The 72,089-nt window shown below is 42.5% G+C and overlaps 3 protein-coding genes across 6 annotated transcripts in view; 2 read left to right on the top strand and 1 right to left on the bottom strand.

Annotated features, from left to right (window-relative positions):
- The window catches only part of lyn (LYN proto-oncogene, Src family tyrosine kinase), a 20,982-nt gene extending 9,958 nt beyond the window's left edge, over positions 1-11,024 (top strand). Inside the window, exons 2-13 of one of the 4 annotated variants that reach the window (XM_083525826.1) lie at positions 238-332; positions 941-995; positions 1,083-1,188; positions 1,478-1,576; positions 1,881-1,984; positions 2,647-2,796; positions 2,907-3,059; positions 5,524-5,706; positions 6,199-6,275; positions 7,847-8,000; positions 8,188-8,319; positions 9,280-11,024. In XM_083525826.1, the coding sequence (XP_083381952.1) occupies positions 243-332; positions 941-995; positions 1,083-1,188; positions 1,478-1,576; positions 1,881-1,984; positions 2,647-2,796; positions 2,907-3,059; positions 5,524-5,706; positions 6,199-6,275; positions 7,847-8,000; positions 8,188-8,319; positions 9,280-9,482 (1,506 nt within the window). In that variant the 5' untranslated portion in view covers positions 238-242 and the 3' untranslated portion in view covers positions 9,483-11,024. Of the gene's footprint in view, positions 1-234; positions 381-940; positions 996-1,082; positions 1,189-1,477; positions 1,577-1,880; positions 1,985-2,646; positions 2,797-2,906; positions 3,060-5,523; positions 5,707-6,198; positions 6,276-7,846; positions 8,001-8,187; positions 8,320-9,279 lie in introns of all 4 variants that reach the window. The other 3 variants (XM_083525827.1, XM_083525824.1, XM_083525825.1) reach the window with 3 other exon arrangements.
- A 737-nt stretch (positions 11,025-11,761) lies between these two features.
- Positions 11,762-16,874, top strand: urod (uroporphyrinogen decarboxylase). Its single transcript, XM_083526011.1, has 10 exons — positions 11,762-12,026; positions 12,953-13,065; positions 13,461-13,540; positions 13,620-13,682; positions 13,788-13,985; positions 14,175-14,336; positions 14,875-15,012; positions 15,668-15,768; positions 15,912-15,978; positions 16,417-16,874. The coding sequence occupies exons 1-10, from the start codon at positions 12,004-12,006 to the stop codon at positions 16,579-16,581; spliced, it is 1,110 nt and encodes a 369-aa protein (XP_083382137.1). The 5' UTR covers positions 11,762-12,003; the 3' UTR covers positions 16,582-16,874.
- A 5,952-nt stretch (positions 16,875-22,826) lies between these two features.
- zswim5 (zinc finger, SWIM-type containing 5) lies at positions 22,827-62,816 on the bottom strand. Its single transcript, XM_083525599.1, has 14 exons — positions 60,661-62,816; positions 35,508-35,864; positions 33,509-33,657; positions 32,938-33,088; positions 31,865-32,041; positions 31,585-31,761; positions 31,311-31,457; positions 29,716-29,853; positions 28,320-28,577; positions 28,101-28,236; positions 27,166-27,323; positions 26,807-26,970; positions 26,626-26,707; positions 22,827-26,514 (listed from the first exon to the last, which is right to left on the bottom strand). The coding sequence occupies exons 1-14, from the start codon at positions 61,181-61,183 to the stop codon at positions 25,652-25,654; spliced, it is 3,480 nt and encodes a 1,159-aa protein (XP_083381725.1). The 5' UTR covers positions 61,184-62,816; the 3' UTR covers positions 22,827-25,651.
- Between the last annotated feature and the right edge of the window lie 9,273 nt (positions 62,817-72,089).

The raw sequence follows: 72,089 nt of genomic DNA, 5'->3' as shown, positions 1-72,089 counted from the left end.
TTTTTTGTTAAAGCTGTGTACAGTATATACAAATCATCTATGCGACTTGTAGAAAATGCTGAACTGGTATCTAAAGGCTTCATGTTACTCTTCACTACAAAACCTAAGAAGTAAACTAATGTATAAACTGGCAGATCATAGTATCATGTAAATATTGTGTTTGTCTCCAGTGTCACTTCAAGGTGTGTGTCCTGACTGCTCTCTCTCTCTCTCTCTCTCTTGTGGTTTTCCTGACAGAAATCATGGGTTGTAAAAAATCCAAGCTGGACAATGAGCAGAGTGGAGGTGCGTTTGGTGTGAAGAAGCGCGAGCCTGTGCAGCCTGAAAAAACGGTATATGTGAGGGATCCAACCTCCTCCTCCTCTAAACCCCGCACTACAGTAAGCAGTGAGTCAGGACGGGGAAAGTCTCCTCACTATGACTGACACTTCTAATCAGTCTTATGAATGTCACAGGAATGAGTGTGAAAATATTGTTAGCGATAATATCAATGAGATCCGAGCGTATATTTCTCTGTAGGGGAGCCTTCAGTCTTTCAGGAACTTCACACTTGGTCATCCTGACAGAAAAATCCCATACTGTAGCTTTTTTTATGTGATCATATCGTTTTTGTGCAAAAGCTGTTTGCATGCTACAATAAACGTGATGTGAAAACCTGTAAACATTACCTTAAAAATATCAATTCACCAACGAAATACAGCACAAAAAGCATCAATACATGTCAAAAGACTTGATAACCATCACAGAGCTCTTAGCGCTAAGCTAGCATTAGCTATTATCAGCTAATGTGGGCTAGTACCGGCTATCAAGCATGCTAGACTAGATTTAGTGAAATAAATTGCTGTTCGACTCAAGTCGAAAAACATAACTCTCGTTTTTCTTCCCCCAAAGCTCCGTCATTTCGCACTCACTCTTTCATTTTTGCTTTTTCCGATTGCAGAATAGTTCTCCTCCATCAGGACTCCTACCTGGACAGAGATTCCAGCAGATGGAAGGTTTGACATGCAAGTTATTGATTAATATTTTTTACCTTCTCTCTATATACAGAATATAAACTAAACCGGTTTTCTTTTCTCCCAAAGAGCAACAGGATTCCGGCAAAATCGTCGTCGCTCTGTACCCGTACGAAGCCATCCATCCGGACGATCTGGGATTTAAAAAAGGGGAACACATGAAGGTTCTTGAAGAGTAAGCATACAGCGAGGCCTCCTGAGGTTTTATTAAGTAAAACGTCTTCTGAAATGTCTAACTGTACCAGAGTTTACACTGAACATCATGATTTATAGCACATTACTAGTGAATTCTTGACTCTGATTGGGCAGAAGGTCTTGATTGACTTTTTCATGTTTATCATTTTTCTGGTAAGAACTCGGTCAAGATTTTCTGCAAGAAGAAGTTTATTTAACACGGATAGGAGGCGTCTCCAGCGTCAGCACTTTTTTTAACAATGATTTTTATTGTTTCTGTTGTTGTGCAGACATGACGAATGGTGGAAAGCCAAATCTCTAAACACGAGGAAAGAAGGTTTCATCCCGTCCAATTACGTCGCCCAGGCAAACACCATGGAGACGGAGGAGTGAGTGCTGTAATACGTTTACTTTCATCCTGAGGGTGTATAAAAATCGCCCATTTCATCAGGCACATGGGCGTCTATTACATAAAGCACTCGTAGCTTAGCATTGTAGGTATATGCAAATAACACATGCACATCCCGTGCCTGACAAAAAGGGCTACGGTTTGGTTGTTATTTAGTTCCATGTAAAACCCACCAGCTGAGGTTTTCCTTTAACAGAAAAGCTTTGAACGTAGATTGTGTTTTCAAGCAAAGATTAGCTTTTCTTTTCAAATCCATCTCTTTTACATAAAACTCTGCTTTTCAGATGGTTTTTCAAAGAAATCACCAGAAAGGATGCAGAAAGACAACTTCTAGCCCCCGCTAACAAACCTGGTTCCTACCTCATACGAGAGAGCGAGACGTCCAAAGGTGAATGGAGTTTTGCTAAACTGTCTTGAGCTGTTTATACGCAACATGGATGAATAGATCACTTTTTTATAATGTATTAAAAGTATAAAGCCCAAAGTATTTTAAATATTGACAAGCTAGCTCCCGGAGCTAAGCTTGGTGATATAGCAGGGTAGAAACAAGCAGGCAGGTGGTTTTTATGTCAATGTGGAGTGATACTAAGGTCTAATGTTTAAGAAAATGAGCTGAAATGGTCAAATATCTACATTTATCTCAAAAATTTTACATTTACACTTTGCACATATGTATTTTTATATGAGCTCTAAGTATAAGGTTGATCATTATCGAGCCTTAGTATTTAGCTATCTAGTACCAAACAATGTAAAGATCTGGTTCTAGATGAAAAAGAGACAAAACTATCAGTAACATTAACATTTTTCTCAGATATGTTGGAAATTTGCTGATAAAATTCTCCAAATTGTTAAAAATCACACTGTTGATCAAAAATAACACTTAGCATAAAGTGTACTGAAAAAGCATAACATTTGTGTGCTAATATTTCCTTAACCACAGTAACCACAAACTGGCTTTAGCCTAGCATAACCTGCTGAATTTAATTTACATTGTTTTAGTAGATGATGAAGAAACAGACAACACTTTCTGACATTCCTTTTTTTCTGCAGGAAGTTACTCGCTGTCCATCCGAGACGTGGGTCCTCAGGGTACAGACATTGTAAAACATTACAAAATCCGGAGTCTGGACAACGGTGGCTACTATATATCCCCCAAAATCACCTTCCCGGATATTGTGAAAATGATTCATCATTACCACAGTAGGTATCGAGCCAACGAACCGGTTTTGATGTATAAAAAAGCAGACTCGACTTGACCCGACGTTACACTTTACTTTTTTTTAATTGTCTTGATGTGCTTTTTGACACAGAGCAATCAGATGGACTGTGTCGTAAACTCGAGAAGCCGTGTGAGAAGCCGAAAGCACAGAAACCATGGGATAAGGATGCATGGGAGATCTCGAAAGAGTCCATCAAGATGGTGAAGAAGCTCGGAGCTGGGCAGTTCGGAGAGGTGTGGATGGGTGAGTTGAGGATTTTCACTTCAAAAATTCAATTCGATTGATGATTAGATCTGGTGCGAGTTAATCCAGCAATCTGAAAGAAATACTCTTTGTTTGGAGACTGGTATTAGCTTGAGCACCTGCCTCCGGTGGCACTTATCAGTCCGATCGAAGAGGGAAGCTGCAGTGTGGTTAGCGCTGGATTTGCATTTGCGTTTATTTTTCCATTATTATTCGCTCAGCTTCTACCCTCTTGGCAGGAACAATGTATTGCAGGAAGCGGTCGACTTTGCAAATATACAAATGCAACTCAAGGCCTCAAGATGTTTCCTCATGACATGTGCTACCGGTACAGCGCCAAATCTAAAACCTGCAGGTGGCTGAATCAATAGATCTGCTTCCTGAAATCGTCTCCTCATGGTGCATGGGCCCCTGTTCATTTGCCCTCAAATAAGTCTATGTAGCGAAGACATTAGCAGCTCTGTATATTAATCTCTTATGTAAACAGTGTTATTTTTACTGCTATGCTAGCTGAACAGGCTAATCACCTATCTTAGTTCTCAGATGTATTCAGTTGACTGGATAATACTTTAATTGTAATTAAACTCTTGGTCCTGATAACAAAGGGAACCTGAACAGCATGTGGGTGGAGCTGGAGATAATGCTAATCAATCATAGTCATCACAGAATCACTGTAGTATAGTGAATATTGTTATAGTTGATTCTTTTCTGATTTATTTCTACTTATTAACCCACAGTAACATTTTGTCTTGTTGCTTGATATTGCTGTTCGGTCAAAAGTCTCCTAAAATCCAACAAATAGAGTATTAGCACTCTTCTCTTCATTTAGGTTGGCTGCTGTGTTTCATGCTAAAGCTACAAATCAATGCTAATTTCTACCCAGAATAAATATATATACAAAAAGTTTGGACACACCTTCTCATTCGAAGAGTTTTCTTTATTTTTATGACTATGAAAATTGTAGATTCACACTGAAGGCATCAAAACTATGAATTAACACATGTGGAATTATATATGGAATTATATACAAAACAAAAAAGTGTGAAACAACTGAAAAATGTCATATTCTAGGTTCTTCAAAGTAGCCACCTTTTGCTTTGATTACTGCTTTGCACACTCTTGGCGTTCTCTTGATGAGCTTCAAGAGGTAGTCACCTGAAATGGTCTTCCAACAGTCTTGAAGGAGTTCCCCGAGAGATGCTTGCCACTTGTTGGCCCTTTTGTCTTCACTCTGCGGCCCAGCTCACCCCTAAACCATCTCGATTGGGTTCAGGTCCGGTGACTGTGGAGGCCAGGTCATCTGGCGCAGCACCCCATCACTCTCCTTCTTGGTCAAATAGCCCTTGATGCCTTCAGTGTGACTCTACAATTTACATAGTCATGAAAATAAAGAAAACTCTTTGAATGAGAAGGTGTGTCCAAACTTTTGGTCTGTACTGTATATATATTAATATCAGCCTTTTTTTTATTCCTTGATTTATAATCTAACCTAACCTTTGACTTTCACTTCTTAATACAGTAATCCCCCGTTTATCACGTTCTGTGGTTATGTTCCAAAACCGCCCGCGATAAACGAAAAACCGAGATAAACGGACGCCACCACAAAAAATGCTATTTTATGTATACAGTACTGTACTGTATTAACTTTTAACTTCGTTTGATTATGAATAATTATATTTTTATGAATACATTTTATGTTTTTAACATAAAACTCTATAAAAACAATCCCCTATAATTTTTTTGGTCTGTGAGAGGCCGGAAAAATCAGAGAAACTAATTAGTTATGTGGCAAATGCAATTCCGCGATAAACCGGAGCGCCAGATTCGTAAAGCGGATTTCTGTAGTTAGGAATTCAATTCTGCCACAATGTTCCGAGAAAATGCAAACGTATCTAGATAGCTATCTAATTTAGTCCTAGCATAATGTGGAGTCATTTTACAAATTCATGTATTTAACTGTAATAAAATAACTATTCCGCTTTTCAAGAATATAAATTCTTGTAATTATGGTGGTAATATGACTTTAGTGACTGAACAGTGGTCTATTAGATTAACTCGAATCGTATGCTAGCTGGAGACTACAGTTTTTCAGAAGTATAGGAACAGAAACATGGTGGAGGGGGTCGTGTTGACCAGAACATTTTGAGCGATGACAACACTCATAAAACATACTATATCTCTCTACATTAACCTGCCAGGATTGAGAAATAAGGGAGTGTATGGGTGTATGGGTGTATGGGTGTATGGGTGTATGGGTGTATGGGTGTATGGGTGTATGTGTCTGTCTACTTACATGATGAACTCAAATCAAGACTAATAAGTAAACTCACTGAAAGAGAAAAGCTCATTTATGCACTCAGTTGTGATTGGTGGGAATTCCCCAGCCTCTTTTTCGTCTAAAACCAAACGAAATAGTGACCCTGAGCGGAGAAAGTGACCTTTGGGAACCCTCATGTTTTCACAGCGTATTACAACAACAGCACGAAGGTGGCGGTGAAGACGCTGAAGCCTGGCACCATGTCAGTCGAGGCTTTTCTGGAGGAAGCGAACTTGATGAAGACGCTTCAGCACGACCGGCTCGTCCGTCTGTACGCCGTCGTCACCAAAATCGAACCCATCTACATCATCACCGAGTTCATGGCTAATGGTAGTTTTAAATAAACACACACACACACACATCACATTTAATCAGATATAAAATAATGTCCAAAATCCTGAATAATGTTCAGATTTGAATTGGTCAAAGAAGTACAGAATACTTTTAATAAATACGCATATTAATGACGGTCTTGTTTTAATTAAAATAATAATGAGGAGACGTTGTGGCTTGGTGATGCTGGGATTTAAACCTTCCAATAAGGAGTCTGACATCCACTTCCACCTGATGAGTTTACTGAGTTTTCTTCTTTTGTTTACCTTAAGAATGAGGGGAAAAAAGAGTCTGGATGAAGGAATGAGTGTTTATAATGTAAACGAGGGCAGAATATGACATTCCAAATGACTGGTATAAGAGAAATAAATCAGCTGTAGGTGGTAGAAATGCCACGTTTCCATTGTTAATAAAAAAAAATTTAATAAAATTGTAATAATAATATGATGTTAAAAATCTGTGTAATAGTTTTTGTGCTTCTCTTTCCAGGCAGTTTGTTGGATTTCCTGAAAAGCAGCTCCGGCTCCAGTTTACAGCTTCCCAAACTGATCGATTTCTCCGCCCAGGTAAAAAAAAATACATAAAAATGCTTTCTGGAACATATATATTTTTGATCTTCTTCCTCTTTCACCATGCCATGTCGTAACACCGAGCAGCTTGGGCGTGTTTGCGTGCAGTATCTGGAAACGCTGATGTCACTCTTTCCATTAAAAAAAGAGGAAGCAGAACTTTGGTGTGAAGTCTGTCAGTCGCAAATGACCAGAGAAAGTGTTTGCTGAAAAAAAAAAAAGAATCGAGCAGTTCAAGCACTCGGCTTTCTGAAGACCGGGTTTTAATTTGTTAATTGAAGAACTTGAAGAATCGTTTGTTATGAGTCCGTAGAACGGACGGATTTTTAATAAGAAGGAAAGGAAACGAAAGCAGGAACGATCCTTTGAGTTCAATTTCACTTTCGGATTTCTCTAAAAACTGCTCAAGATTGCTTTTTGTGAAACCGAGCTTTCGACATGCACATCCCGTTTCTGAGCGGGAACGTGGACACGCTGAAGGAGAAGAGAAACTTTTTTTTCTGTCTCTGTCCAGACAAGACCGCATTAACTCAGCTCAAATAATGCAGTGCGGTTAGATTTTCAGAGTATAGAAACTCAACATGCTTCAACATGCCGAGATCAGCGCTTTCCACAGGACATCTATTCACATATTCAAAGAGGAACAATCTATTAGTAGAGTCCATTCCAGTCTCAAGTCTTTATGCTTCTCAAACAGTGGCGAACAGTTTTGGGCTTTGAACTTACAACCTTCTGATGTGTAGCACAATTTTTTTTTTTATCCATTTATAGGTACATTTACCTGCAACATGACTGAAAAAGTTCCTAATTAACCTAACTGGGATAATTAATTACATAATACACGCATTACATAATCAATACACTCTATTTTAAAAATCCGCCATGTAAGATACCATCTTAGAGGAGAGAAGAAACCTCATTCTTGAGTTATGTTCAGAAATTTGACACTTTATTTCAGTGTTGAACAGTAATGAAGTGAATGTAATTCGTTATTGTACTTAAGTGTTTTTTTTGTGTCTGTACTTTACTGAAGTTTTTCCACTTGAGGAGATTTTTACTGAAACTTCACTACATTTCTAAAATTTGACTTTTTACTCAAATACATTTTGCGAAATCAGTCGTTTCTTTTTATTCATGAGGGAAAAAAAACGTAACTGGTGAAACACGCAGCGAGTCACCAATCAGGGTCGAGCGCACGCTCTGTTTTACACGTGTTCTGATCGGCGCTTGGTGCATCTACTGATCACCAACATACAGTTCAGCATCAGTTCAACATCAAGCAGAACATTTAGAGAGGAATAAATGATGAAGAAACTCAGATCAGTGTGCTGAGAGTCACATTCGAGTCTTTTTATATAAACTGAGGCGATTAAGTAAAGAATCTTGTGGTAAAAACGATAATAGGAACATTTATAGTTATAATAAATCAGTACTTTGGATACTTAAGTACATTTGAAGGCAAAAACGTTTGTTCTTTTACTCAAGTCAAAGTTTAAAGGGACACTTTGACTTTTACTGGAGTCACATTTATTTTATTTCCTGAGTTTTTATTATATGATTGTGTGCAGATTGCAGAAGGTATGGCCTACATCGAGAAGAAGAATTACATCCATCGAGACCTGAGAGCTGCCAATGTGCTGGTGTCTGAGAGCCTGCTGTGTAAAATCGCAGACTTCGGCTTGGCCAGAGTTATCGAGGACGACCAGTACACGGCCAGAGAAGGTGTGTGAGTGTGTGTGTGTGTGTGTGTGTAGGAAAGGTCAGAAGACACTTGTGTGTATGAAAGGTCTGCTCTGCAGAGTTTCAGAGGTCGTACTCAGCCTGAGGTTTTTTTTTTTTTTTTTTTTTTTTTTTTTTTTTTTTTTTTTTTTTTTTGAGTGTTTCATGTTTCGTAAAACGTGTCTTACAGGAGCAAAGTTCCCCATCAAGTGGACGGCCCCGGAGGCTATAAATTACGGCTCTTTCACCATTAAGTCTGACATGTGGTCCTTTGGCATTCTCATCTATGAAATTATCACCTACGGGAAAATCCCTTATCCAGGTATTGAATGAGTTTTTTGTTTGGGAATCACTGAATAAATATTGTGACCTGAGTATTGACAAAAGGGGAAGTTATGCTTGTGATGCAACATCGCCCTCTGCTGGACAAGAGCAGCATCTAACGAGTAAAAGTTACTTAGACTTTTTTAAAACCTGAAGCGATTTCATATCAGTCATGATGAGATTCAGCGATTCGCATCGGCATAAACGTTTAATTATGTGATGAAATTTAAAAAATTGCCATTCGTGTCGCGATGCATCATTTTAACATATTTGCATCAGTAAAAAAAACTATTTATTTATGAATAATTATTAGTAGATGCGCTAAAAATTCATTATTTAAAAAGTAACCAGTATTTGATATGTAGATGAATCGTATCGCATCAGTAGCTGCTTCATATGTATTGTTAATGGATCGTATCGTCGGCTACGCTTAGAGTTGCGAATTGCTTCGGCCTCAGTTATGGAGGTGTACATCCCTAATGGGTGTAGAATTCTCATGACCATGAAAACCATAATGTAAGATTCATATGAGAACTTTTTGAACATATGGCAATACCATTCTTGAATCTATAACAAAATTGTTATTAAAAAAAGTGAAAGATTTTCATCTTACTATTGAGTTTTTGCTTATTGCTCTGTTTTGCCCCCTAGTGGAAACCATAGGTATATTACATCAAATAAAAAAATTACTCCATTCAATGACATGGTATGATTTACCAAAAGAAGTCAGATGACCACTTTAGATGATTATATTTTGGAGGATGTTGCACTTCCTGGAAGCCCTGTAGAGTTGCTGTATAAGGCTGAATACGTGGCTGTATATATGTATAGTTTCCTGATTTTTACCCCAAATTTTTAATACAAAACGCATATATCAGGGGATAAACCAGAAAACCCAGATCACAAATTTGTTTGCAAATTGCTTCCCTTTCCACAACATTTTATATTCTCTCTTTAGGAATGAGCAACAGTGAAGTCATGGCGTCTGTGCAGCGTGGCTACCGCATGCCTCGGCCTGAAAACTGTCCCACTGAACTGTATGAAATCATGAACACCTGCTGGAAAAATAAACCCGAAGACCGACCCACCTTTGACTACATGCAGAGCGTGCTGGACGACTTCTACACAGCAACCGAGGGCCAGTACCAGCAGCAGCCATGAGCCACGTCTCTGCGCTTCCCGTGTGCGCCGACTGCACCCACATTATTTATACTGCTAGTAGCCATGCACTGGAAAGAAATCATGTATACATGTAAAATAGGGATCTTTTTATTGTTTTTGCGTCCACCAACTTGCTTACGTTTCAGCAAGATGAATATGCTTCTTCAAATTGAAGTTTTATGTGCTTGCCTGTAAAAATGGAGGATTGTTGTTTAAAGGATTATTTGTATTAATTATGAATAATTACACAAAGAAAACCAGCTTTTGTGATACTTTTGTGATACTATAATCCAGTGTTGCTTCATTAACCAGAATTTTGATTGCAAATTGTATTATGGACTTCATTACTATTCATTTTCAATCTATCTACTCATTACAGTGCATAACTGGTCATTGGGTATCAATAATAATGCTCATGATTAATGTGTGTGAAACTGTAGCTGCGAGTGACATCATTCGACTCCTAATGTTTTTACTTTACATTTTTCTTCTTTTTAGTAGTTATAGGCAATACCGCATTGAAATTTTATACAAATTATTTGCTTTTCAACATCTGAACATTTCTAAAATATACATATTTATATATTTGTCACTGTTAAAATAGAGCGGTCACAGCATCGACACATGTGACTTTCATCCCTTATGACATTTATGTATTACTCATCTATGTTAATTTATGTATTGGAAATATAAGAAAAACCCAAATCCCTAATGATCAGAATATTTTTATCCAGTTTAGATCCAAAAAAAAAGGAAATTTCTTCAAATGAGTCACAATGATGAAATTGACTCCCTGCAACAGGCTGGAATTCCCAACACTACCTGCTACACAATTCCATGTTCCAGTACGTGTGTATTTAACCTGATGACTGATCGATTTCCCTTCGCTTACCGTCTGATTTGGTAGATTAATTTATTCTCGAGTTATAAATGAAAAAAGAGAGATGGAGTCGAATAACTGTTCAGCTCAGCAGTAAAACTAAACCAGGATGTGATCTGATTTTACTTCATTTCAATATCAGTATCAATACAATAATAAATCACTTGTAAATGTTAAATTATAAATATTTATCATACATAACCTATACAGCAGTGGCCATGGTTCCACATCTCAGCTGAGCTTTCTGGGTTTTTATAAACGTTTAAATGTATTAGAACATTATTCGCTTTTAAAAACTCTACTTATTGTATTCATCTTCAAGGGAAAGTGTAAAGTGTGTAATATAAAGTACATGGTTTTAGATGCACTGAGGTTTAAGCCGAATCACAGGGACACATGGGTCCTGCAATAACAGTGAAAATATCAACTTTTGAAGGACGACAGATGATCAAGTTGTAATCCTGAGCTTATTGAAGTCACTGCAGGTGCTGTGTTGTTGTTGATGTTGTGATTCAATCTTCTTCTTTGCCAAGTTTAAATATTGTTTATAAGATTGTTTGCTGTACATACATTCACCTTGTATAATAATGACACCTTTGCCTGCTGTTTTAATATGAATGCAATGTGAATTTCAAACTTTTTAAAATAAACTTTAAAATGTGTATCCGAGTGCAGTAATAATATCTGATTTATTCGCTGATAAAAGAAACAAACACTGAAATTTAATAATAATAAAAATAGTTTTAAAAATTATTCACGCAGAATTTTTATTTCTAAATGCAAACAACATGTAATAAAAATTAATATTTATTATTTACAATAAATAATTATGAATACAAATACATGAATATTGCAAGCAAACACTAAATATATCATTTTTTAAATATTTTATGTGATCTAATTTGATTTCACGTGAACTGTTTTTAGCATTTTGTGTATGGAACGTGTTAAACAAATAAACTTAAAGAAAAAAAAGTATTCTTTATAGAATTTTCTAAAGTATTAAGTTTAATGATTAGCACAGCAGTTATATATACATATTTATCTGTTCATATTTATAGCTAGATACATATATACTAGACATACAAATAAAACAAAAAGAAATAAAATGATTTATAAAATGAAATAAATCAATAGCTGACTATTAAAAGTAGGAATTTATAATTACTTTATTAATTAAATAACTGCAAGATACAAATAAACAAATAATGTTATTTAGAATTATTGTACAAATATATACGTTAATATTTGTAATGTAATAATGTTTTCGATATTAATGATTAATAATGTAATTTGTATTATAACATTTGATATTTATTCAAAAACCTGAACTATAAATAATCAAATCTAATCTTGACCTGTTCTCTCGGTGAGGTCTGACTCCGCCCACTCTTGGTCATGTGACCGTTTTCAACATGGCCGCGCCCATGGGCTTGGAGGCGTAATTTCGGTTAAATAGGAAAAGCGCTTCTCATTGGGCATGTAGTGCACTGTGTAGGGTGTTATAACCTTTAATCCATACCCCAGGTAGTGCCTATGTAGGGAGTAGGGATATAAATTAAGGACACAGCCCTGTTTTTGTGGGACAGAGTTTGTGTGAAGACGCAGGGGAGAAGTAGATCTTTCGTCTGGATTCCCACGATGGAGAAAAACGATCACATCCTGTAAGTTTCTTCAGCATGAGTTTATTTCTGTGGGTCAATGTGATGGAAATGAAGGCAAATCCACCTGTTTAGAGATTATAATTCTAAGTGATCAGTCACGTGACCGCTTTATTATTATTGTTATTATTTATTTATGTATTTAATAAATGAATAATTATTAATCTCATTATCACTCTTCTAACAGTCTTATTATTCTTGTCGTTTTATTAATAGTAAAGAGTAGAAAGAATTCCTTCCTTTGTGATTTTATGATTATTATAATTGGGGAAACCCTCAAAACAAGAAGTCTGGGCTTTTTACAGAAATAAGAATCAGGTATTAAAATTAGTTTTTATCCTATTATATTTTCGAACATAACATTAAAAAGCATTGTTTCTTACACATCACATCTGATCAAAATTTGAAGAAAATGTTGATATCCATGTCTGAATATTTTTTTATTATGATTATTGATTAGTGTTCTGTTAGTAAGAATAAAGAGATCCGTCATCCATGACACCTGATCCTTCATGCAGTGTGAATTCATGACAGTTATTTCTGAGGTGTGAGAAGCTCTTATCTTGTGTCTCCTCCTTTCCCTTGTGAAGGGTGTAGATCCTGATTAGCAGAAGAATAGGGAGAGGCAGCAGCACTGGGAGATGATAACTCTCTCTCTCTCTCTCTCTCTCTCTCTCTCTCTCTCTCTCTCTCCCTCCCTCTCCCTCCCTCTTTCTCCATCTCTCCCTCTTTCTCTCTTTTTCTCCCTCTCTCCCTCATTCTCTATCTTTGTCTCTCTCTCTCTTTCTCCCTCTCTCACTCTTTCTCTCCCTCCCTCTCTCTCTCTCTCTCTTTCTCCCTCTTTCTCTCTCTCTCTTTCTCTCTCCATTGTTGGAGTTGATGGTTCGAGTGATGCGCTTTTCTAATTGCACTGTTTTTTTCCTTTGCAGCCCCAAAGACTTCCCTGAACTAAAAAATGACACATTTCTGCGAGCAGCTCGAGGTGAAGAGGTCGAGCATGTTCCTGTGTGGTGCATGAGACAAGCCGGCAGATACCTGCCAGGTGCGTGTGTGTGTGTGTGTGTGTGTGTGTGTGTGTGTGTGTGTGAGGTGTGGGTGAATATCAGCATATCAACACCGTCTGTGTTAATTATGTTCTGGGGTGTCCCAAAACTTTTGAACGTGACTCTACTGAAATCCCCATTTGGTCACTTAAATTATTATCGTTTAATTATTATATAATGATATAATGATACATGGTTAATTACTGACTGCTGGACAAAGTATTTTACAAAGTATTGGCACCCCTGTAAACCAAAGACCATGGAACTGATATTATTTGAATGTTGGTGTTTTTATTCTCAGTACAACAGTGATGTGGGTGTGGGTGTGGGTGTGTGTATGCTGAACAGATGTATAGACATAACTGCTATATAAATATATGATTTTCCTTGTCAGAGTTCAGAGAATTCAGAGCAGGGAAGGACTTTTTCCAGACGTGCCGTTCCCCAGAGGACTGCTGTGAGCTCACACTGCAGGTCAGTGACTTTACCGCACTTAAAACACGAAGATCTCAGAGTCATGAAGATCAAATATTAAACGTAATTCTTTCTTCAGCCGCTGAGACGGTTTCCGTTCGACGCTGCAATTATCTTCTCGGACATCCTGGTGGTGCCACAGGTGAGACGTTGCTTACTATATGAGCCTATTAAAACAATCAGAAACAGACGTTTCAACGCAGTTGGAACGAACGCTGCAATAATAATGCAACATAAATGTCTGTAGGCTCTGGGGATGGACGTCCAGATGCTCGCTGGAAAAGGGCCGACTTTCCCAGAGCCCCTGAAAGAGCCGGGTGATCTGCAGAGACTTCGGACCAAAGTAGACGTGGCGTCTGAGCTGGGCTACGTGTTCAGGGCCATCACACTGACGCGGCACAAACTGGAAGGCAAAGTTCCTCTTATCGGATTCAGCGGAGCGCCAGTGAGTGGACGAGGATTCGATCAATTCCAGTGTGATGATAGTTTTTTTTAAAGACATCGTATATGTATATACAGTCTGTGTGTGTGTGTGTGTGTGTGTGTGTGATCTATAATCGGTTATTGAACTATTTTTATATTAACTGGAAGACATTCATTTCTGAAGACTCCACATTTTTCCCCCAATGCGTAGTGGACTCTGATGTCTTACATGATCGAAGGCGGAGGCTCCACCACCCACTCAAAGGCAAAGCGCTGGTTATACAGACACCCCGAGGCCAGTCACGTGCTCCTCAAACGTCTTACTGACATTATCGTGGAGTATCTGGTCGGCCAGGTCAAAGCCGGCGCTCAGGTGAGAGTTCGCTTTTCTACGCTATTTGCTCTAGATTCTATTGTTTTTCCCTTTAACACGTGGAGTAACGGTGACCGTGACCCCGAGGAGCCTGATTTCACTACCAATCTCACGGTCACATTTTCACAGAGGTGCTATGAAACGAGGATCGTACCATTTTTGGTTATATGTGGTTGGAGTTTCATAGCAGGAGATCTTCCACTCCAAACCATGTAAAGCAGATCTTCATGGAGCTGGCTTTGTGCACAGGGGGAATCATCATGCTGGAACAGGTTTGGGTCTTGTAGTTCAAATGAAGGAAAAAAGTAATAAACCAGCATCCAAAGACGTCCTGTACAGTGGTGTAGCCACCAGGTTTGTGGTAACAGTTTGGGGAAGAACCACATATGACTGGAAAAGTCTGGTGTCCCAATAGTTTTGACCCTTGGTCTATATGGGTGAATTTTTACCTATGGATCTTCTGTTTTTTTTGGCCTTGCACCAATGTGGCAATATGAGGATAAAGATGATGATGATGATGAGAATTCGTGTTCTTCAGGCCCTGCAGGTGTTCGAATCCCACGCCGGCTGTCTGGGCCCGGTGGAGTTTAAAGAGTTCGCGCTGCCGTACCTAAAGGACATCGCATGCAGAGTAAAGGACGGGCTGAAGGAGGAGGGACTGGATAACATTCCTATGGTAGGTGAAGTGTCTTGAGTTTTCAGATTGAGCGGATATTCCCTCGTATCCTAAAAGTCTTTTAGTTTTATCCGAACTGAACACTGGAGGAGTTCCTGATCAAGTCTGCGTCCTCTCCGAGTTTTTGTCAGGTCACCTCGTGGCGTTTTCTTTTCTCCTCATTTGTGATTTATTCTTTATCCATATTTCTCTGGTCATGATGAAGCACAATATACATACAATTAAATAGAATCAGATGCTTCGATTGTGCTTGAAAATACACCTGTCATTTCTCAGACCGTACACTACATAAGGGTATTCTTTTTTTTTTTATAATATTTTGGAGGTGATTATTTGGTGCACTCATTTTATTACATTTTTCATTTCATAGGGTTTAAAAGACAGAATACCCATAATGCACTTTCCCATTTGTAAAGAAAAAGATCCATGATTCCACCAGAGCATTTCATTATTTTGTAGTCATGTATAACTGCTGAAATCAAGAAGGTGTGACTGGTCGTATCGCTCCATTTATATATTTTAAAAAAAGAAAAAAAGAAATTTTTGGGTTTTTTCAGAAACGTGCTGCACTTGCTAATCCTCGTCTCTAGGTGTCAGTATTGGGTAAATGTTAGGTTTTATTCTACTGACAGTGCCCTGTTTTCATGTGGATCAGGTTGTGTTTGCGAAGGACGGCCATTACGCTCTGGAGGACCTTTCCCAGTCCCACTATGAGGTGGTGGGTTTGGATTGGACCATTGACCCCCGTGCGGCACGGTGAGTCGTCCTTGCATTACGGCACATCCCGGGTTATTTATTTATGTTTACCTTGGATACTGTGCTGGGGATTTACACTTGCGCGTGTGTGTGTGTGTGTGTGTGTGTGTGTGTGTGTGTGTGTGTGTGTGTGTGTTTCACAGGAATAGGACTGGAGGAAAAGTCAGTCTGCAAGGGAACATGGACCCCTGTGCACTGTATGCTACCAAGGTAACAATTTCAACTCTCATAAGACAGAGATGCTTTCTGATGAGACAGAAGAAAGTATTACATATGAAATTATGGCTGAAAAGATCATGGGATTCAGTTCAATGTTGCTGTGAAGGTGTACGTGGCAATATTTGAGTTAGAATTGCAAGTGCTTTACTGTCACAGACATTCGTTTATTTTTTTTTTAATGATGCAACTTGTACGATCCTAAACTGGGGATTAGAAGCTTCTATTCCACCTTTTGCTTTATTGGTAAATCGTAGGTCAGGTGCTACAAAGATAACCATTGGCACCAAACGTGTCTTGGCTGATAACGGTTTATTTGCCATAAGCAAAGAATTATTACCTTATCAGAACAACACGTGTGTGTATATAGTGTGTATAGTATAAACATAGTCTACACAAATCGAAATCTATTTGTGTATGTGTTTTATTCAGGAGTGCATTTCTGAGATCGTGAAATCAATGGTGGAGGCGTTCGGCACTAGGGGCTACATCGCAAACCTTGGCCATGGTTTGTACCCTGACATGGACCCTGAGAGTGTGGGCGCGTTTGTGGAGGCCGTACACGCACACTCCCGCCGGCTGCTCAACCACAAATAAGATGTTCTGGCATGTCCAACAGCAAGAGACCGCAGTACTACACACACACACACACACACACACTATACTTAGCCTGTGTTTAATAAAAAAGAAAAGAGCTGTTGATTTCATCAGCCGTGATTACGATGACTATTAATGTATTGTAGACTTTTTTTGACCAGTGTTTGATTTGCAATCAGGACTGAAGCAAAAAAAAAAAAAAAAAAGGAATATCAGGAATGAAGTATATTTTTATTCATATATGTGTTAAATGGGTTTATATTCAACCAAATAAAGAGAGATCTTCCGGGAAATGTTTGTTTTATTTATTAATTTGATATGGAGTCAGAAGCATAAGTCACGCACTAAGACTAGAGTAAGCAGTTCTGTGGAAAATAACACAACCTACACAACTTCCCCTATTACCACTAATGCAATTAATCCATGAGGCCCGTTTGCTGTCTGTCTGGACTGAAGATGGTAATAGACGCAATTCGGATTTGCCTCAAACCACATTCACCGACGTCGTTTAGGATGCAATGGCATTCTTTTAACACTGTGTAGTTCAACACGAACGTTACAGGGACAAAATCTTTATTTTATTAGTTATTAGTTGGTTTACGTTGCAATGCTCGTGGTTATGATGATAAATTTAACAACCACGTCTACATTTACAAACTAATACCCTGTCTCTATTGGAGAAATAAATAAGCCATGTTAAATCCAGAACCTGATTAGAGGACACACGTAAACACGTGTTAACACAACAATCCAGCATGTTTTTGAGGAGTGGAAGGAAACTTAAGTATGTGGATGACACATGGACACAGAAAATTCACACAGTCAGAAACCTGAGATAAGGATAAAACCTGGGGACGATGTTGATGTAGGGGTGTAACGGTACACGGATTCGCTGCCACTTCCTGTCACCGCCAACGGATTCTTTTGTCTTTTATGTACAGCTAAAAGAATTTCTCTTCAAAGGAAAATCCGCATATAATTCCGCATATCGAGCGAGTGAATGAATAAAGGAATGAATAAATTCATGAATAAATAAATGAAATAAATAATAAAAAAGTGTCTTTTTCAGGTCAAGACATTTGTTAAAGTGTGCTGGAATAATTAGAACAGTTAAGTAGCACATATCTTTAGAAAATTCGATATTAAATGTAAAACACAGACACTCACACACTTATATACACATCTGTATACACATCTGTATCACCCAAAAGGTTATTCAATCAATTTAATTCGTGCCTGTTTAATAATTTTTTTCAATTTAATCAATATGTTAAAATTGCATTAATTTGATTTAATCTTTAGCTATTTTAATGTTCTATTTATAGCAAGCAGTCCTTTTATTTTAATCGTTTTAAAAAATGTAAACTGTTAAAAACAGACGTAAATAAAAAAAAAAAAAACGACAAGCAATTTTATGTTTTGCATTTATTTTCCATGACTGTACCGTAATTTTACTGAACCGTGAATTTTGTGTGCCGTTACACTGCCATTAACATCTAATATGAAATCTAATGAACATACGTTTTTGTTCTGAAAAAACATTCCATGCTAACAGAGGTTTCCTCAAGGAAAAGGAATGTTGTTCAATCAAACATGCCCTGGTTCCCAGTGGATATTGTTCTCTAAAGCCCTTAAACACTCGAGAATGCATTAATCTTTAAATCCAGTTGTTTTCATTTTTGAGATGGAGTTCCACAACATGTCGTGTGACCTATCAGAGGTGTCAATCCTGAAAAAAAAACACCACCACAATATTATCTGAATAAATGGAATCTGCAATCCCTAACACTTTTCAATCATGTTCGGGATTTGTGTGTTGACTCTCTCGTTGGAATCTGCTCATTTTTCTTTTTTTTGTGAATCGTATTTGTTTTTCATATCCCTGATTGCCACTGGTGCACGAATCCAATGTGAACAGGCTGCATCTCATTCTCTAGGTGTCTATTGTCTCTAAACAAACATCTCAACTGTACACAATGGGGGTGGAAAACACACACTCGCACGGCCATTGTGTATGAAATGGTAGGCAGCTGCAGTTCGTCCACACGGCATGCTGTTGTCCTTGATTGTAAGAAAAAAAAAAAAAAAATGCTGCAGTCAATTTGCTGATTAGCGCCATAGCAGTTCTAGCCCCTGTCAGTCCGAAGGGCGCAGCTGGGATTTCAGAGGCTGGGATGTACCTCATCCCTCCCACACACACACACACACACACACACACACACACACACACACACACACACACACACACACACACACACACACACACACACACATACATGTTATGAGTTACCTCAAGGGGCTCCGGACATTATTTTTAATTGCAACAATGAATCCACGCTCAGAAAAGCTCGATTCCCCAAGGTCTCCTTTAAGGACCCTTGAGGAGAATAAGCGAGAGAGAGAGAGACAGAGGGGGGTTATGGGGGTTCAGTCGCAATCTCTCAGCAAATCAGCAGGCCTGAAAATCCAATCTGCTGCAGCAGACACCATGCTGTACATCACTTGTCAGGCCCTGGCACTATCAGTGCTTTATCAGACGCAGAGGGCTTGGTCTGGGATCGATTCAAAATATTAGGGAGCGTACGGATGCTGAGGTGGAGTCTGGATGTGTTCTCGTGGCTCCTCTGCGAAATAGAGCTTGGAGAAGGGAGTGACAGGTTCTTTAAAGCATGAGCGATGATGAGTAACAGAGCAGCTTGGTGTTCGTGCCTCTGTGGATAAACAGTTATCTATAACTATCTCAGCTCTTTGTGGACTGTTTGGTTCTGCAGTCCATACAGTTCTTCGTTTCTAATACAAAATTACACTGGCATACTTTCTGTAATCCACTATCCCTCTAACTGAGCATTTCTTCTACTAAAATCCACCAGCCCAATTAAAGAAGCACAGGAAGAAGAAAATCACAGTGGCAGAACAAAGCTGAGGAAATCAGCTCCCTTAAGAGGTGAGAGAGAACCCACGCTTCATCAACATGCTTTAGGAAGCTGCTAAATTGAAACTCTGGAAAGGTATTAAATCCATGGCAGGCCAGTTTTGTAGGGCCGACACTATCCTGGAATGCCATCCTGCTGATAATAGCATCGTGAACTGCAAAGTTTTAGTAAATCATGCTGGTATAAGGAAAGTGTTTCCAAACATTTACATTTGAGGCATTTGGCAGACATTATTATCCAGAGAGACTTCAAAAAGAGGGCCTTGTGTAAAGAGGCCCTTAACCCTGTAGCTGCTCAGATGTATCAATGAGATAAATGTATGTTGCTCTGGATACGGGTGTCTGCCAAATTCGATATATATAAGCTCTGGGATTTGAACTTGTAACCTTCTGATCCAGAGGCCACTGTCTTACCCACTGAGCTACCACCACCTCTGAAACAGCAAACAGCATTACACAAGGGTTCCTCTGAAATCCAATCTGTTCATTTTTAACTCTTTTGGTGGCCATTATATCCGAGAACAAGGTGAGAAACCTATTATTCTCTTTACCTTCTCTCCTAAATTGCCAATTCTGTTACATCAGCAGGTTTAGGAAAGACCTGTTTTGCTCAATCTACTTTATATGGACACGAGTTTGTAGAAACCTTATCATTAGATTGTCCTATTTGAACATCCCGTTCTATATTTTGTCCCCATTCGCCGTTATAGTAAGCTGAATTCTTCTGGGAAGAATTTCAATGGATTTTGAGGGTGTGCTTGTGAAGATTTGTGCTCATTCATCCACAAGGGTGTTAGTAAAGTCATGTACTTCCTGGGGTGCAGTCAGTGTTCCAATTCATTCCAAAAGTGTACGATAGGGAGATTTTCCACTCCAACCCATGTAAAGCAGATCTTCATGGAGCTGGATTTATGCACAGAGGCATCGTCATGCTGGAACAGGTTGTGCCTCCTAGTTCAACTGAAGGGAAAATTTCATGCTTCCACTTCCAAATACATCCTATTTAATTGTGTCCTCTATGTTTGTGTTACAGTTTGGGGAAGAAGCACATATGGCTACACTACTTTTGTCCAAATATTGTATTTTTCAGCATGTGGTCTCGAGTCTATTGTTCTTGGATCTTATTCATTCCCATGTGACCAGAAATGTACCTGTGTTAATGTTCTGCAATGTTAATTTCTTTTTACAATTTGTGAATTTTTTAAATTTTTGATGAATGCATATTCACTGGAAACCGCATGAAGAAGCACAGGGGGACATTCAAATCAATTTGAACTCAAAATTATGATTTGTTGAATAAATTTGAAATTCTGACTAAACCCAACACCAATACATGTTGATTTTGACATTAATTCATATGTCTGCATGTATTTCTATAATTAAAATGCTTATAAATAAAGTTTAATTGACCAATTAAAGGCTAGCATGGAAGCCCACAGTTCAGGTCGAGAGTTCAGTGCACTGTTTGTAAGCGACACTAGCTAACGATTTTTTAAAATGATTTAGCAAGCTAGCGTTTATACGAGCAATGTAAGGGCTGAATCGCGCTTTAAATGAAACAAAACAGTCGAGAATATCAACATTTTCCTCAGATGTGTTTGTAAATTTCGACGAAAACCTCTTTAACTCCAAATATAATCTTAGCATCGACCGCTAACACTAACTTCAAAGAGCGCCGCCATGTTGAGACACCGCATGGATTCATGAAACGCCGAAAAATCCGAGGAGGTAAGTAAGATGGACTTTTTTTAAAGATTTATAAAATATTTCACAGCTCAAATTACCTTCAAATACATGTATTACAGTAGCAGGACGAAGGGGAACGGCAAAGAAAATCTCTTGACCAAGCATTTTGAATTTTGTAGGATTTATAAAACACTTCAAGCTCCACATTTGTGGTAAATTAATCAATGACCATGATGTCGTTTTTGTTACCGCCAGTAACTATTTTCCTATTTTTACACAGGATATCTTAAACTTCTTTACTGCTTTTGTTTTCTAAAAGAACGACATGCTCTTTACATTTATTTGTTATACATTTAATGTATAAAAAATAAACTGGTTTCTGGTATCCCTCATGTTATAGCGCTTATAAACTGTCGTTTCTTCCACCAGACGCTTTAAAATTAAATATAAAGGTTAATAAAACACTAAAATGCAGCTTGTCGTGTTCACCAGGAAAATGATTGGAAGACTTTTACAGAAGAACTTCGAACTCTTAAGAAACCCGAGATTCCTTCTATATAAGGTATCTCACAGAAACGTCCTCACAGAAACTTCACATCAGGAATTATACATTTTTATTAAAAAAATTTACTATTAAATATTGGGTTTGGATTAGCATTACCAGCAATTAAGTTGAGTTTTAAAAGCATAGTCATAGAACAATTATGTACGGATGGTCCCTGAGTTACGATGTTTCGACTTTTCGATATTACGATGACGAAAGCGGTACGACAAAATTGTAAAAAATATAAAAAATGTTACGCAACGAACACAGGCAGCAGCGTACGATGTGCGATACGTTGGACGCGCAGCTGGGATGAGCGTTGTTCTCGCTCTGTATACACAAGATTTGACACTACAGTAAACCCTATTGTACGAGCAACTAATAGTACGAGCAAACGGAGAGACCGTACTCGCAAAATTTTACCGTTTCACGAGCAAATTTCGAAGGCACGCGCAAACCCACGCTGCTGGTTCAGGTTTTGGTCGCATCAGTCGCTTAGTTGATGACGTATCGCTCGGTCGCTCTCGTTGTTCAGTGCAGCAAAAATGTAACTTTTTTAGTTTTATATTTTTATTTCACTAGAAATCTTGAAAAATGTCTCCCAAGAAAATCAGTGATGGTGCTGTGAAAACGAAAGTAAATAGAATTACCATGGAAACCGAGGAGGTTACGAGCGTGGTGCGCGTCTCACACTCGCAATCAACCACTATCACGTGGGTAAGTGTTAAATTATGTTTACATTACGGAATTTTGCGATGTATTTGTTTGTTAAAATAATCTACAAATACTTTTTAAGGGCAGAAATAAGCGATCGAATGAGATCTCGGAATGGATTAAATCGCTTTTACATTAATTCTTATGGGAAAATTTGTTCAGACGTACGAGCCATTTTCAAGAACGAATTATGCTCGTACAACGGGGTTTTACTGTACTGCCAAAGCTGCCTTTATAGCAAATGAATTAATACCCGACCAATCAGATTCAAGAATTGAACACGTAACAATCAGCGCTTTTTCATCGAAATGATTTCTCGTTTGAACTTGTTTGAAGAACCAAACCCTCAGAACAGATCACGAAGAGACGTTGACGTGTTTCACACTTTATTCATAGAAAAAGCACTGAAATTCAACACAAATCATATAAAATGGTAGTAGCATTACATAAATAGTAATAAATTTTTGTTTATAGACATTAGCTCAAGAGGTTGCACAAACGAAAAAAAATTAAAATAAAATTGTCGTCGAACTATACTTTTGTGGCAACAAATACTGGATACCTTTTTCATAATTCAGTAGCACGGAGAGGTGACAAACACTTTTCCCTTAAATAAAAAAAATGAAAGAGGAGAGGAAAAAAAACGAACTCAAACAGTAGATGAACTAGTGAACAATCTCTACCAGCGATTATTATAACTTTTTTTTTCCTTCTAAACTCTATGGACAGATCAGAACACTGGTACAGTCAACACATATAGACACGTAAAGAGTTATGGGAAAGAGAAAGAGAGGGAAAAAAAAGGAAAATAAATCGCAGCGCCACAGGATTTTTTTTGTATTTTTTGTATTGTTTTTTTGTGCAATGCTGCTGGATCAGCTAGGCAAGCTACTAACGATGCTTGGGCATGTGGAGTTTTTATAAGCAGGCAGCTACGTCCTGCATTCGTCAAGAGGGAAAAAGGCAAATGTAGGAAAAGTCTCTAAACCTGCAAAACATCTGCTTGCTCTTCCACCGCTCACGACTCGATCTGGTCGAGGTCACACCAGACGGCTTTGAAGGAAACAGACTGTGGAAGGTTTTTTTTTTGTGTAAAATAAAATGCGTCTTCTGTGGCAAAGTTTTGGAGGGAAGTTAAGGAATGAAAGTGGGGGATAAAACTTTTGAAATCAAAAGCGACCCAAACCGAAGTCTCCTCGTATTTATCCGTAACGGCATCTCGAGGCATCATATCTAAACAGAGCTTTTCTGGAATCCTCTCTATTATAATACAGCCAGTGTGTTCTAGAATAGGCATGTGTCCCGAATGCCACTTATGCTTTAAATGGTGCAATATTATAATTCTCTTTCGTAAAATTTTGCCTAAACTGTTGCTCCGTCCAAAGAAGAATTTAGAGCTGTACCACTATAATACAGCATGCGTACGCAATCATCAGCACAGGTCTGGTTTCTACCGCTAGTGGCATCCTTCTGACTCCTTAAATCACTTCGAGAAGATGATAAGGCTTTTAAAGTAAAAAAAAAAAGACATATGCAAATCACTTAAAGGCAAAAGTCCCAAAACTGTCAGTTCCCAAAGAGGGTTAAAGAAAAAAAAAAACAGGAAGTGGTTCTGCATAGTCAGTTCAACGGCTGTTCTTCCTTTTCTTGCTTTCTTCCCTTCTTTTTTATTTGTTTTATTTTTTTACACGCCATGCTTCTCTTGCAAATGAAGTATACAAAAGAACAAAAACAAACAAACAAACAAACAAACAAAAAAGAAATAAGGAGGAAAATAGAACTGTTCACAGGAGCACCTGAGAAATGTTTTTTTTTTTCTTTTGTTTTTTTTGTTTTTGTAAAAAAAGTCTTTCTGTCGTCACATTCCCAGCCCGCGACAAATTCAAGTATCCGAAAAGAAAATAACAAAAAAAAGAAAAAAAAAAGGAAAACATACAGTTATCATAAATAATTATAACTTTACAATTTTTTGAATTGACACTTTCATATTTACAATATCTTAAATGCTTATGCTACTATTTTTTTTGTTTGTTTCGTTTCTTTAAGTGATTCCCTGAGAACTGAGTTGAGCATCTTGTCCTTTCTCTCCAGGTTTCCTTCCGTTCGTAGCCGCCGAGTGCATTCTAAGTGTTGGGAGCCGAGCGGGCACTTGTAGGGGTGGCTGAGGGTGGCATGTGGAAGATGTTCTGTTTTTTGGTCCTCTTGCATTTAAAATAAAAAAAAGTTATTGTTATTGACGGACACGGTGAAAAGGGGAGGAAGCGAATCAAGTGCTTGTATTACAACACGACTACAGGAACTATTTTTGTTTCTGAACAGAACAACATGGCTGATGTTCCAATAATCACTGCCAAACGTTACTACTTTTAAAAGGGCGCCTACGCAGGCGGAAAATTTGACGAAGCATTGCATGCATGATAACGCTGAGCTTTAATGATGCAAGAATCTCTGGTTAAGTCTGCATTTCACCCCTCCCCCCAAAAATAAATCCATTTTCAGAAAGATGAGGTCTTTGTTCATATTTAGGCGGAGAAGGAAACCCCTTGCTCTTCTCAGGTGTGGAGGCGTGGCTCTCAGTAATGTTCCCTTAAATCTTCCCAACACGAGAAATAAAGGCGAAGAAAAACCAAGAAGGAGCGGACAGAGGGGAGGGTGGCGTTCACGGCTTGGCTGATTCCTGGGTAATGTAGATTCTGCGCTAAGATGAGGAACACCTTGATATTCCAGCTAGCTTTTTTAGCTCTACCCTCTGGAACTAGGCCTCAGCCTCATTCCTCATCCTGTTAAAGCTGTTCCTTAAAATACGATCGAGGTATGACTGTTAACACTGTGTGCGAGTGTTTTTTTTTTCCGGAATGACTGTTTCGAGCTCGTTGCCGAAAAAAAAAAAAAAAAAACAAGAATCAGAACCACCAATCACCACGATGGAAAAGGCTCAAAATACTCCGCCTATCATTTGGTTTTTTTTTCTTTATGTGCCACTTCTGCGTCTGTATTAAACTAAAGCGAGCATAAGCCGAAAATCAAAAAGTTGTTCTGGCCTCCACAGGTTCGAATAAATCCGTGAACGTTGGTTGTTCACTAAACGCAAACTGTATCAAACAAACAAACAAAAAAAGGATACTCAGAATATACAGGAAGAAAATAATGCCTTAAATAAACAAGGAGTTAGTGGGGAGTCCATTCGAGGCTCCTCAGCCGAAGCGTTCACGCACGAGCATCATCAGTTTCTTCTTGCCCTTGTAGATTTGTTTGAGGTTGTCGATAAACTGGGCGAACTGCACATGGCCGTCGTGCGCCATCAGGAAGGTGTCACGTGCTTTGCCCAGGAATTCAATGAACTCACCATAGTGGCGTGGGCTAATGTGCGTAAGACGCGAGTGTGTGGTGCTGATGTAGGCTCCAATGGCGGCGTCCAGAAGCTGGCGCAGTGGCGCCTTGTCCGTGCTCATCAGCTTGCCTGAGCTGCGGCGGCCGGGAATACCGGCCAAGCCGGGCGCCGTCACCGTGCAGCGGCGCAGGATGTCCGAGAGCACGGTGGCACAGCGCACGCCTTTAACCACCAGGGGCACCATGGCTCCCAGCTCGTTCTTGCCCAGCGAATGGCTGAGAGCGCACGCCCACAGGACGTCGTTAATGGCAGGATGCGTGTCTTGGTTGTACGCCAGGCTGACATGTGCCATGGCCAGTGACGCCAGTTTGAAGGCACGCAGCGGGTAGCCGCGGTGCTCCATGTATCGCGCGATGGTGAAAAGCTGTGCATGCGTCATAGCCGTCGCCGCCGCATCCACCGCGATCTGGTAGGCCGTCTCAAAGGCAACGTGCTCCTTCTCACAAAGCGTGAGCGCAGACAACGCGCAGTTGGCCGGGTCCTTCATAGCGCACTGCAGCGCGAGCGTTCGCGCACAGCTCGCCAGTTCCTCTCGCTGCCCGTAGTCCAGGCTGAGACGCAGCGCCGTGCCGTGAGACATTACAGCAGCAGCAACGATACTTGTAGCCTCGGTGGGTGTGAACAGTGTGTACCAACTCTGCAGAATGCTGACCAGTGCCCGCAGACCTACAAGGTACCGAACAAGAGAAAAGTCACCACCAGCAAGAAAAATGCTTCGGAGTCATCCGCAGTATTGATTTTACAAAAACAGAGAATACAGGTGCGTTTAATACAGACCGACTTCAGTGGCGCAGGTGACTAGCCAACGCACCATCTCTCTGCGTCTCCAGTTCAGGGTCGACAGAGTCATCCTCATCACCTACAAAGTAAAGGAATGAGGTGATATAACTGACTCAGACAGACTAAACAAAACAAACAACACACACACACACACACACACACACACACACACACTCACCTGAAGGCCGAGTTCCAGGGCAACATTGAGTAGGGTGATGTCAGGCGGGCTGTCTGCAGGTGTGGCAATCTTGAATGCGTCTTGAGCCAGTTTGAAGATAAGTGAGGAGGAGTGGATGTTTTTCTGAATGGCCTCAAGGACTGTGCGCAGTCTCAGCATGTCTCCTGTTCGAAAAACAAACACACGTTAGCGTCTAGTGCAAAACAACAGAATTCTCTGCGGAATAGATCGTGTCTGATTTTCAACTTTCAGGGTTAACAGGAAACTCGTTCAAAAATCATTTGCCAAATTTTCCCTTTAATTGAATTCTGTGGAAAAAGCGAAAGTTTGAAAGTGCTGAGTTTGTGCATATTACTCACCCTTGGCTGCAGTGAGCATGGTCGATGCCAGCTCACACTGCTGGGACTCCAGGTGCCCGAGGGTGAACCAGCGTGGGTATCTGCTCGGGACAATGGAGATACCATGGTGCGGGTGACCCACATCACCTGACGGAGCTGTGGACTCCAGAACAGGCAACCTGCAAAAAAAAAACCAACACATTAACACCAGAGCGTACGCCATCGTGTTTATACACAATAACACACTACTCATTATGGCCTGTGATCTATATTGTGTACAACGAAGAGTCAAAGCTCTAAATGCTACGCCGGTGTTAAAGCACGAACTACATTTGTATACTGGAACATGATTGGTCCTTTATATTCTTTGATGTTTGCACAAGATGAACCTCACACTGCAGCACTGCTCAGGGTTCAATTAGCTTGGTCTCTGTGCTCCACTGCTCGTGTCTGAGAATGCAGTGGGAGCAAAATTATTGATCGTTCATGTATCAGCAAGAACCCAGTATGATCTGGGCCGGGATTACAGACAGCACAGTAATAAAAGCCCACAGAGAACCCACTGATGCACCATTACACAAGAGACACAAGGGCCTGAAAGGTCACATGATCATGCAGTGCTGGTTTCTCTCCTATAACACTGATTCAGCTCATCCAGGGTTTGATAATGAGCTGAGAAGTTAACTTCCTTGTTGAGCTTTTCTCGTATATACGGTGATGGTTTCACACGACGGGGCACTAAGAACAGATATCGACTCTTATAAGAGACTGGACATCAGTTGTTGCTATTATGACGTGATAATAATTTGATTTGATGATATTTCACTGTTTGAGCTGTTACAAATTTTTTGGTTTAAAATATAGTTGTTTTTACTTATTAAATACACGTAGGAGACTCTTGCAGTCCTCAGAAACCTGTCTAGTGAACACTGGGTCACTCTGTACGAACTTCTCACCTCATGGCTCTCAGGCCGATCTTGTAGGCCAGGTCTGTATCGTGGGGAAGGAGTGCTGTGAAAAGGTACTTAGCAAACGTGTGCATGGGTACACTTTCTCTGTGGATTACCTCGCCTAGACCACTGAACGGACCACCTATAAAGAAGCAACAATGTCAGGATTCAATATATTTCCTCAAGCTACACACCACTACGCTGTGTCCAAAGTTAGAACCACACCTTCCAGCAGAAGCATGGCCTGCTTGCGGAGTGTGTGCACCAGCAACTCGTCCAGCTCCAGCTCCTGCAGCTTGGCGACTATCTGCTCCTCGTTGCGACACACTTTATCCTGGGCGTACAAGCCCTCGGGCATTAATCTCTGCTGCCCCATACCCATCAGTGCTACCTCTAACGCCAAGGCCAGGTACGACTCGCCAGCGTCTGGGCAGCCCCACACCGGCACGTGCTGATACACAGGGGGTTTTGGATCACTGGAATCTGAAAGGGAGGGACAGTAAAATAAATAAGTTACACTCCGGCTTGGATTTAAAACAAAATGCCTCTAATGTGTAATATGAAGGCATTCACGTGTAAAAATGCGTACGAGTGTACGTGGGTGTAACCACGGAGAAAATAAAACACCATCTGTTTGGGAAGAGTGTCAGCACCAGCTATTAAATCCTGGCTACAATTCTTATGTTTGCATTAGACAGTGTGAGGGAACACCAAAAACAACACACATAGAGGTGCACACACAAATACTGTATATACATGTACACACACACACACACACACACACACACACACACACACACACACACACACACACACACACAGGGACGGTCTGAAGAACCCCTACTAAGTGACAAATGAATGCGATTTGCTAATTCACACTTCTATTAGAAAAAGACAGAGTATACTTATGAAGGTGTGAATGAGCGTCTGGAGATCATGCAGTTTTTCTCGCACACGAGCGAAGGAAAAAAAATAGAAATGACAGCAGGAACACGAGTGGGCAAGAGAGATTGAGGTTGAAAAGAAGAGAAAACCAAAGAAGGAGAGATGTTCGCATTTGCTCCAGCTGTTGTTAATGCTTTGGAGTTTCTGATTGGATGAGCTTTTAGGCCACACCCACATCGCTACAAAATGCCAGATGTTGCCAAATGTGTGATGGGAGTCAAACAAAGGCCTGTGCTGCATACACCCCATACACACTTCAGCTCACACACACACACACACACACACACACACACACACACACACACACACACACACACACACACACACACACAGTACCACTTGGTTGCATTATTCCAAATCACAATAGCTCCCTGTTGGTTTCACACAATAGCAACACAAAAGGCAACACTCAGCAGCTCAGAGCAACGTATATAATGCAAATGACTGATTTTATACATTTTACTCCAGCATGTCATCAGAGTGACCCCACAGCTACAATACAACCATACAATGACACACACACACACACACACACACACACACACACACACACACAATACAGTGTCGTTTTAAAAGGTATGAAAGGCTATAGAAGCCTAATTCCTTCCAACGTACAAAACACACACACACACACAGGCACCCCCCTCCCCCCATCTGCCAACCCATAATAGCCTACCTCCGGTATCCATGGCGTTGTCGTCCTCCACTCGACATGTCTCTGTTAGAGTAGCAAACAGGCAGCCGATGGGGTCGAGTGGGTGACCCACCCAGCCCTCCAGATTGGTTGTGCTGGTCATTCCTCTCTGCAACAGCTCTACACACACACACACACACACACACACACACACACACACACACACACACACACGTAAATGAATTATGGGTGATAAAAGGCTCAGCGCAATTAATCTAACAGCTGTTTCCTAAAACACAGAACGGTACTTCGGCAACATTCGGCTGCACTTCACATCTTGATGTTCACTCCAGATTCAACTCATCCGTATGTTCAAGCTGTCGATGTATGACAGACGGTCTGGATGCAATTCTCAAGCTCCAAAAGTAAGTGCCCCCTCTCAAAGACCCTCACAGTGTTTGATTCAAGGTATTAAAATCATACTCAAAGTTTTTTTTGTAGAGGAAGATCAGGCATAACATTATGACTTTATAACAGAATGAGTGGTGAAGTGAAGAACACTGATGATCTCCTCATCATGGAAGCTGTTAGTGGGTGGATTTATTTATTAGTCAGTGCGTGAACATTTTGTCCTCAAAGTTGACGTGTTAGAAGCAGGAAAAATGGGCGAGTGTAAGAATTTGAGCGAGTTTATCAAAGGCCAAATTGTGACGTCTAGACGTCTGGGTCGGAGCATCTCTAATTCTGCAGCTCTTGTGGGTTTGTTCTGGTCTGCAGTGCTCAGAATCTATTAAAAGTGCTCCAAGGAAGGAACAGTGGTGAACCGGCGACAGGGTCACGTGCGGCCGAGGCTCATTGATGCACATGAGGAGAGAAGGCTGGTCCGTGTGGACGAGCTCCTGTAGCTCAAACTGCTGAAGAAGTTCATGCTGCTGATGATCGACGACTGTTTTATTAGCAAAAGGAGACCAACACAATATTAGGCAGTTGGTCATAATGTTATGCTGATCAGTGTATTGGAATAATAATCAACCCAATTCCACACCAACACCATTTTTAAATGAGGTTTGCAAGAAAAGTTCGATAGAAATCTTCTCTGCCAACATTCGCTAGAGTTGATCTGAGATAATGTTGAAATCCAGTGTGCGAGGTAACAATTTATTCGGAGAATTCCCTCACCTACGTGGTATTTTCATCAGCATTGCACCGAACTTTGAGCTTGTGATGCAACACGATATCCTTCTTAAAACTTTCATGACCTTACTCCGGATTATTTATTTATCTTTTATTTATCTTTACATAAACAGGCCATTGTTACTTGATAAAATATGAATGCGGTACTAGTGAATGTGTTATGAAAGCTTAATGTAGGTTCCCAGTATTTAAATCTCAGCCAAAGTCAACTCATCTGGATTTGGCTTCACACTTGATTCTACACACTTAAAAAAAAAACACACACACACACAAAAACAACCTGTGTGATGCAGAAGGCCTTGGAGCTCTACATGAGGAGATAAGTGAAAACCTGGAGCACAATGCAGCTTTTGTATGTTTTTTGGCTTCTACAGGTATGCTACGATGCAGAGCAGATAATAACTGTAAGGTCATGTTCGTGTGTGTGTGTGTGTGTGTGTTACCTTTCTTCTGGTGTTTGTAAATGTCCAGCTGCCTCTGCTGCTGAAGCCGGAGTGTATTGATGATCGCCACGGCCAATCGCAGAGCTTCTCTCGGGTAACCGTGGGAACGCAGGGCGTCCACCCTGGCACATGCGGTCGGCACGTGATCTGCAAAAAAGGTCACGTGATGTATTATTAGACGCGGCCACATGTAATAGATGGGTGTGTACGTGCTGTGTGTTCGTGTTGTGTGTGTGTGTGTGTGTGTGTGTGTGTGTGTGTGTGTGTGTCTTACCCAGCCAAAGCGGCAGGCCTTGAGGGTTAAAGAGCAGGTTTTCTCCCTCTCTCTGGTAAGCCGGCGAGACGTAGAAATCACTGCTGATGATTCGCTGCAGGTGGCTGTCCTGCCAGTGCAAGTCGCACGCTTCCATGGCGCGCGTGAACACCGTCCTCCTCGGCCTGGCCAACGAGTCTAAAGCGCACACGACACGCAGGAGATATTTAATGATACAACGCATCAGATTAAATGGTAAAATCGAGTCTAAACACGTCGTAGGTCTGAGTTTTCTGCCCACCATGTGCCAGGTTGCTCTGGGGCAGGGCGTTGGTGATGTTGGGAAGCTCGCTGCCGTAGTTGCCGTCCTCCAGCGGGCAGATATCCATGTCGCTCCACTTTTTCAGCTGTTTGAGCCATGCGCTCTTCTCCTCGCTCTTACAGTGCGGGTTCAGCACAATGCACACCCACAGCGCACCTGCGGAACAACAGAGCCGTTACCGAGGAGCACAAGAGGAACCGAGATAAAGAGGCAAAAGGAAAAGATGAGAGAGAGGACCGAGCGAACAGAAAGAAAGCCCGAGGCGGAGAGGAGATGAAGGAGGGGGAACTGCACTCCGCCTGGAGCGTTTAATGGGACTTTAAAAGTGAAATGGAAAAATGAGAAGTCCGTGTGTAATGGAGAAGGTGAGAAGGTGTCTTGACTGTCAAATAGTGAAGGTGTGTGAAGCAGAAAAGGACATTTTTATTTGATATAAGCTCCAGAAACACACAGCTGCAGTAGACCGCCGTCATGTCTCTCAGATTCGTGCATCGATCCCACCATGACCAGATATCCAGTAAATTCTAAATCTCCTTTCCTATTGGTTGATAGGATCGACAGGATTATTCTGGATTGACGGAGGGAAAATGGGCGGAGCTCTGCTATCCAGCAGCCATTTTCAGGAATCTACCCTTGTAAATGGCCTGATCAATAGAAAGCAGGCTGAGAGAAGGAAAGGCCATTGATTTTGTGGCCATATTTGATGGCTAGTGTTGCTCTTTCTTTTCATGTCTTCTGTGTATATCGCTTTCGGACATGCATTAACGCGTTGATGTTAAGAGCGAGGAAATAAGAGATAATCAGTGTTATTCACGTTAAGGAGGATACGAGGGTGTGGTTACCAATCAATAGTAGTCGTATCCTTTATTTAATATTAAAATATTTCATGCAAACTGTTCAGCTGGCTTTTAGTTCTACTTACTACTAAGCTCATTTCCGGCCAGTCAGTATTTTCAGGACATCAGAACAAACTGGACCGATACGAATGAGGCTATAGCGCTATAATCATTTCATCTTGTACGCTCTAGTCACGTGACGACGTGACGACTCACCCAACTCGTCCCACAGCTGCCGACACTTGTCCGTCATTCCTGTGCCCTGCTGTCGCCATAGCGATAGTCGAGGATCAGCCATAAACTGCTCCGTGATGAGGGTGAGCATGCGAGCTCCATTCGAATCCCGCATTCGCAGCATCTCCCGCACCTACACACATACACACACAGACACACACACACTTAATACCACACTCTCAATATACAATCGCACCAACACAGCTGAAAATCACATGAAATATACATGAAATACAGCAGCACAGAGGATAATGGTAATAATGTCCAAATTCATCAGCTGAATCTCTCTCTCTCTCTCTCTCTCTCTCTCTCTATCACACACACACACACACACACACACACACACACACACACACACACACACACAGGAAATAAGAGGCCGCTTGACATTTTATTAAAGCACATTGATTTAAATTGTCCTCGCAGGATTTTATAGCGCAATCATTTATCACAATAGGATCTTTAATATTGAGCATGTCTTCCGCATAATGTGCAGATGCTCACACACACACACACACACACACACACACACACACACACTAACGTCTCTCACCTTGGCGAACATGGAGTTCAGCTGCTTTCCTGAGCCGTAGTAGCCTCCCTGGGAAAGGAACTGCTTGACTTGCTCACGTACCTGCTCCTCATCCAGGTGCCAGCAGTTATCATCATCAATACTGGCTCCTGCTGTGGGGTCCGGGGCCCCTAAAGCACACAAAAACAATAGTGAGTGTGGATTTTATGTCGGGGAAAACGATACAACACAAACAGTTGTCGTTTTGTATTGCTTAACTGTTCTGTTTTTTGGACCGAAGCTTTAATGTGGTCCTGACATTTAGTCCATCTGTCAAAGCTGTCACAAATGAGCAACGCTCACGAATTCCAAGGTTTCAGAAATAATCAGAATTTCTGGTTTCTGTTATTTCGATCATGCTGATGACTAAATTTGTAAAGGTCGACCGATTCATCAGTTTTACCGCTTAATCGCCACCTACAGCTGATTGGTGGAACTATCAGGTATTGGCAAAAATACATACCGATAGTTTTTCCGGGGCTTTTTTTTTTTTTTTTTTCGAATGTGAGTTATTTATTTGGAGTTTTTCTTTTTGTTTTCACTTTAAATGCATACCTTTTATTTATCTCATTATTTATTAATATAATTAATATATTCATATTTATTTCATTTTACACATTTCCAAAATTCAGTTCTATTTTTTTATTATTTGAATTTTTAAAGTTCAGTACAGTTTTTCATGAAAAATTGTCATTTTATGTTTGTATTTTTATCCAGTATCCATTTTTATTTGAAATTCAGTTTATCTATCAGTTTATTAATCGGTTATGCGCAAGTATAATGGGTGGTGCATGTATGATTTTTCGGCAGTACTACGCAGACAGCACTTCGATCAAATAACTCCAAAATACTTCATTTCCACCGCATAAAAATGCTATTTTTCCCTAATCGTGCTTGTCTTTGGATGAAGTCACACTTTCAGCGAGGAGCACGCATCGATTTGGGAATAACAACCGAAATGGAAAGCATTCATTTAATTCATTGCTTTATCAAGAGATCACTGATATCAGTTCATTTTAAATTGAGGCCTCATTGGGACACACACACACACACACACACACACACACACACACACACACACACACACACACACACACACACACACACACACACAGTTGTGCTTTTTTTATATCCAAACATAGTCACAAACTCATACGCAAGAAGAAATTGATAGGTCCGCACCCTGTCTGTATAACGTCGTGAAGCTCATGTGTTATTAATTTAATTATTTAACCAAAATAATGTTTCACTATTAATAATAATCAGTTCTCAATAGCAATAAGTTCCATCATTTCCACCATCACAGTGCGCTCCCTGGTGAACCCCTGATCAGTGCCCCAGTCAAACAGAAAGAGGGCACTTCCTGGCTTATCTGCCATTTGTGCTGAGACTGACTTTAATGTTCCACTGGAGGAGAAAGGAAAAGGTAAAAGAGGTCTGCTTTCCCTCACCTCCCCACCTCCAAGCTAAATCTGGGATTCGTGAGTGCTCGGAACACTAACATAAACCGTGCAGGGATATTTCAGCCTAAAGAGCCGTGCTTGGCAGAGCTAAAACTAACACGGCTCCCCGATAGGGTCTTAAAACGAAACAGTTACGAGTTACGAGCGAACACTTAGACACTTCTGAAGAGAACCCTGGCACATGACCAGATTCCTGGCAAGATTTCTCCCATTTCCTAGATTCCCCGCTCACAGGGAAGACCCCTAGCTGATTGTTAACGAAGACGTGAGGCAGATACCAGAGCTCGAGTTGAGAAGCTTCAGATGTGTGTTTTACAAACCGTGTGAAATGCGTTACTGTTCGGCAGCGCCATCGAAACTGCTTTGAATGTGTAAATGTTGTCTGAACAAATTTCACTATTCAAATAATCCTTTCCGTTTTTCATAATATTTACTTACTTGGAGGCGAAAGAAAAATCCGCGTCTGAAAGTGGTAATTACTGAACCGATTTGAATGTGTGAAACGCAGCGCTCTTTACCGTGCACTTGGTTGATCTCCGAGTTGGACGACAGGATCTCATCGGCGAGTTTCTGCGCCGTGGGCAGCACTTCGGTGTGGTGCGCCGTGATCAGATACTGCACTAGTTTCTGCAGCTGGTCCCGGTTCATCTGGAAGAGCGTCTCGGAGATGGGCAGCCGCAGCTTCACCTGCTCGGCCCGCCGGATTCGGTACAGCGAGAGCGCCACCACGTGGGCGCAGTAGAAGATGTCGCGGTTTCCGCAACCGCATGTGACCGATGTGATCTTGCAGCGGTCGAAGCTAATAGCCACACGGTGCATCACCTCGGGCTCTGAGTGTGTGGCCGGTTCTGTTACTGTTCCACTGAGGTGGAAACCTGAAGGCAAACATAGAGGAAGAACATTGAAAGTATTATTAACTGTATCCAAGAGAAAAAGATGACCAACAAAATGTATTATAGGTATACAGTGTTTTTACAGCCATAAAAATAAAAAACGCAATTCTAAAGGTTTTTAAACCTTTCAAACTTCAGCTTTACAGCCTCACATGCACTACTGTGGTCCCCGAAGCCCTTTCTGATGGGTCTGGAAGAGGAGAGGAGGGGGGGGGGATCCTGCAGTTACATAACCACCACCCAGGCTGCACTGATCTTATATGGTAATGGATTAAGGTCATCCAATCCTCTCGGAAAAAAAAAGAGAGGAAAAAGATCCCAGGAGTGCTCAGAGACTCATGTCCTGGAAAGATGGGGGGATACAAGACGAAAGTAGATCCTCTGTGACCTTTGACCTTCATCTCCCTATGGATCTGGGTTTGAATTCATCCTTGGGGAGAGCGTATTGGGGTTGTAATGCCGGAGCTGATAGGTAGGGGTGCTGCAATGTCTCGCCCTCAAACAAGTCCCAGAGGAGACGGGGGTTAAAATGTGGGGGAAATATATGCTTAAGGCTGAAGGATTGAGGGAGGGAAGGAAAGGGTATATGGGTAGCCTTGTTTCCAGGCTTCGACTGGTTTAAATATTAATGATTAGGGCATGGACAATGGGGGTGGTACGGTGGAGATTATAGTATCACTCTAACCCTAACACCGCACCATGGCAACCCAAACTGGTTTATCAAAACAAGGGGGGATTAACGGAACCTAAAGCCAAAACCCACTGTAGGATATGTTACTCAACATTAATCCTGGTCTTTTAGCTCGTTCATACCGTTTAAAGTCTCATATCTGTGCAAGAGTCAATTACGATTAGCGATTTCTTAATGGAAACTATAGTACTCGTGCAACATTTTACACATCCAAAGAAGTCGAATAAATAAAATTAAAAAAGGGCAGACCTAAACAGTATCCTATACATACAAAAAAAAAAAAAACATGCCTCCTGCATGGCCACAATTTGAAGTGTGCACCAACACCAAGTCTCGGTTTAGGGTGACGTCTAACCAGAGCTAGCAAAACCCTCTTCAGCTTTGCCAAATCCCACAAAAGGCTTTTCCAGACGAGTTCTTCTAAGAAGGCGTCCTCTCCGTCCCACCCCTCCTTAAGATTTTTTTTTTTTCCAGAAAACAAATCCGACGTCCAGTTTACTGTCGAGCGCTTTCAGGCAGCGCCGGCGAGCACAGAGGCACCTGATTAAGGCGAGTTTATGGTGATGTCTGTTTTCAGTTTGATAAAGTCTGAAAGGAGAGGGGCTAGCCTCCGCTTAAATGGAGATCCGAGTGGGAACAAAGACGCACAAGACGAGAGCAGAATGTGTTTTTTACGGACCGGGGCGTTTCTTTTAGGCTAATGCACAAGCAGTTAAGCCTTGTGTGGCCTTCGTGCTGTGCCGAAAGGAACGGGATGCCACTGCTGCGAAAAAAAGAGAGAGTGCTAGAAAGAAATGAAAGGGAGCACATAATGGCGAGATGCTATCCTTTCGCTAGATCTGTGGCAGGCCATTGTACAGCAAGGTTGCAGGATGAATACTTAGACAGGAACTTGCATGATTGCTTAGACAAGGCCCACTGCAGATCATGCAAACATCAACGTGTTTTCCATTTCAAAGTGGAAAGCCTCGGAGTGGAGCGAGATTATGCAGATCATGGAGATTGGATGGCAAAACAAAAGCTCTGGCAGTAAATCGTGGCATATTGCACCGAATCATCTTATGAGCACCCTGGAGGAAACAGGATATTCCCAGATGAGATGCAGGGAGACGACAATATTAAGTGGCATTAAATACAATAATTTTTCAACCTTAAAACCAAAAACTCCACCACAATCAGCATACGGCGGTTACAACTATAACCCTGCGCATCAGCGGCCACCGAAACGCCATCAATCTGAAAGATGACGGCTTTGAGAGAGGAGAGTGCTCTACAAAGAATGGTTTTCCTCCTCCTCCCGCTGTCCTTGCTGACTCCATTCCGCTAAATTGCTCTTTATCAGATACGCCGAGGGTGACTCAGGACTTCTCATCTGCCCAGGAGGAGGAAAATAAACGAGAGCGAGAGAGACAGGAGGATGGCAAGGAGAATGAAATTGAGACTCTGTGTGTGTGTGTGTGTGTGTGTGTGTGTGTGTGTGTGTGTGTGTGTGTGTGTTTGTCAGAGAAAGAGTGTGACACTGCAGAACAAGCCACAGGGAGTCCTGCAACGCTGCAGGAGACCTTGTGCCTGTTACTAGTGTGCCTGTTACCTTGTGCCTCCTCAAGACCGAGGATCAAATTCTGCACCAGTCTTCCTTCACACACAAGTTTCAATACAACGCATCAATCAGACTCCACCCCCATGGCCTGCGCCAGTTCAATTTATTTTCACCAAATTGTCAATCAAATGTGTAAAGTCACTACGGCCAAACCTCCTTTACCCCAGCTGAGGACAGAGGCACCTCTTTCAAGCAAAACTACTGCTACCGATAAATAAAACTTGAAGGACATCATACACTGATCAGGCATAACATTATGACTTTATAACAGAATGAGCGGTGAAGTGAAGAACACTGATGATCTCTTCATCATGGAAGCTGTTAGTGGGTGGATTTATTTATTAGGCCACGAATGAACATTTTGTCCTCAAAGTTGGCATGTTAGAAGCAGGAAAAATGGGCGAGCGTAAGGATCTGAAACGAGTTTAACAATGGCCGAATTGTGACGTCTAGACGTCTGGGTCAGAGCGTCTCCAAAACTGCAGCTTTTGTGTTCCTGGTTTGCAGTGGTCAGAATCTAGCAAAAGTGCTCCAAGGAAGGAACAGTGGTGAACCGGCGACAGGGTCACGTGCGGCCGAGGCTCACTGATGCACTTATGGAGCGTAGGCTGGTCCGTGTGGTCCGATCCAACAGACGAGCGCCTGTAGCTCAAACTGCTGAAGAATTTCATGCTGCTGATGATTGATGACTGTTTTATCAGCAAAAGTGGACCAACACAATATTAGGCATTAGGTCATAATGTTATGCTGATCGATTTGTAAATGAATTTTTCTCACTTGCTCATGTGATGTGAGAGGGGTGGAGACTGAAGAACACCGATGAAGATTGACGTTAAAGGTCTTTTATACTCCTTTCATTACAATCCTTTGTTGTTTTGATAAGCAATACATGCTTCACTACCATCCTCTCCATGGCTGCTCTTTTCATGCTGACCTCCGAGGCAGAGTGTGTGTGTGTGTGTGTGTGTGTGTGTGTGTGTGTGTGTATGTGTATGTGTATGGGCTGCTTCCTATACCAGGTCTTTTTGATCATTCGGTACCTGGCTGAGAGGAGGCCTCGGGCAGACAAAGAAGAGAGAGAAAAAGAGAGAGATAGAGAGAGAGCGAGAGATGAGAAGATGTCGTAAGCAGATGGAGCACCAGTGCCGATCACAATAAGCCATGCAGTGTCAGCCTGGAGGAATAATGACACTGCTCCAGTTAATGTGGGTCATTGTGCTCTCTCGTTGTGCTACACACACACACACACACACACACACACACACACACACACAACCTAGCTCATGGGCAGGCATTCGGCCTACTTGACTGGCTTGTTTAAGATACACAAGGCTGATTCGAAACGGGATGACGCCGATACTTAGTAAACACAGTCCATTCAGGGAAAGCTAAACCGAATCAGATGCACTTTGTTGCATACAAAATACAAATGTTATAGGAATGAAGACAAAACAGTCATCAGGCGAGTCCCTCCTCCCCTTCCCACCCACAGCCTGGATCTAATCACCATGCCACGCTGCAGCGCTAAGCTGCAGGACAACTATGTAATCCAGCCACAAGCTAATTCTCTCCAAGCCACAATTATTATCCAACAAATCTATTGGAGACCAAGCTACTCTCTGCATCATATAGCCAAGCAGACGCTCAGACGACGTGCACACGTCCAATCAGCCCCGTTGTGTGCATTTCTACCAATCATAATTAAGCTATTGGCACCAGCTCAATAGCTTAGTGCTCAGTGCTAACAGAGTCCCCTATAGCAGGTTGCTCTATTGGCCATCTGTTTGTTGGGGGATTGTGGGGGCTAATACCACTGCAGGCAGCAGTGCCCATTGGGAAACAGGAAGAGAAGACAAGAAAGGAGATACACACTCCCTTGGCACCATCTGCCGGCCTTCAAAGACGCCCACGCACAAACAGTTCAGCCAATGGCGACATGATCCCGCCTCCTTCAAGTCACAAAGACTTAACAGGAAGCACTCAGAGGCCTCTCCTCTTCCCCACTAGAGCCTTCCCTTTGCCTCCACTCCACCTCCCATCTGCCCCAGCAGCAATATGGTTAACACCAGAAACGCCCCCCACCTTCACCTATCTATCTTCACACAACAGACGTGTATACACACAAAGCCAGTCATTGAAGCCACGGCCGGGCCCCAATGGCCACTCGGATAAAAGGCTGATTTGTTCACGACGGCTCCCGTACGCCAGGCCTCTCGCCTTATTTGTCATCATCACTCGCAATTGATTTCTGATCCGTGGGCCTGAAGCGGCCTCGCGTTCAGCCGCCGGCATCTAAGACTACACGTGCGCCACGACTGAGGGTGAGCCGAAAGATGTAATTACATGGCAAATGATGGCGCCCCAAAATAAACCTGGCATCTAGCACTAGTGCACAACCAGCCCTGGCTGAAGAGCTTTTATTATCCAGTTGCTAATTAACCTGACGAGGGCTTGAGAGTACCGAAATGAAAGGAGACGGGGGGGGAGACGGGGGGGGGGGGGGGGAGGGGTAAGGGGAGATGTATCGCGCAGGCCGTAAGAAGGACCGGATGTCCGACTGCAGATAAAAGCAGATGCTCTTGAATCGAAACCACGTAGCAAACCGTGGAAAAAAAGGAGGGAGGATATCCTTTCATTGTATTTCTGTCTCAAGGTCTTCTTGTCTTCATGTCGGCACTCAAAGAGCACGCTGAATATGCATCCAGACCTTTTGCACGGTGTGCTAACCCTGGCTGTTTAAAATAGGAAGTAGGATGCTTGGCGCAGTGTGGCTAATTAAGTTCCTGCTCGGTGACACCTTGAGATCTACTTCCTTTTTGCACAGACATGGTTAAATGATGTTCCAAACACTTCCAGGACTTCATACTTGGCATATAAATGGAATGGGTTAAACAAATACAGGAAGTGTGCCGGTGATCCAATCTGCACCAGCGGGAACAGACCACCACCAACTTTCCAGCCACGGGTGTCTAATTTCTGCAAAAAGAATCTGGCATGGCCTAAAGGTCACCGCTTGTGTTTACTTTTGTTCGTTCGGTCCATAAATGACCGCAGCTATCACTGGGTGTGCATCATAGGTCTGGAATGATGGCTCTGTCCAGCATAGCCTCCTTATCTTTATGACATGCTGGCCTTTTGCTGCTCATTTTTTCCCCCAAACAGAGCTGGTATTAATATGTGATCATGTACAAACCATCTGCTCACCAGCAAATGACAAGCAGCAGTGGGAAGACACAATGGACCTTTGGAGCAAGCTTCAGAGGTTTACTCATTCTGCATAGCCAACGGGGTCATAAGATATTTTCCATTTACAAAGGTCTTGTAAAATAAATGGTACAACAAACAAAGCTTACATCAAGTATGGTATCTAGCAAGTCCCTTAGCAATGCTTTACACCTTCTTAGCAAGCTTGTCTCTTTCTCCTTCACTATGCCAGCTAATACGACTGCCTTTGAGCTGGTCCACTCCCACTACATTCCATCTTTTAACTGTTTCTCCCAAGCACTTTGGACTTCAGCCTGCCACAGCTGTAAAACAGGCACCAGAGCATAAACACCAGCTTGGAAACACCTAGAAGCCTGTACAATGTTGTGTACTTTAACTTTACATCTACAAGGTTAGAAAAAGTCAATATGTGCCCAGGGCTTGTCCAAACATTTGCTAACGACTTTCTGAAAGTTAACTATTGTCTCCAACCCCCCACGTCTGAGCACACGTGTGATGCCGAACTCGTCAAAGGGCCATGAGGGAAGTGGACCTTCTTGGCTGCTAGCATTCGTAAGCTGCAGTAATGACAACAGCATTGTTGATCAGCTCCTCTGAGCATTAAATGCTCATCAACCAAAGCTAAACATATGGAGCAGGACAACAAAAAAGATTTGGTTGGGAAAAGAGGGGGGGTGTTGGGAAAGCAGAGACACAAAGCGAGCATGCACATGTTGAGACCCTGAAGGTGTGCTTTGCTTCCACAGTCAGCTGATGGCCTCATCTCTAATTACCAACTCTCACCCTCCTCCTTTCTGTTCCAAACTTTTCAAGCTTCTCTATTGTTTTTGGCCACCCTCCCTTCTCTCTCCCTCCTACCGCAGTGCCATCCAACCCCTGCGTTGTCCTCCATGCTCCCTTAATCTGTCCCTGACCTGCTTTATTTGCCCCAGTCCCGCTGTTCTTTCGGGTTCCCACCCTCCTGTTTTTTGTCTCCGCGGGGCCGTCTAGGCCTTGGGCTGGGATCTGGCTCGCTATTGTCGATCGCAAAAAGGGCCAACAGCAGTGAGCAGGCGCCAGCTTGGAAGCAGGGGCCTGAAGAAGAGGACAAGAGGATGGCAAAGACACTGGAGCCAGATAGGATAAGACAAAAGACAAACAGTCACAGAATCCTGAAAAGCTAAGATTTTGCATGCAACATCTTGCAAATCTTCAGTCTTGTCCTTCAAGCTCAAGGCTGCTTAAGCAAGTGCCATCTGGACAACAGCACACGATTACCTAGAGGTCGTGCTTTTAGATTTTTAGATCAGCCAAAAAGTGTTTATTAGAACGTTCTACCAAGGTTCAATTCTAATTGTTATCTAAAGGAACGTTGTAAAAATCACTGGCACCAGAAATCAAATACAATCTCAGTAATATTGTAAACTGTAATAAATCAGTCACATGCTACAGCATGAAAATGCCTAGTGCTAGTGTGAAGCCCATCATCTAGGAAAAGCCTAGATTCATTTTGATGACTGCAGCTTTTTTTGTTGACAAAAGCTTCTACCTCAGAGGCGTTATGGGCAAAGTTAATGGTGCGAGGAGATGAGTACCGAGCTGGATACATGTTCACAAAGAGCTCCTTGTTCGACTGGAATCATCACATGCTCTGAAAGCAGTTTCTCATAATTGGTTTCTCCCCTAGGCTATTTCTTGTCACATTCCAACCAATGCAAGCAAAAGTAGAACAAAGGCTCAGACTCTCTGTTTATGAAACATATGTGTCCCTTTTTTTTTTTAACAGTCCCTCCCTTGCAGACACATCATCAAAAACGCATCACCACCACACTGGCCCCACCCTCAAACAGTTTTAATAAAACCCTAAATTTGGCCGAAGCCCCCCCCATAATTGGCATGCCTTTCTCATCTAATAAAGTCAGCAGAGCAAGACAAAGCTGCTTTGCAACACCCGAATGCACGTGTGCAGATGGTCTGCTGTGCGTCGGCCATAATAGCTGATGTCATCTCCGCGCCGGCGCACTGGAGAAGGAAATCTATTCATTAAGGGGTTTCATTGTCACAGCTTACTGACCTTTTCCATTTTTGCCAGCCATGTGTGCAACCATAGTGGGGTGCTGCAGGAAAATATTAAGACCGAAGGGTATATCAGGAAGCTCTGACCGATAATCTGTTGGGGCCCCATCCTAAAACTAAAGCCAGGGAAGGTTTTTAAAAGAAACACCTTATTGCAGCTAGGGCTTCTTTGAGTCATGCATTCACACACACACACACACACACACACACACACACACACACACACACACACACACATGTGCATGCATAGTGAAGAATGGGAAATGCTCTGTAAACAATGCTACACAATGCGCCTTTACTGGCTCACAAAGACAGGCCTTTTGCCAAGCAGCCATTCATTCAAACGGCCCTGGAGCGCTTCAAAGAGTGGCTCACCAATAACAGCTCTTCTCTACGGCAAGCCGAGAGGGACCCACAAGGTCACGTCTTTAAGACTGGCCCTCCTGTGAATAGTATGATTCATCATCCCTGACCAATCAGAGTTCAACAAACTCCAGAAACCACTAAAAAACACCAGAACGCTGAACCAGGAATGGATCTTTAAACCCGAATCAAAGACGTGCGTTTATAGCGATAGACAAAAGGTTACAGTGTGGCGACTGTGAAAGCACACAATGCAGTCCGACAACCTTGCATTTCCTTCAAAGCTCCTACAATGCACAATTACATCTCATTTAAGCTTTTACGAGGCTGCAGCTGCTTTAAGTGCCTGGACACTCATCCACAAGGTTTAAAAGCAGCCTTCGGCCTCTGAGTTTCGAGGAGCTTTTGGACGGCGATGGCCTGCCTTACAATGGCAGCTTGATTACCAAGTACAGCTCCTTCTCCATCGAGTGTCAAAAGGAAAAGGCCATCTGAAAGTCACTTAAAGCCAAATTATGCAGATTTAAGCGCTGCTTTTAGTAAGCAGGGACGGCAGCATGAATATTCACGCTCTCGACTCAAAGCCAGCTGTAAAGGACAAGCAAAGAAGAGACAGAGTGGAAGGTGGCTGATGAACCTGTAAGAACCTTTGAACAGGATGACCCCATTACCTCAAAGGGGAATAATATTGGACAGTCACTTGTGAGGTTTTCGGCCATCTGTTCTTATGCTAATTAAACTTATGCACATGAAAACGCTCGACTGTGGAGGTGGAAATGGTCGACACACACTGTTTAAGTAAAGGAAATAAAAGGTAATGGAAAGATTTTTTTTCCTATAAATAACGACGTTTCTTGGTCCTCTGTGACTGATTTACCTCGTGAAAAAAAAAACGTGCTTCAGAAGTGGCACTGCTTTTGGATGGGAAATATAAAGAGTGACATTGCAAGAATGCACCAAAACAGCTGGTGCCGGATACACCAGATAACACCAAAGTAGTCAGCTCAACAAATTTCACTCTCCACATCAAGGTCGTTGGTGTCCCAAAGCCAAAACCTGGCACCAAATAGAAACGCAGGAAAACAAAAGCCCGAGCATTGCCAGCTGGCCTCTCCTGCAACGGCTGTGCCGCAGCAAGAAAGTGGAAAAGGCGTGAAAAAACCTGTAAGACGAGGCAGAGAAGAACTTTTAGCTCTGCTCTTTCACTGAGTCGTGAAGGAGAAGCCTGACGCCCCTCACTGATATCCTCTGCCAGGGGAAAGTGGAGTGTGTATGGTATACGGTGTGTGTTGTGTATGCATGCTTTTCCCTGCCTGGGATTAGAGGACTCAGCAGGGCCTGGCAGACCTTAAGGCAAACATTGGGCAGTCCAGCAGCAACAAACACACACACACATTTGCACACAGTCCCGGGCCGGCCCATTAGCCCGTGTGCCATGAGGGAGGATGGAATTCTACACACCCTTAGCTGAAGTGCTCCGAAGAGTTGTGCCACAGGGTTTCCTGTTACCGTGAAGTATGGGAGTGTATGGACACAGCACACATTAGCCACACACACACACACACACACACACACACACACTGTTTGTAACTCTGTGCTTTGTGATAAAACCGAGAGCTTAGACAGGAGAATCATTCCAGGAGCATCACAATACTGCGCATCCCCAATTCAAAGTACATTAAATGTCTTGGAATATCGTTTTCTTTCAGATAAGATATGAATGTTTCTACTTAGGAGCTTTAATGAATTAAATATTTTCCCCTGGCAGTCAAATGCAATGAAAACACCGTACCATCATAAACTGAAGCATAATCAAACTAACGCTAGATGGATTTTTAATCAAGAAATGAATGAAGTATCTAACAAGCATTTACTTTGAAAAGCAAATAAAAAGCTACGCTACATTGCTTCATTTCATGCTAACACCCTCCAGCGTTACTATTCTGTAGGTCGATTTGGTTCATGTGGCTACAGAGGAAATCGGCAGGTAAAACTAAATGCTTTAATGTGCTCATAAAAAAACAGATGCACTTCTAGTGGCTTGTTTCCATTCCAAGCATGAACATTTCCACGCCAAGGAAAATATCTGCGGATGAAAATGCCGTAAACCACGACGGGAACGAAGGACGAAATGGAACGCAGAGATTTGTTCCTTTGTAATGTTTATTTGTAAGCGAGAGAAAAATGGTTACGGGATTTTTGATCACAGCATTACATGTTGAGACAGGGTCCCGGGATGCCCCCTACAAAGGGCCACGTGCCAAACATAATGACCCACGCACCACTGCCATGGCACTGAGGAGACAGCAGGAAGCCTGTGTATGTAACTGTGTATGTGCATAAAGCAGTCCAGCGGAATGCATGACTCGAATTCCACAGGCTCGCCGCCTCCCTCACCAAGGCAACAAAAAGAGGAGTGTTTGGACTTCGAGTCGAAGTGTGTGCGCGTGTGTAAGCAAGGGGGAAGGAGGAGGGAGGAAGACATCAATGGAGAAGACTGGGAACCAAGCCAAACTCCAGGATTTACTATAGGAGAGAGAGAGAGAGAGAGAGAGAGAGAGAGAGAGAATACACAAGTCTGATGTCTCTCTGAAGGTGACGGCAATTCAATTACGAGAGGAGTTGGAGGTGTGAGCGAGTCTCTCCAGGGGACACAGTGAGCACGGACATCAAATAACATCTACACAGGAAGCGGACGCAGCACGTCGCAAAGAAAAATGGGAGCGAAAAAGAAAGAAAGCAGCAGATAAGACCGAAGGAAAGAGTAGAGCGAGTATTTTTTGAAAAGAAGAATAAAACAAACCTCTGCCTAATATAATCCCCACTGGATGAATCCTAGCAGGATGCCATTGTTGCATCCTAACACACACTGAGCTATTTTTTTCCACCAACACCAACGTTGTCAGTCAAACACCAAGGGTGTCCGAAAAAAACATTCCTAAATAAAACACTTGCCATTTTTTTTTTACCCTCTAACAAGTTGATCAGGACAAAAGGAGAAGACCATCCTGTCAAACGAGATAAAGGCTGATCCTAAATCGGAAACTCTGTAAATCGGAAACTCTGTAAATATATATATATATATATATATATATATATATATATATATATATATATATATATATATATATATATATATATATATATATATTTTAATCATATCACATCTTATTATTAACAGAGGTCGAGGCAATGAGTGATTTGCTGGAACTACCCATACCGATAGTTTTTCCGGCTTCCGGTCCGCTGTCATTACGAGAGCGGCCTCTAGAGGTCAATCACAGATGCTACGTGCTGTTTGATTTTACACTGCTATATAGCATTTATTTATACATTTATTCATTCATTAATACATTCATATTTCTTTTATTTAGCACAATTTAATGATTCAGTACTGTTTTATACTATATATCGTTAATTAATCGTTTATCATCGAGTACGATCCAACTAAACTATCAGTATCAGTAAAATCCACTCTCGGTCGACTTCTAGTTATTAACGTAACCTAATTATTTGTTAGATTCACCCACCAACCACATGCATAAGTAAGAAAAGTCTTTATGATAGTAATAATGCTCTTATAACAGGTGATATATGTCTTGCAAAGTAACGCTCAGTGCAGAACCAAATAATAAATCCATTTAAAATCATGATAAAATCTCCACAATAATACTCATAGTCACTCTGGCCCATGGTATATTCTGTTTCTGATCCCCATTGTAGAAAGGAAAAATGATGTTGCCCTCACAGAACCCTGCAGTTATTCTGCAGAGTATTTTGTCTATCTCTAACTCTCGACATCCTGAGAGCGGTTGAGCGGCGAGGCTCTCAGTAGCACTTCCTTGCTTCGCCCTGAAAAAGCTGAGCTGCAGTAGGTTTTCTAACCCTGGATTAAGAGCATAAAGTTCCCAGACACATTTTTAAGAATTGAACATCTTCAGATTCGTACCGGCAGTGAGGAATTGCTGTTGTCTTTAGAATATACCAGGGATTAACTTTTGCCTGAGAACATAACCCACAATCCATTTGCATTCGAAGTTTATTTTCTTTAACCGTTAGTCTCCACTGTGCTAAGTGCCGTAAAGTACATCTATCAGTAGCGAGGCTCAGTTGCACCACACGGACCATTAGTCTCGATCTGGTCTCTGATTATGTGGACAGGGTTTGAGTTATAGGCGCAGCATTGAGCTCTGTTTCTGCGGGACGTGGGCATCAATCTTGGTTTGGGCGCTGTTCGCTTGTCCTTGAATGCCCGCTCGAGGCAGCAGATTTTTACTCAGGGTTTCCATCGAGGGTTTTTCCCTCTTAATTTGACCTTATCATAAACATTACACTGCATTCTCAACCCGATCATCTAAACAGGAAACGTGAAAATGAGATGCGACATCTTGGATATTCTGCAGTTCGTGCCGTGTCTGCTACACACACGGATGTTCCTCGTTTACAAGCCCCTTTTTAAGTCGCCCCAGGACGAGGAAAGGGTTTAATCAGCATGAGAGGGCAGATCTATCAGATATGCTAATCAGAGATCTAACCTGAACAAATACCCTAAAGAGCAGGCTCATTCATCTTAATTGGGAGAGACCTCATTAATAATGCAGAGGTTTGGGAAAGAGGTGCTAATAGATTCACGAGGAGGGAGACTTTCCTGAGTGTGCAAGAGAAATAAAAATTTTTAAGACTTGGGGGTGGGGGTTACAGGTGCGTGTCTCTCAGGTAATCTAACTGGAACTATCGAGAGTTGCAGAAAAGCCCAGAATGTCCAAAATGCCCCCTATATCTCCTGGGACCTCGTCAACATTGGCAAAACAATTCCGTACTGTTAAGCAGGACACGTCGCAAAAGAACACCGAAGATAATTATCTCTGAACCCAGTCTGCATTCAGCCAACACACTGGAACACAATCCTTCCTAAGTGGAGTGAAGAGCAAAGCTTTGAACATGAGCATAAAGCTTCACGGAGCACAAAGGGGCTTCTAGGTTGTCGGCGGAGGCGAATGAAGGGCCAGGCATCTATTGTGCTGTTCTTCTGGCTTCAAAGCTGGGGTGTGTGTTTATGACACATGCACCATGTTTGAATTGGGATGAACTCACTGAGACAGGAGCACCCGAGGGAAAGGAGGGGGAAAACCCAGGCAAAACACACACAAACACACACACACACACACACACACACACACACACACACACACACACACATTTATGCTGTGCAAAGAAGAGCTTGTGCTTTAGACAAGAAAAACTGAAAAAAGATCTGCACATGGCATATTTCTTTTTTGTTTCGATTTCATCCTTCAGACTTTTTATCTCCTCCATAAGTTCTGTAAGAACATGACAGGAAGTGAATCACTGTCTTATTGCCGTCCTTATGGAATGTGTGAGAAGCTCTAGGTTTGCACAGAGACCTGCTTGGTCTGAGGCATGGCCATGACAACTGAAGGACCCTGATGACATGGTTTAGCGAGTGCTGGTTGGGGAGTTCCCAGCGCGGTGCATTTCTAATAATCTGTTAAACTCCAACCTCCTCAATTTACATGCCGTCCTGAAACTAGCTCAGCTCGTACAATAGAGCCTAGTGTTCATGACAGGTTAGTCATCCTGAATGATGATTGAATAGGTAAGCCAGGTGCTGCCCACCACACTCACCTTGTATATTATCTATAAAGCGTTGCTGCTGTTAGCGTGGAAATCATTCCGCAGAACAACTTCGTACGATTTCTCAACCCGCGATCGCAGAGCAAAATAAAAAGCAACTGAATCATCAGAAATGCAGTCACACAGGTGAAGAGCCGAGCGGAGACCGCAAAGGAAGCGCTTGTTGCTGTAAGAAAAAGAATTATGAGGCCGACTTCCTGTGCAGGCGTCGCTCTTTATGGAAACCACATGCAGCAAACACCCACTGGGTAAAAATACGATGCAACACAATGGCTGAGATGATTCTGTTTGTAATAGTGCTTAGGGACTTCTAAAACCATGACTCGTAGCTGCTACTGACCTCTTAATGGCCCCTAGCAAACAACTGCTAGGAATATGACGAATCGGCTACATGTATGGAATTTGGGACCGTTCAACTTTGGGATGCCGCAGCTGAGGTGTGAAGATGAAGGGAAAAAGGCAAGTTAGACAACGTTTAATAGCAAATGGCTCAAATGGTGCAGGCCGTTTTTCTATGTTGGCCGCGGAATAGTAACGAGAGAGCGAGGTTCCAATCAAATCGAATTATCCCAGAAAGGCCTGTTCAATCACTCGCTGATTTTCCATCCCCCCAGCCCCCTGATTTTTCCCCCCTCTTCTGCTCACTCTCCTATCATAAGAAAAAGCCTACGATGAAAGATAGCGGTCATGAATATTCCTTTAAATCGCTCTTGAAACCGAAACCTTGGAGGCGAGGGCACACCTGTTTCCAGACAGCAGAAAGCACGCACACTGATGAGACATGGCCGTGGATGCTGGCTTTCATTAGGAAGCCTTTGTGCTTTCCCGTCACAGCCACAATGATCCACCATTTACAGGCTGATGAAAACAAATTGTGCAGCAGGCGCAGGTCAGTCGGCTCCGAACACATCCATTACTGCGTAATATCTTTAGAATGGTAATAAGCTTTTGTCAAGAAGCGAATGTTAAGCGGCGGCCACCGCGACGATCCGCGCAGTCAGTGTCGTGGCGTACGCTTGCGTAAATTAAGTCTTCAAAAGGCGATGGAAACACGAGGACTGGTGCTTAAGCTGTACAACAAGCGTTAATGGCTTGATGGGAATTTTGTGTTTCTCGCCTCAACTGCACACTTATAAAGCTTTTTTTTTTCCAGCCTCTGGATATAGCTTGTCTTTTTAAACTAAAAAACATTTGTTCACATAGAAGAGAAAAAAAACCCTCCAAGGCCTGGTGAGACTTTCTGAAGGAATCGGATCAGATAATGTTTAATTGCTGCTTTCATGGGCCGTGCCTTAACACCACCGTATCGGGCTCGTTTTTATCTTTAAGATAAGCCAACGCACTTTCGATGCTTTGACGCTGCAGCATATAAAATGTGCTTATTGCTCAATAGTTCTGAAGAGAAATTAGACATTGATTAGAATTTAAAAACGTAGCGGACAAAACAGAAAAACTCGTTTTTTTCAGGTTTTACTAAACTTTTTTAGCTGTCAGACATCCCTATTCCCAACCCGGCCTCCTCCGAATCAGTCATGCCATGTATTATAAAGATTAGATTAGATTAGATTCAACTATACTGTCATTGTGCAGAGTACAAGTACAGGCCTGATGAAATGCAGTTAGCATCTTAGCACAAGTGCAAACAGAAATGTATAGAAATCAATGGAATATAAATATATAAATATACAGTAAATGTATAATATTCGTGCAATAACACTGTACAAGGTGCAGATATGAAGATAAATCCAGACGGGTTCTATCTGAAAGTGAGGTTGTAATAAAAAAGATCAGTCAAACACAATGACTCTCACAGTTCTCATTTTAACGACCCCAAGATTACAAACAACATCCTGAAGTGTCCTTCAAAAATAAATAAATAAATAAACCTCGACAAGGTTCCACATAGCACACCATTAGGAAGAAAGAACCCGATCGATCCGAAGACGTCTTGAGGAAACCTTTTATTTCTAAGCTCCCATGCTGGGAACTCTGTCCTCTATCGTTGTGTTTTTTTTGCGCACTCTCTTTTCTACGATTGTACAATAGCTGCCCCCTATGTGCTGATCCTATTACACCATGACCAGGAACACAACCCCGATTGCGCACAGCGTCACCCCACCCCGGCGTTTACAAGTGTGTTTAGAGCATCGTTTTCTCCTTTAAACACGACTCAAGTCAGGTGAAGGGAGATACTGCGCAGACGTACCAGAGGAACTCACGACGAAGGAACAGATGGCGTGTTGGTTCAGTATGGATGAAGACACGAAGCACAAGGCAAGTCGATAGATTCTTGCGGCTTCCGTGCAACGCAGCCGAATAAACCTATTACAGCTTTTCGGAAGAGAGCGGGGGTCCCATTCTGAGGGATTGCTTGCTGTTGCTGATGCGACGTGATGAATTGCATTTCCGCTCTGTGTGCCGGTCGATTTGGGGAAGGAGGGGTGGGAAGGATTGTATGGAAGTCGCAGGCAGGGAGAGCAGGAATGTTTGGGATTGTGTGTGTGTGTGTGTGTGTGTGTGTGTGTGTGTGTGTGTGTGTGTGTGTGTGCGTGCGTGTGTGTGTTTGTCCAGACGTATAGCCCCATGGCTGCTGCCTATATTAATCAAGCTGGAGAGCTGGGGGGAGGTGTGTGTAGAGTGTGAGGGTGGATAGAGGACAGAAGAACAGGAGAACAAGAGGAGCCCCCTCTCTGTGTGTCTGCTGCCCTGACGTGTTGACTGCCCCCCCCCCCCCCCCCCCCCCCGCCCCAAAGTCAAGGAGGCCTCACAGACTAATGAGGTGTCTCTTTCTGTCTTTCCCTACATCCACGCTCACCCTCTTCACTTTCGAGTTATTTACTCCACCTTTCATGTGTCAGTTTGATTTTTGATTTTTTTTTCTCTTGCTCACCCTTTCACCCTCCCTCCATCGTTCTTTTTTCTCTCCACCCGTTTTCCCGCAGTCGTCTGTCCCTGGGTCGCGAGTGTCTAATGGGCCATATCAGTGTGAGCACTGCTGGCAGATAGGGCTGAAACTGAAAGGCACAAAGAAAGCCAGGGCTATTGATATTTATATTGTACCAGCCACACTGCCAGCCAGACTCACACCATCCTCAGTTTTATCAATATTTCATACAATATGGAGGAGGGTGGGGGTGACGTCCAACCTCGTAGCAAAAACCAGGGTACGAACGCGCAGCCGGCTCATGAATAGCCTTTTCATTATTTAGGACTCGTGTCGTTTTTTAACTCCTCTCATACGCCAGCGCCGACAGACACGAAGCCCGCGATGAAAACACTTTAAACCTAATCTGGCGTAATGGAAGAAAAAGCCGTCTGCGGCAACAACACACAAAAAACACACATAATGATTATCGGTTTCACCTACAATCATCAAAATATCTGCACAGCTCATTTCTGATGCTGCATATTGTCTTGGGTTCCCACATGAGTTATCTTCTGAAATTGTGTTTTTTCCTGTTGAACAGCTCAATTTGACAGAGCGGTACACCAAACGTGCAGTGTAACTGTGTGTGTGCGTGTGTGTGTGTGCACGTGTGTGTGTGTGTGTGTGTGTGTGCAGAGGTGATGAAGCAGGAAAACTACTGTTTGTGCGGTTACAAAAAAAAAACTAAACCTCCACGTCACACACACACACGCGCACACACACACGCACGCACGCAGATGCACACAAAACACAGCTAGTCAAGTCAAAGGTCTAAAAAAACAACAACACAATGACTCAAGCGATGTCTGAAATAAGTCATGATAAGTCTGTGAATAAATGAGGCACGTTTAGCTTTCAGTCACATTCCTGATTATTATTATTATTATTATTATAAACTTGTAATAAACTAATAAACTAATGTATCGTCTTCCTTTGTGTAACCAACGAAAGCATAACACGTTCTTTTTTTCTTTTTACTTATTTACACACTGATTTGAATGTTCACTTTTTGCACGCACTTGTTACATTCGTAAACCTTCTCGCCGCCGTTTCTCGGTGCCAAAACACACACTCGTTTCCAACATCTCTTCAGACTGTGCCATATTAACACTTAATTATCGAGATTTTGAGCGTTCGGGCTCCGGGGATCTGTCCTGATGTGCTAGCAACCATACTCCGTGCATATGACTGAGCGAGCCAGCGTGGCTACACACACACACACACACACACACACACACACGTCTCCTAGCTGCCTCCGTGGCCCTCCTTCGCAAAAAAAGGGGCCCCCGAGGTGCCTCCGAGGCGAAGCCGCTAATGTGCGTTTACCTCAGGGTGGAGGTGCGTGTTTATGTTTTAAAGCCCTGACTGGTTTTCGCATGTCAGCGTCAGCAGGTAGCTTCACAGAGCCGTGATGAGGGACTGGTTTGGCCTCATTCTCCTTCTTTTTTTTTTTTTTTTTTTTTTTAAGCACAGGGCCTCATCCTAAACAAAAGACACCATTTTGTCACGTAAAGAAGGAAAGGTTCTGCACGGTAAGTAAGGGATCTGAAGTGCAATAAAAAAAGTCAGTGTTTGTTACTGGATACTGAAAAGATTATCCACGAGTGCAACGCTGAATTAATTAATGGAGGTTTAATTAAAATCACACATCCCCCTAATGCTTAACCAATCGTCTTTACATGCCAGTTAGTGAGCCACTTGGATCCTGCATTTTTAAATATTCATGAAAGAGAAGCTCTTCGCCATCTGTGTGTTACACTTTTGCGTTAGAACCTACAAAAACTGGTTGATCAAACGCACTATGAGATGTAGCATGTAACCCAATCCTGAAAGCTCAGGTGCTTTGCATGGCCGTCCCGAGCACACGTTAAACACAGCCCACGTTCTAATGCACGGCTAAAGCAGCCGTGTGGCATTTGCATAGAGGTTTGCACCGCACTAACTGCCATTGACTGGGGCTCTTTTTTTCCCCTTCTTTTGCCTTCTGGCAGGATATTTGACCCCATCTCCAGCACACATTATCCTTCCTCCCTCGTCCAGACTGAGAAAATTAAGTTTCCATGTGAACTGGCCACAGAAGGAAGAAAAGAGATGGAAAAAAAAACCCCTTGCCGCAAATCTCAGCTGGATGAAAGGGGCTGCCGTGGGGGAGGGCGGCGTGAGTTTCCTGCACTCCCCAGTTTAGTCTTACAGCCCCAGATGGAGGGCTTTTTCTCCTCCTTTTCCTCTCAAGCCAAAGTGCAGCTCCGGTCTCTGTTCTCGACCTGCTTGAATGCGCCTCGTGCATTATCCGTGGTTATAAGCGCACACACACACACACACACACACACACACACACACACAATTTGGTTCCCATTTCCCCTTCCCTTGTCTCATTCTAGTTTCGATGAATTGCTCTGGTGCTCATTTTCTTTTTTTGTGTTTATCCAAGAAGAAAAAGGAGTTTCAGGTTAAGGGTGTAGCTCGAGGGTCCAACCGTAAATCCTTTTCCAGTCCCGGGGTTTGAACCAACAACCTCGGTGGACGCACCCCACCCACACGTAACCACCGAACTGAGGGAAGTGTAATAAAACATTTTATTTATTTATACAGCGCTAACGACAATCGCAAACCAACTATTACGTTACGTAAACATACACAAACATGGATGTAAGCGTAAATTAGCAGGTTTGGAAGCGAAGTCAGAGGTCTGGTGGATTTAAGGCTTTTGGGGGAAGAGAATTTGAAAGAGGGACATTTTTTATATATTTAAAAACCTTTTTCTTTTTATGTTTCCCTCGAATTCGACTGTATTCATCCAGCAGTTGCAGCCGATAAGCGTGTATGAAGTATGCATGCTTTCTAAATAAACACAAAGAAGCAAAACCTTCTCCATGAGGTGACTGTAACTGAGATCTGACCTCCTTTATAATCATCTATTGTACTATTCAGTCCACATGACATGAATAGTTCCTATTTAGGAGAAATTTATAAAAAGTTTTGCGCTTTGCATTAATACAAAGTGTCTGACGAACCCAATGAAGCGAAGACGTCGGTCTGAGATTCCTCAAGTTGGACGCGTTCGAGGTGATCGAATGGTTCAGAAATGATTGTTATACAAATATAATCTCAGTGGAAAACTGCTACTAGGAAACATTGTTTGGACCATTGAGGATGAAGGACAATCATGTGACTGTTTGTAGAGTCAACAGAGCAGGTCCTCAGAAAAGAAAGCAAGTGGCACCAGGCAGACGAGGAGCAGGGACGGGAACTTTGCCCCCTGGTAGGGTGTTACCACTATATCTAATCAGTGAGGGGAGGAAAGAAGTCAAAGACACTCCGGCACTATGGGAAGCTGGAGATAAAGACAGCAGGAGAGACGAAGATGCCACTGGTCAATTCTCAATTGTGATTGGTCTAATGATTGATCGTGTTTCTATAACTAGATGTTTATGGAGTCTGCAGTGTCAGCGTTTTTGTAGCGATCATAAGATTTCTTTGAGCAACTGTTCAAAAATGATCAGTCGGCCAAAGCCAGTGAACGGAATAATGTGGAAAAATGGCTGGTCTGGGACAGCGTGGTCCCGAGTAATGGTGTAGCGCTGATGAATTAAACAGTCGAGCGTATCAATAGCATGCGCATTCTGAAAGCGTTGTATAATTGAGTTTCAGCTCGTTTCTTTCCCTCTCAAATTCACCTTTTTAGTAGGAAAATTCCTCTGAAGTCTTCCCTCTATTTTGCTCGGGGAGTCTCTGACATTGTGCTGATGAGGTACCTGCCTCCCTTGCTACTTTCGAATTAATTTCCCTCCTTTGATAAAGACTTGGAAGAAGAAAAAGGTGCTTAATGACCGTGTCCTTCAACAGCGACTCTTAATAAGTGCAAAAAAAGACGATTTGTTTAACTGATTTTCTTTGAGACTCGCAGGCATGGAATTAATTACCTTGATTAAACATTGTCGCGAGCGGGGCGCTGAAAGACGAGAGCAGAATTACCACTCCCTTGTTGAACTCGCGTGGGCCTAAACGAGACACGTCCCGATTACAAAGACCGAAATGACGCTGACGCCGGAAGGAGACAGAGGGCAGGAGACGTCACAGCGTTGTCGCGAGAGCAGACGCCTCGGTAGCTGCTGCCTTTCGCTCATATGGAAGTGTTTTCTTTTCAGACTGCCCCCGAAAAAAAAAGCACAAAAATAGACGCGGTTCATCCGGAGGGAAGGACGAGGAAAAACTATACTTAATCAAACCATCGCTTACAATGAAGTTGTTTTGTGAATCGGTCACGGTCGACCGCTGCTCGTGATTCTCCAGTGCAGTGCATTTAAAAAAGAAAAACTGTGTGTTTGTGTGTCTAATAAACCAAGAAAAAAATAATAGAGGACTAGCTGAATTCGCAAACACACACCCAAACCACTGTGGTTTTGTGCATTCCCAGAGAAACCACTAAGACTGAAAAGGCCTGTCAAAAATCGCAGGATTGAGCAGAAAGCTTGAGGGCGGGATTGCAGCTCTGAAGCTCGAAGATGCTAAAAAAGACTAAACTCAGGGGGAAGCAAACGAAGATTCTTCCCTCTGGGATCCTGGTGCAACTTTTGCCTCTGTAGGTGGTTCCATAAAAACGCCTCGTCACAGCTTTGTGCTCTTAACAACCCCCGTCCCACACTCAAACACACACACACACACACACACACACACACCAAATACCTCCTCCCTTATTCGAAACCAAGAGGAGATTCTACAGCTGGGTAACAAAGCATGACCCATAATAATCCTCAGGCCTGACTCAAAGATGGAAGCTCTTCTAGCGGAAGAGCCAGGCGTGGGGGAGGGGGTCTTACGCAAACACACTCTGGAATGAATTATTCTGATAAAGACGCCCGACGTGGCGGTGCTTCGAGGGTCCTCACTTTAGCTACGGAAACCCGAAAAGCCTTCGAGCGTGCACTTTGATTTCGAATATTTGCAAGAAACCTGGGACATGCAAGAAGACTCCTGTACACCTGTAGATCCTGTCAAGTCTCATAGCAAGCTTGTGAGGTGTCAAAAATATTCCCTGGGACCTCACAAGTCTCCTAGCACACCTATGAGATATCGGCGAGTCCCCTTGCATCACCTGAGACGCACGCCTCGTTAGTGCAGCAGCACGGTCGCGAGTTGCCGAGCATGTTTATTAGAGAGCCACGCACTAACGCTAGAATACGCTAGTAACATAGGAGTTGCCTAACACACTCGTGAGTACTCTAACACATCTGTGGGCAAAGCTCGCTTCCTTGCACAGGCTCTAGTGTGAAACCCCAGGCCTTGTGTAGGCGTTAAACATCAGAGCGACTTTCTGCACTTCTTTTGTGGTTCCTTTGTGACTGCCAGGTTCAAAGAGGGGAGGACCGGAAAAATAAGGCCTGAGAAAAGCAACAAGTATTAAGTTTTCTGGCACTCGAGTGTGTCTCATCTACTGCTGAAAAAAAGTGGGGAGGGGGGATTTCACACGTGCCCCCGCCTTCACACGCCATCATAAGACCAAGCGGAGCAGCGGCGGACAAATCCACGACGTGTGCGATATTCAAATGCGGTGCCGCAACACGAGCTTTTAATAAACCAATAAAACCCAGACGGCTTTGAAATGATTTTCGAATTTTAAACGATCAGTGAGAAAAAAAATCAAATGAGTTTAAGAGACTTCAGTCGACTTCAGGGTTTTCTAAATAATAATGCCGTGTCCGTATATAGCTAGCTAGTGTGTCACGTGTTTTAGATACAACTTAGCCACGAACGACACCCGTGTATGGACGGATGAAAAAAAAACACAAGTTCACCAACCCCCAAACCGTGATCACACTCACTGAAGTATCTGACTGCTGGTTCTGCTGCTCTTTTATTTCCATAAGCAAAAAAAAAAAAAAACGCAATAGAATCTCGAGTGTATTTTTCCGTATATATAGTAGCGCTTACAGCCATTTTCACGTGACTCCGTGTACTGCAGATTTATTGCGGTTCATAACGTTGTAATATCAAACAGTAATAACCGGAGAAGGTCACGAGTTCAAACACCAGGATGCTGAAGAGATTGCTGCTGGATTGCTACCTTGCATTGGTCGTACCAGTAAAGTAAATAACGACTTCCATTTTCAAACCACTAAATCGTCTTTCCAGGAAGTTGCACGCAGTTGATTTCGATCCGAACATAATTGCGCATCCACGTTAAGTCAACGGCGTGGTGTTTGCTGGAGCGACCAACCAGAACCTTCCACGTTTGCTCGCAAAGTTTCCTCCCGAGAACTGACGTTCCTCCCTACGAGGTGCGACGCGGACGTGAACGAGGCCTTTCGAGGCGGCTAAATAAGCGCCCGCGGTATCGCGTTGCAGTCGAGTTATCGCATTTCCACGTACGCAGAAACACAGCAGAGCTTTGTAAGAGTAAACCCGTCATGGCTTCTTTATTCAATCAGGTATATGTATGCTTTCACGGGCCTCCTAACACCTCAGTGTAATGGGGATTTGGGGAATCCTAGAAGTGCTATTTCAAGAAATGAAAACACACACTAAAGCCTGAGGACTCACAAAGGTGGGCAGTGTTCGGGGGAAAGCGCGGCCTACGAATAACCCCGAGTCTGAACTACACGCTGAGGGGTATCCAATCGAAATGTCACCATTTAGAGTTTGTATCTTCAGGGTGATGTTTAAGAGCTGAGCGGAACAGAAAAATACATGATGTACATAAATACAAGATGTGTGATGAAGTCATTTTCAGGGCATTGCATCTGTCAAGGAACAAAGAGTTTGGTATAAAAAATACAAACAATATTTTAAAAAGAATTGACCAATAACAATATCAATAATAACACCTGCTTGCTTTGATGATTCCTCTGCTCCGATCACCAACTAATGAGCAACAATGTCACCGACTCATAGACACTCTTCATATCTCCACAAGTATGCAGAAGATATGCATGACTTCTACCGACATGTGCACCAGGCCACGTATTCTGCATAGTTTTAACTCCGTGTTCACGTGGGTTTCTGCTCTGCCACCGATCTATTTACTGAAACGCTCTCAGTGCATGACTAAGTCTGTGTCTCCTCGGCCGTCCTGACGGCTCGTCTACGTGAGCGAGAAAGGAAAAAATAAAACACATAAACAGACAACAAAGGCGCAATCATGAATGCATCCAACAACTTACACACACACACATGTATATATACACACAAACACACACACGTTAGAGGAACGGATCTGTTGTGGTTTCTCTTTGTCTGAAATAAAGCACATTATAGGAGAGGCTTTCTTACTGCGCTGATTGATGGGAGAAGCTCGGGGTCCTATCATGGGGGGAGGAGTGCTCATTGTGTAGGCTGGTCTAAACCGAATTTTCTTTAAACCTAAAACAAACCCTCTATTTCTCACAAACATGCTCGTGTGTGGGGTTTTTTTTTTGTTTTGTTTTTGTAGAAAGCAACAGAAAAAGCATTTGATTTCAGTGCTGGTGTTGAGACACATCCTGCTCCTTTGTCCTGAACAAGCAGCTAATAAACAATGAGATTTCGAAGCGCACTTTTATTCGAGTCAGAGATCCGAGACATCCTGGTGCACAAGTCAAAATGAAAAAGCAACCAGGAATATGATCATCCCCTCGAAGAGCGAGTGGAAACTGAGAAGCAGAAAAACAGACCACTCGAGCTGCGTGGACCCTCGGAGCACTAAAACACATCATACAATAGGGGTTTGTTGTGTATTTTCTCCCTTTCTTTAGAAAAAGAAGAGAATTGAGTGTGAGAGCTCGAATGTGGGCTTTTCAAACTGCACAAATTGCATCATAAAGGGTTTTTTTCTTAATTGTGTAAAACCATGATACATTAAATATATCAGAGTAAGTCTAATGGGACAGACCAGGACAGGGACACACTGGGACACACCAGGACAGGGACACACAGAGACTGGGACACACTGGGACAGGGACACACAGCGGCCCTTTAATCTTTAAAAGCCTGCCTTTCATCAGCCGCAAATGAAACTCGAGCCATGAGCCTGCAAATCCGACTTACCTTTTTATTTTCACGGTCTCGTCTACAGCGTTTTATTGGTACTGATTTTGGAGTGTGGGTTTTTCTTTTTCTTTTCAAAATACTTAGAAAAAAAGGAAACTGGTTCCATTTGGACTGTACAGTCAGTCTCCATAAAGTTCGGAAACAGGAGCGCCCCTTTTTTTTTTTTTTTTTTTGACCCATTTCCGAGAATTCGGTAAACAAAAGGGGCCCGTGTGGAGGCAGCGCGACGCGCACTTACCGACTTGCAGGACGTTTTCCACGCAGCCCATTTCCAAAAGGCGGATCCCGCGCCGGAAAGGGAGTCCGTCAGCTCCGGCACTGGCGCCAGCGCTCGCGGAATTCGCGTTACCCGCCGGGGCGGACGCGGTTCCGGGACCTCCGGCTGGTCCGGCCGACGAGGCGGAGCTCGCCCCGTTAGACGTGGACTCCTCGGCCGCGGCGCGGCACTGAAACGACGAGTACATGCATATCTCCCGCTCGTTCCTCGGGAAGGACCAGAATACGATGCGGCGCTGAACGGGCTCAGGGATCCTCTCGAAGCGCTCCTCCACCCGCTCGAAGGCCCACTTCTCCGCTACGGCCTTGGCCGCGCAGTCCAGCAACGATTCCGGACAGCGAGGGCGCCCGCTCGAAAGCCCTGGCCCGGGCCCCGGACCTGGACCTCGCGGAGCGGGACGCAAGCACGGCCGCTTGCTGGCCGGCGGCGACGCGCGCTGAAGCGGCGGCTGAAGCGGCGGTAGATCGCCACGTCCCTCCGCCATGACAACCGACTGAAACACTGCGACTTCGAAGAAGACGAGAGCGTGGCTCGGGAACGGACCCGGGGAATGTTGGGGGGGTGGTTCTGGGTAGGAGGAGGAGGACGAGGAGGGGCGAGAGCCGCGGAGAAAAAACACGTCACCAGTAATAACAAACGCGTTCGCCAATCCAGACGCAGCGCCGCGCAGACCGACGCTCAGCTTCCCCTGGGACTCCTGTATGCGCGCGTGCGTGCGTGCGTGTGTGTGCTCGTGTTATACGTGTTGACAGGCTCACGAGAACCCGTCGTAAATACCCCGTTCGGTTTTATGGCACGTCCAGTAAAGACACCTCTTTGACAGCTCGTACTTCCGAGTCAGAAGTTTGCACGTCGTGTTTACTGTAAACACACGTGACCACGCCTGCAGTGATCCGACAGTGTCCCCGTCCTGTCCCGGCACTCAGGCGGGTTATACACACTTTCTACACCACCTTGCCCTATCCGGATCTCCTTATATAGGCATAGGATTGATTGCACAAAGAAAAAAAAGGCATGAAAGATTAAGTTGTCAGGACTAAAAACTTTCCATTGGCACATTATAACCTGTATGTAAAACACTGCATGCAGGACACAGAGGTATTCAATGTATCTGTCCCACCTGCTTTATATGTCATTTATAATTCCATTATATCTCTGGGTATTTTAAGTAAACAAAACAATTGCCTATTCATTAGATAATACGCCATTTCAGAAAAGTTATTATATGTCGAAAAATAGTTCATTTGGGACAGGGCTTTACCAGGGGGTTGCAGGTTTCTTTCAAAATGTAATAAACCCTTCAAAGCTCCATAATGGCTTCATTTAATAATCTCTCCTTTTAACCCATCAGCTACTTATCAATGACCAGACTACGAAAATACTAGTTTATCTCCCCCCCCAACACACACACACACACACACACACACACACACACACACACACACACACACACACCGTTTGTATTTGGACAGGATGTGCGTCTGCTTCCTGTCAACCTGTGATGTCACCTAATCACCTTTTACAAAGAGCTGATAGTCCCTCAGCTTTGAGAACGATGACTGTTCACCCAGACAGGACCATCAAGGACAATAGACTGTGAATTGAATTCACACTCACGCCCTTGAAAACACAGTGTCTTTCTGAAATAAACATCCAGCGTGTCTGAGAAGTTAGGCCAAGCTTTCGGACTCTTCGTCTGGACCTAGAACTGCTTTTTTGGACACATACACACACACACACACACACACACACACACACACACACACACACACACACACACAGACTGGCCACAATATAGTTGTATGCAATATGCTGGATTGCATAATTGTATTGTGCAACGCAGGATACACTTTCATCAGTGTGTGACAAGAAATGTACAGGAAGTGGGGTTTATATTACATCATCAGGACGCTGATATTAACAATAGATCGCCTAAAGCATGTACTTGTCTCTTCTCATGATCAGATGAATGGAGAAAAAAAACATTGTTAATCAAAATGGTGTCTGATGAGAAGTTGCTGATTATGAGTATGGATGTGAATATGAATGAGGGTTTCTATAATAATCCTCAGCCTGGATTTTTCCTTCGAAACATTAAAAAAACGCCCAGTTCCTGCATCTAGATCGCTTTAAAAGTACTGTATAGGTCCTTTTTTTTGTTACGCACTACAATATTATTTGGAGCAAAAGTCTTGCCATTTATCATAACTTTGAAGCTGTGCATCACATGACCATAACATGTATTTAGAATGACTTTTTGGACAAAAAGTATCTACACCCCACCATCACATACACTATATGGAGAAAAGTTGAGCATAGGATTTGGTATGTGCATGTTGAACATCCCATTTCATATTTAGTCCAAATTTGATGTTATCTTCTGGGTAGATGTTCTACTTGTGCTCCAGAGAGAATTGTGCTCCATCGTCAGCGTTCCAGGTCATCCCAAAGGTGTTCAGAACAGTCGAGATCAGAGCTTTATAGCAGGAGATCTTCCAATCCAACCCATGTAAAGCATATATTCATGGAGATGGCTTTGTGCACGGGGGCAGTGCCATGGTGGAACAGGTTTGGGTCTCCGAGTTCTAGTAACAGGGAAAATTCTTTGGATGCTACTGCATACTGATACTTGTCCATGTGTGAACTTGATGAAAATATGACCTACTGCACACCTTTTTTGACAGGAGCATGATAGGAGCATGCCATAACAGTGATTATAAAGGTCTCATCATGAATTCCTTTTGGTACAATAGGATATGCTCCACACCTGTTCGAAACTTTTTAGCCACCACCCCTCCTATCTACATCTCAGATAGCCTCTTTTCACTTCACACACACACACACACACACACACACACACACACACACACACACACACACACACAGGCGAGCGAGTGTGAGGGCCTCTCACCTCCCTGGCCCTTTGGCAGACAGTGAGAGACCCTCCTGCGGGTCACTGTTGTCGTGTCTTTCTTTCTCGTGATGATCCCCTGCCTCTCGCAGCTCCTCGGCCAACAAGCTGCTTTTTTCTCAGCCTGTTGAGAAGCCTTCACTTCATTGTTCCTCCAAAAAAAAAACACAGGAGGGAGCTTTAAAGCTTCTTCAGACCTTTGTAGACTGAGTTTTGGAGTCCAGCTGGGAGTGGGGTGAAGGACGTAAAAAAGGGACTCTTCTTTTTCAGTCTTCTCTCTTCTCCCTCTCTCTCTCTCTCTCTCTCTCTCTCTCTCTCTCTCTCTCTCTCACACACCATGGGTGGCCTTTGGCTCGTAATCTCAATCAATGACGCCTTTTACTCTGAACAACACGTCTCTAAAGGAGATTTTGGGTTTTCATGTTGGAAGATCATATAGGATACAGTTGACTGAGTCAAAGGTTAGGGAGAAAAGTGTTAAATTTATCGGGTCGATATAAAAGTCTTTAGAAGGGAAATCTATGCATTTCTGCCTTAAACAAAATGCAGTTTGGAACATCGCAGAAGTGCAAATAGTAGAATTGTGCAAATGAACAGTGAAAATTTTAACTATATATAACAAAGTAATAAATATGAGTAGATGAACAGAGTATGTACAGAAGCTGTTGAGCAATTAACTAAAGAAATATATACAGTATATATATATAGTAATTCTATATCAGAATCAGAAATCACTTTATTAAAATTGCTGGGTTGCAGTTGCTCACAGTAAAATTAAAGTAAATATTAAACTGGCAACCTGTTAAGTTTTAAATCGACTACAAACTACTGCTACTTACCTACAAAACACTAAATGTTTTATCTCCATGTATCTCTCCAGTCCGTCACGCTCCCTGAGATCTCAAAACTCTGGACATCTAGTAGTTCCTAGAATAGCAAAGTCCACTAAAGGTGGTAGAACATTCTCACATTTAGCTCCTAAACTGTGGAATAGTCTTCCTGACAGTGTTCGGGGCTCAGACACACCAGTTTAAGTGCAGATTAAAGATTTTTAGCGAGTTCTACACATAACACACATCACATCATAACCTTGTGCTCCAGAACATCTGATCACATCACATTATCAACTTGTGCTGTTAATATCATGAACAGCAGCTACGCTAATTTCTCTCCACTGCTTCTCTTTCTCTCCCCATCCCGAGGCATCCTGAGGTTGCTCCAGCCCCAGTCACTTCCCACCTCATGAAGATTGTGGACCTTCAAAGAAGTAGATGCCGTACTCGCAAACATCCCGAACCATCTAGAGACGTACCAGCACCTATTGGATCTCACTTCATATTTTTACATTGGACTTCTTTGAACATTTAAAGGCTCCTGGTGCCACAATGTAAAAAAAAAAAAAAGACTGTAGAAAGAACATCACTCATAATCACACACTCCAGTGCTCATGTTAGTTTTCACTCTCCAGTGTTCTGTATTGTTATAAGATTTATAATCACACTCTTGATGTCACCCAAATGATGATAGGTTCCCCTTTTGAGTCTGGTTCCTCTCAAGGTTTCTTCCTCAAAACATCTAAGGGAGTTTTTCCTTCACCACAGTCGCCCCAGTCTTCATCATCAGGGATAAACACACATCATTCACATACAGTATATTAACATTTCTTGCTTTATAATTCGTACATTCTGTAAAGCTGCTTTGAGACAATGTGCATTGTGAAAGTGCTCCAGACTTTAACTTGATTAAAGTAAAATAAATGATAAGAAATTTAAAATAGATTATACATAAAGTTTAATATCATGTATAGATGCTGTACAATCGATGAATTTTCTTGTGAGCAAAAAGCTAATTATAAATTCAAAAATAAATAAATATATATAACTACTAACCTTCAGATTCTATTATTGTGTAATAAATAAGATAAAAAAAAAAAGACAGTTATTATTGGAAATTATTCCACAATAGTGTGCTGTGATAAAGTGATGAAAAACAGCATGTCCAAACTGTAAATCAGTTCTTATTACAGAGTGACACACTATAGTTTTTATGCATTTAGTGTTACATTTAATATTGTCCGAAAAACATCCACGTTCCTGTTATTCAGTTACTTTACGTGAGCTATAACCATTCATTACTTCACCTGCCTCTTAAAGTTAATATGTAGTTATTCATGAATATGACAAGAAATTCAGCTTTTCATGTTGAAGTCTTCATCCGGAAGACTTTCTTATCGAGTTTCTTATCCAGCTCAACATGTGAAATCTCAACATGTCAAATTTGTATTTTTTATTTGCATGTATTATTTATTTAATGTACCGCTATTCTGATAAACCAGAAGCAAACTCATGTGCTAAGAACGTGGTTGGAATGTGCATCGTAGAGCCTCTGCGTCGGCGGGGTGCCATTACATTGACTTGTTGAGGTACCCAGCTGTATAGGTGTTTGTTTATGTGTGTGTGTGTGTGTTTGTGTGTTTGTGTTTGTTTGCTCGGTGACTCTTAAGGAGAGAGAAACAGCAGGTGTGGGGAGAGCTAATGAGAAGACTCCATTTTGCTGGCTGACATATCCCAGCATGCTCGCTGCTGTCTAGTCGAGCGCACCGAGTGAGAGATGACGAGCTGACAGCGTGCCGCACAGGAGATGAGTTCTGTGTGTGTGTGTGTGTGTGTGTGTGTGTGTGTGTGTGTGTGTGTGTGTGTGTGTGTGTGGAAGAGGAGTGTTGTCACTTTCAGTGCTCCTCAAAGTGCCTTGGAACCTCAGTCCTGTGCGAGAGGAGCGTCCTTAAAGAAACAATTCATCATTTATCCCGTAAACCGCATCGTTCTTTAACTCCTGAAAATGTTTGGTCAGCAGTTCAGTAGTTCAGCTGCAAATCGCACATCTGTATTTTTATTTTTTAATACATTATCGTTTCCATTATATCGTCTGACATTAAACCAGTGCGTGGCGCAAAAGGTGGGGGACCACTGGTCTATATGATCTTATCGTACGCCATAACTACAAAAATGTTTTTTTCCTTAAAGAAGACGAGTCGCTCACTGGTAGCTCAGAGGTGGTGAACTTTGAATTGGAAGGTAGTGAAATCAAACCCCTCAACATCAAGCTGCCACTGCTGGGCCTCTGAGCAAGACCCTTAGCCCATCAGTTTTATTTAAAAAAGAAAAGAGAGAATTGAAAGTCATTCTGGATAAGGGCGTCCCCCAAATGCCATAAATGTAAATGACACATTGTGGGCACTGATTTGATGTAACCAGGGGGGGTCCTGTTAGTTTGAAGACAATCTGATGAGTTAAAATTGTAATTTAACGGTGTCTTTTTTTTATTTCCACGGATTTCTACTGGTTGTAGGCATCAAATTAACAAACTGTTCACATTGAACAAAGCATTTATTCAAAAAATCACACACCAAATGTCCTGATCAAGACAACACATGGGAAAAAAATAGAAAATATGACCCATTCCATTAACAGCTGATGCATGAATGTGCTTCACGTGTGATGTTCACGCTCCCAGACACTCATCTATTGATTTCTTCCAGTCTTCTCGGCTTTAGAAGCAACTATCCGTCAGTCTCCTGATGATGCGAATGAAGTGTCTCCTTCTCTTAAAGGAAGCATTTAGGATCATTACAAGCAGCGCGCTCTATAAACCCCAGGTTGCCACGTCTACACAAATCAAACAATAGACCAAAACCTAATGGAGGATGCCACCAGTTTCCAAGGCGACGATTATGATAGATTTCACTGAGAGACAAGACAGGTAATTGGAAAAAGATTGATGGGCAGCGAAGAAAAATCCCATCAAAGTCTCTTTGGGAATAAGTATACCGGCATTCTTTCAGCCATCGCAATCGCTCCGTCCATCTATTTCAGACAAAGGCCCAATTCGCCAGCTCTGACACACGAGACGTCTCTGACAATCCTCATCCACTGAAGGGAAATAAAACGATCCACTCAAACTCTCTGTCAGGATCAGAAATGATTTCTGGTGTTTGTTAACAGGATGCACACCACATTCGTACCTCCAGGACTGTTCATGAGACACTTTGTCAACGTTGGTTAAACCTCGCCATCGGAACAGCTGGCGCATTACATCATCAGCTCAAGTGGGGTTTCTTAGAAGGGGCCATAAATTCCCCCCTCTTTATTCACAGTCTGGTGTTTTTCAGGTTTATACTTGAGCTACTTGTAGTTAACAAGTCATAAGAGTCTTGCTCTAAATATCTCCCTTAAACCCTTTACAAGCTGTACAAAGAAAGTTTCAAGCAGAACCCAGAGCAAAAAAAGTTAGAACCATATCCACATTTATACATTCGCTGTTCTATCACTCTAAAGTGGAAAAACCTTGCCTTGTCTTTTGTAGAAGAACATGTACGAGGTGATCAAAAAAGTTTCAAGACTCATTAAATTTTACGTGCACTTCAAGAACGGAAGAACATCACTGGAAGACGAGAGACCAGGAAGACCATTAACAAACTCGACCCCCGAAAAATGTTGATATCTACTCTTATCTACCGGATCTACTCTTCCAGAAAATGTAGATCCAGCACAGTGGTCACCGTTTTGACACCACTGTGAAGGTCCAGAGTGAATCGAAGAAGACTTTCACATTGCAGAAGTGGCAAGAATGCTGGGACTGTTTAGAAGGTGATAGTGTGTAAACGTAGATTATATAAGTACTTTATTGCAAACTAACCTTTAGATACCACTTTGTAGGAGTCTATCTACTATCTAGACTCCTTGGAATAGAAATGGTCAAGAAATTCTACATCCCCAAAGAGGATTGTGGGTGATTCGCACTTTTAAGTCATCAGAGGAAGTCAGCAAGGGTGTGTTAAAAGACCTAGGGTTCATAATGCACTCCTGTCACGTCCCCAGTGTCGACATCTTTGGCCCCTCCTCTTCGACCCTCCTGCGGGCCGTGTTATGATTTGGCAGGCTCATTCCGGCACCTCAGGATGACACGGTGTCTAAGAATGTCAAGCCAGCCTGGGGCTCGGAGCTCAGGTGCACGTTACGTCGATCTCTCTAAGGTGGAAACGTGTGAACATCGTGTAGGAGGTGCAAGTAGGAGGGAGAAAGGCCGATTTTGAAATTGCATGTGTAGGTGTGTGTGTGTGTTGGGGGGGGTTTAGCCGAGCGTCGGTTGGCACACTGAACAATGGCGGTGTTGATAAAGGACCCAGCTACACCTGTAGCGCTTGATTTTATCGCGCCGAGGCTCGCGGCTGCCCCTCCTCCGCTCGGGGGCTTTTTGCCGTCTCCAGCCTATCAGGAGCGCCAACTCTTGTTTAAAGTGACTCAGTATGGCTTGAGTGGGAAGCAAAACTCGCCCATGTGTGAAAGAAAAGGAATTACCTCGACCTTTTGTTTCACGCCGCCTGGCTCTGTTAATGCCTTGCAGGCATGCTGGTCTCACCACAACAGACTTTTGCAGCAGACAATAGGGCAGATAGCATATAGTTTGGCATGCAAAACTTTGAAAGCTTAGCCCCTTTTGTTGCCTGTAGTGACAGGTTCTCTCTCTTTCTCTCTCTCTTTCTCTCCATCCATATCTCTCGCTCTCTCATTCGAACAGTTTAAGCTGACAGCTAAGCTTTGTGCTAGGCTCCTTCCAGACCGTGCGTTTGTTGTGTTGACAGCACGGTGTTTATTGAGGTGCCATGCTGCAGGAGACATTTGTGTATTGGGTTCTATTAGAGCATTTAGAGGGTGTGATTTTACCACACAAGGTTCCCTCCCAGCCACACACACACGTGTGCACGTCTCACTTCCTGGTCTTCCTGGACAGAAGCTTAATTTAAAAACCAGCCAACATCTCAGGGCTGTTCACACCAGAGGTGACAGAAGCTCTTAGCTACTCTTTACGCATCTCCCAACTTCTTCATCTTCCTCCACTCTTGTTCCTCTGCCCCAGAGCCATATTGAGGTGCAGGATGGAGCAGATCTCCAGTGAAAGCAAGGGAGAGAAAGAGAGGATCTAGCACAAACAGAAAGCCTGACCAATCAGGGATCTCATTTGATGGATGGCTGTTTTTTTTTAAATCCAGCTTCTTTTATTGGCCAGGTTAGAGCCTTATTTACCCGAAAGCCACAAACATGTCCTCTGGGAATAGAGATGCAGCTGCAAAGGATATAAAGCAAAAAAAAGGAAAGGCTGTTAAAGATGCTGATGCACACCTACATGTCATTGACACTCTGAGTATCAGCACATCGTCGCACGAGCGAGCGACAAAGCGACATGTGTCTTGAGTATTTCTAATGCTGAAGCAGAATTTTCTAAATATGGTCTAAATATATATATATTTTTAGTAGTAGACAATAAGGAAGTAAATATAATGTACTTTACTGAAGTATTTCCACTTGGAAAGACTTTTCAAAGTCAAAAATCAGACCTTTTCCTGGAAATTAGTCGCTCCTTTTTATTTTAAGGATAAAAACTTAACCGGTGAAACACGCAGCGAGTCACCAATCAGGATCGAGCGCACGCTCTGTTTTACACGTGTTCTGATTGGCGCTTGGTTTATCTACTGATCACCAACATACAGTTCAGCATCTGTGCAAAATCAGTCGTTCCTCTTTTTTTTAATAGCGGATAAAAACTCGTCAAACACACAGCAAGCTACCAATCAGGGTCGAGCTCTGTTTTAAACTGGTTTTGATTGGTGCTTGGAGGTATCTACGTATTTGTGCTTTTTTTTTTAAGTTGTTGTAAAGAAGGTTTTGTGTTCATGATGATTGTAATAGAAATCAATCAGTGTTTGAGTTATTAATATCATTCTATTAATAGATCAGTGTGCTGAGAGTCACATTCGAGTCTTTTCACATAAACTGAGTTGATCATGTAAAGAATCTTGTGATAAAAATGATAATGGGAACATTGGAGTTATAATAAAAAATTTGAAGGCAAAAACTTTTGTACTTTTACTGGAGTCATATTTTACCAACTGTACCTCTACTTTAACTTAAGTACATGCTTTTTGTGTACTTCATTCACCACTGTATTTTTTTTAATGTCATTCAAGGGCAAAGTGTACGGCTCAGGATCTCCGTTCACTTCCTGAGAACTTCATAGAGCTTGGATTTCATTCCCAGAATGAATTGCTGGTTGTCATCAAACTATTATTGGATTTGGATTGGTTAGATACAGTTTATGGTTTGGATGAGCACACTTGTTCTGATATGTTCTAATTTTTATAGTAAGAGCTCAGACTAAGACGCAACATAATCTGAATGAATGAACAATTAATCAATTTCCCGTTTTATCATGGATTGATTTCTTATAACAGAATAACACAGAGAGGTTTTTATACCTCATGTGTGGACTATTCGCTAAAGAATTGGATATTTCTACATTTTACACACCCATGAGACACTCCAGCACCCAGGACATCACTGAGTTGTCATTTCTGTTGCTTATTTCATTACTAAAAAGCATAGAATATCATATTTCTGTTTTATTTTCCCTCTCCTTCTGGCCTTTTCTAAGACGGCAAACGGCCGAGGCTTGTAGAAGACACTCATCACAAAATTCCCCAAATGGCCTGAGAAACAGCCCGAGTGGAAACTCCTGTTGTCTCTCCTGAGCCCAGCGAGTGTGATTGCTCGAATGTCTCTAATGGTGTTAGGCTGCGATTTTACGCACAGCAGGCCTCTGGGTTTCATTTGCCTCCACGCTGCCATGGTGGCTGATGGGACTGCTCTCTGGGTGAACGCAGAGGGAGGGGGAGACACTCCTGAAAAACACGATGTGTGTTTTTGAACGAAGGCAGATGCCGCAGCTCTCCATCGCACCTCATTTGCATGTTCAAATAAGTACGAAATGACAATAGAGTAAATACCAGCAAAAGGGCAAAGCTTTGGAGGAATGATAATGAGATAAGGTTGGATGGGATGAGATCCTAATCTTAAGCTCTTAAAGTTCTGGGAGAAATTTAAACAAGGAGGGGAAAAAAAAGGAAAAAATTCGAACCACACTGCAAAAACGCGAAATAACAGCGACACATGCTGAGACTGGAATTTGTTTTTTGTTTGATTTGGCAGCTTACCTGCATTTTCCCTTGGAGTGGCTTTGCAACTCTATTTAAGTTTCTGTTTTCTTCTTTTAATCTCTTCAGCCTTCCAAAGCTCTCTGATTAGGTAAGAGCAGCAGGAATTAGTCTGGCCAAGCCTAGTATATCTGCAACACTGTACTGGAAACCTTGAATGCTAATGAGGCTAGCGAGTAATCTCCGGTTTCAGAATATTTCTTTCAGTGATACTGGGCTACAACATTCCCTTTGCAGCTAAATGGTGACATTTCCTAGATGGCCAGACCGTACCAAAGCTATAAACCAATTAATCAATAATGCTAGCAAGCAACTCTAAAGAGACTATTGTCTTTGTTTGGTTGTATTGACTCTAACCGTGGCCATTGTTAGCCTCCTGCCAGGCTGCATGTTCTCCAGGTCTCCTCTCTACTCTTTCTCTCTCTCTTTTTC

The sequence above is a fragment of the Silurus aristotelis genome (assembly GCF_946808225.1).
Source record: "Silurus aristotelis genome assembly, chromosome: 22".
Taxonomy (NCBI): domain Eukaryota; kingdom Metazoa; phylum Chordata; class Actinopteri; order Siluriformes; family Siluridae; genus Silurus; species Silurus aristotelis.
Note: the sequence above shows the minus strand (reverse complement) of the source record. Positions and strands in the feature narration are given on the sequence as shown.

Excerpts from the sequence above, each read along its gene's own strand:
- zswim5 (XM_083525599.1), bottom strand. The coding sequence starts at position 61,183 with ATGGCGGAGGGACGTGGCGATCTACCGCCGCTTCAGCCGCCGCTTCAG. Across the intron at positions 33,658-35,507 it reads GGAGATCAACCAAGTGCACG|GGGCCCCGGACCCCACAGCA; the intron begins GTAAAGAGCGCT and ends TGTGTGCTTTAG. Across the intron at positions 31,762-31,864 it reads CCAGAGCAACCTGGCACATG|ACTCGTTGGCCAGGCCGAGG; the intron begins GTGGGCAGAAAA and ends TGTGCGCTTTAG.
- urod (XM_083526011.1), top strand. The coding sequence starts at position 12,004 with ATGGAGAAAAACGATCACATCCT. Across the intron at positions 12,027-12,952 it reads GAGAAAAACGATCACATCCT|CCCCAAAGACTTCCCTGAAC; the intron begins GTAAGTTTCTTC and ends TTTCCTTTGCAG. Across the intron at positions 13,986-14,174 it reads TCGGATTCAGCGGAGCGCCA|TGGACTCTGATGTCTTACAT; the intron begins GTGAGTGGACGA and ends CCCAATGCGTAG.